The sequence below is a fragment of the Sprattus sprattus genome (genome assembly GCF_963457725.1).
Source record: "Sprattus sprattus genome assembly, chromosome: 21".
Taxonomy (NCBI): Eukaryota; Metazoa; Chordata; class Actinopteri; order Clupeiformes; family Clupeidae; genus Sprattus; species Sprattus sprattus.
Window position 1 is genome coordinate 15,522,012 of NC_137919.1, and position 72,089 is coordinate 15,594,100.

A 72,089-nucleotide genomic window follows, 5' to 3' on the forward strand; every position below is an offset into this window, starting at 1 on the left:
TCTTCTCTGATGAGTCCAATTTCACAGTAGGTGCAAGACTCTGTGGCTTGTAGGCCTCTCCAGGTCTCCGTCTAACCATCAGACGACCATGTGTTGGGCAAAGCTGAAAATTGGACTCATCAGAGAAGACGAACTAGGTGACCTTCCAGTCCGCTTTGGTTCAATCCTTATGGTCTTTTACAAACCTCAGCCAGGCAAAGTACAACGTTGTCCCGGAAGAAAAACTTGCTTCCTTTTGCTCTGACAATGTTCCCCAACTCTGAGAAGTGTTTTTTCCAGCAGGGCAATGCTCCATGCCACACAGCCAGGCCAGTAAAGGTGTGGATGGAGTATCACCAGATCAGGACCCTGTCATGGCCAGCCCAATTTCGAGACCTGAATCCCATAAAAAAAACTCTGAAATGTGATCAAGAGGAAGATGGATGGTCACAAGCCATGAAAAGAAGCCGAGCTGCTTGAATTCTTGCGCCAGGAGTAGCATAAAGTCACCCAACGGCAATGTGAAAGACTGGTGGAGAGCATGCCAAGACACATGAAAGTTGTGATTTTAAATCAAGGTTATTCCACCAAATATTGATTTCTGAACTCTTCCTAAGTTAAAGCATTAGTATTGTGTAGTTTAAAAATGAATATGAGCTTGTTTTCTTTGCATTATTCGAGATCTGAAGACACTGCATCTTTTTTGCTATTTTGACCAATTGTCATTTTTCTGCAAATAAATGATCTAAATGACAATATTTTTATTTTAAATTTGGTAGGAATGTTGCCAGTAGGTTATAGAATAAAACTAAAATGTACATTGTACTTTAACACATACCAATAAATAGTAAAACCAGAGAAACTGATAATTTTGAAGTGGTCTCTTAATTTTTTCCGCGGCTGTATGTGTATATATATATAGATAGATAGAAAGATATATATATATGTATTGTATACTGTATAGTGTATTATATATATATACAGCCGTGGAAAAAATTAAGAGACCACTTCAAAATTATCAGTTTCTCTGGTTTTACTATTTATTGGTATGTGTTAAAGTAAAATGTACATTTTAGTTTTATTCTATAACCTACTGGCAACATTCCTACCAAATTTCAAATAAAAATATTGTCATTTAGATCATATTTATGACACATAATAATATATGGAGTATGTGTCATAAATATGATTTATTTAAGGTTTGAAACTACCAGAAGTGCTGGAGCTTCTTACATGAGAGTTCAGATTCAGTTCATGTATCTACTCTTCATCTGCCTCAGCTGCATAGAAAATTCTCTGGTTTTAGTCCCACAGGCTTCAGATTTAGATCGAATAAACTGGAAGAGCATAAAAGGGTGTTGGGCACCCCTGGCACACACTGGCGTAATCCACAAAGCACCCCAGTTAGCGCCTTTCACCTCAGGCCGTCTTTTGTTTGTTTGTTTCGCTATGCATTGAAATCACAGGGCATCTGTTTGATGAAAGAGAAAAGGCTTTGCAAGGCCACACTAATGCAAATTTACTGAGTCCATCCCCTGTCTAAAAATCCCCTTAATGTGACACTTTCACTTTGATGGCAGGTCATTGTTTTGCTCCAAAAACACATTTGGTCTACTACTGGCTCAAGGACTTCTGTCCATAGGCCACTCTTTGCTAGACAAAGTTCACTTGCTGAAATGATTTGTCGTTCTATGCTTGATCTGTAAACTCTTCACACATAAGTTTTTGTCAAGAACACACACAAAAAACTGAAATGCTTCTAGACCTACAATTATGACATATAATGACCTCTATAAGAGTTGGCAGTTGTTCCTTATCTTTTGTGTATGCTGATATGGTTAGGGTTATTGATACATGTATAACTTTAACTCTCAATGAAGCATATTTTTAAATGTATGAATGTGGTGTAATGCTGATTCCGCCAATGATGGTAAGATATATTACAGACCAGACTGTAATGCATTCATAATTAATGAGGGTCAATTTTATGTGCCACTGATTCTGTCCTTCCATGGAATCTGTGGGATGACGAGACATCACTCAATAGTTTAGTGGTGTCTAAAATCCTTAAAAGCATATTGACTGAATTTAGTTATTGATTTATTGACAGAGGATCACTCGCAATGTTTGCGTGCAGCGCAGTCTAAACAGTGTATTTGCTGAATATGATTTTGTATAAAGGGCAGCTTTTATCGTTTGTAATGTTGGCTTGAAAATAATCACCCCTATTGTGAATGGACTCTAACAAATCTATGCTTGATAAATTAATCGGGTGACAGGGAAGGAACAAACCAACCCCAACGATAAGTAGGCTTGAATTCACATCTCTTGTCCATGAACAGTGGTAGACGGTAGTTGCGGAGGAACCGCCCAACGCTGGTGTAACGTGATTCTCCACGTTGCCCCTTTCGTCTGTTCTCGGTAGACTCCGCTTGCTCATGCTCATTCGCACTGCAGACTTTATTGCAGCTAACTGTTACTGCCGCGCTACCTTGGGTGGACTCGGAATCAAAGTACACGGCTCTGATACGTCTCGTCTAACAGCTGGGCCGAGTGGAGACTATTTTTTAATCTACCAGCAGTTCTCCCGACTACATTTGAACTACAATTTCCAACGTGGTGGAAATTTCCTATCGGACTTCGAGACTATGAGGAGATTTTCGGCATGGGCAGTGTTCGCACTGTTGTCTCTGCTCGCAGTGAAAGGTAGGCGCTTCGCCCCTCTTTGTTGAGGTCTCTGACATGCGAGTTCATCAGATTTTTTTGTCGGCTGTTTAGCAATGAATAGGGCCGTAACCTACTTGAATCCTGGATGCTGAATAACGGTACTTTGCAAATGAGAGCCGGTGCATAATATAATTAACGTTACCATTCATAGTCTACTAGTTGCAGTTAAGCTGTGGAACATTGTGTCCAGAAACACTGGCAGTGACTGAGGGAAGCCTAGCCTATATCTTTCCAAACCAACGTTTTTGACAGTTGAAAACGTAGTAATTTTTTACTCCTGTAAGTAGCATATCAAATAGAAGAAGATTAGTGTTTGCCATCTTGCCGGCTTCTTGTCTACTGTCTGTAAGACAACGGTCCTTATAGGAGGCGGCCACTGAAAAAGACCAGTAGTCAATTATTGACAATTGGAAAGAGAAGAGGACAAATGTATGTCACAGCTTTTTGTATCTGTCATCGCTGCATTGACAATTACATTTACTGGCATATTTGACATGGTTAGACCTTCTTCCATTTGTGTCCTGTGCACACTAAAACCAGTGTCTTTGTGCAGAGAATGGGAAATGGGCAAGGAAGTTGGGTTTTGTTGAAAATGTACATTTCATGAATTTCTTTGAACAAGTACAGTGACATTAGGAATCAATTAATACCAGCCACCATGAAAAAGAACATGTTTCCTGAAAAAAAAAATATTAAAAAAATGTAAAAAATAAAAACTACACAGACCATGAATTATGGGGTCGTGTGAGAAGTGCCAACATTTGATGGCAAAGCACCCAAGCCGGCTGCTGGAGGCACACCAGACATTTTGGCAGCGGCGTCTCATTGTAACAATGACTTGGTAGAGTGTGTCTCACCCTGCCGTACAGGTAATGCATAGGGGATGTGCTCCCATCCCCACGCATGCGCACGACACAACCAGGCAGGTACCGGCGACGCTCGCTCTCCGTCTCCCTCCCAGACTGCGGAACACACAGGGTGAGGCCATGACTGAGAGATGTGCCAGGTAGATGAAGCAGAATTGCTCTCCCATGGCACGGTTAGAGATAGGGGGGATGGTGAGGGGAAGGAGTGCGGATCCCCCCCCCACCCACACCCCTTCATGTCTGGGTTTAACCAAGCAGCAGGCTAGCCTGTCTGCCAGGTTTTTGATATTCAGCGCAGGTAATCACTGCTTTAATTGAAGCCATTGTTCCTCACCCAGACTGGACGTGGTAGATTTCCCAACATTGAGGTGGGTGAGATGTCGCCCACCCTTCCGCACTCTCACTATCCCATCCTCTCCCCCCCCCCCTCCCCGCCACCTCCTGTCCCAAAAGAAGCCCCCTTGTTCTAATGAATAGAACGCCGGGGTAGCGACGCTAAGACTCAGCTGTGTGTCTGGCAGGCTTCGACAGCATCAGCCCCCCCCCCATTCCCCCTGTCCTCCTGCTCCTCCTCCTGAATGAACGCCTCCTTTCTCCCTCTCTCTTTCTCCCTCTGCCACACCCTCTATTATCGATGTTATTAGATCAATCCAAGATGTGTGCCATGTGCCACGCGCACCTGAACAAGCCTGCAATTGATTATTTATTACCTCATCAACCCACTGCAGGGCAGCTGTGAGGCCTCGTGTCAGAATTCTTTTTTTTTTTTTTTTTTCATTTTCTTTCCAAATGAATACCCACGAGAGCCAAACCCTTGCTCGTCTGTGAACATGAAAGTCATATGCCGGCTTCTTTCATATGCGAGTCTGTCTGACCCAGTCTTATCAGTGTCCTCTCTGCATTGCATCTTTAATAATCCCTGAGCCCAGCTTGAGAGTGGACAGGGTGGCCGTTAAGCAGCATTTAAAAAACATCGCACTGGTGAAATTGGGAATACTTAAATATGTTTCAGCACATTAAGCCGGCAAACGGCAAAACTGATAGTGTGGCCAAGGACAAATCCCTGAATAGGGACTTGCTGAGGTTGAGCAGTGGGTCTTGTAGATTAGGTGTTGTCACGTGACCAAAGAAATCAAGTCTGCTCAGACGGTTCCTGGCTCGTACAGTAGGGTGCAAGTGTTTTTAACAGTGTTTCTAATCCTGGCCTAGACTGCATACAGGAGAATCAGAGTGAAAGACTGCATTTGTGGAGATTAGTGAGAAGCAAAGGCAGGGGCGGGGGGAGAAAACATAAAGGGAGAGAAAAGAGAGAGAGAGAGAAAGCTAGATAGAGAAAGAGTGTGAGAATAAGGTAAAGGGAGTAATGTGGCTCTGACCCAGGCAGCAGATTCGCAGTGCAGTGTGCTGGTGACTGACCCCATGCTATAAATAGCCACAGGAAGCTGCTGTGGACAAACAGGACCATCTTGCATGAGGTAGCTGTGCTTTAAAGGCACAAAGCCACAGACACACTTATATTTCTCCGTCTGTCTTTTTTAAGTAAACTGACATGCCGGTTGACTATTGTTTTATTTGCTGAAATTTACCACCAGACCTAACAGCTAACTCGCTGATTAATGCGGTGATACCGGCCAAATTAGTCCTAATTTAGATCAATAACCGGTAATGCATGCCACCACAAAGAGATTAAGGGAAATGGAGACTTGTAGAAGATAACCTTTGACCGGTAATGACTCAATACAAACACCTAAAACAGAGTTCTTATCGTGGCTGATATAAAAGCAGATCAGTTAAAGAGGTGCCTCTTTGAAGATTTTATTTTTTTTATCCAGTGCCTTGCCCATAGATTCTCCTCTCTTTGATCCACCACCATGATGGAGTATATGTGGTAAAAAAAAAAACTCTTTATGTGGGCCGAATGAACACAAAAGGTCCTCTGTCTATAGGCAGAAAGAATGAAGAACAGGCCTGGCGAGGCCCATTTTCTTGGCCCCCACTAATCTAGCTGGGGTGGAATTTGATACATTCGAAGACCTCAGGAATTTGGCCATAGTCCCCATCTGTGGACCCTTTTGAGTACGCCCACTCTCTCACTCCTTTTTCCCCCTTTGCTCCTTTACTCGCTAAGGCCGTGTCTGGCATTTTAGGGTAAAGGTCATGTGTGTCCACAAATGACTGGTTGAGACTAGCTTGATATACCTCAGGCCCGCTAGTTTTATCATTTTAAAATCTGACTGTTCGTTTGAGTTTTTCTTCTCGTCTTTGTCACAGTGCAATGTGAGGATGGCTTTGATCTGGCCGATGCGCTGGGTACCGATGATGATGACCCAACACCACGTACGTAAGACTCCATGACCTCATCACCATCACTGGACTGTAGAGAACATGAGATTGATTTGTTATGTGTACTATACAAATAGTCTTAATAGTAATAATACTAACAAATAGTATAATGGGTCTTCATGGTCCTTTTGAATTTGCAAGGTGAAGCACAGAACCTCATCTCACACAAAGATTTCAGCAGGTTCTCTGTGCTAAAACAGGTTCAGAAGAGCTTAGAACCGCAGACATGAGAACCGCTGCAGATTACCACTAGGAAACCTTGAGAGCTCTGAGCAGAACCCCAATGGCAAAATAATCTTAACAGACTGTAATAAATATTACACAATTTTAACCATGTTTTCAAATTTCTCCTCAGCCCCAGCTAAGCCCCCCAGTGGGCCTGCAGGAGGAGCTACAGGAGACGGTAAATAACCTTAATTGATTTATTTACCATTTTATTTATTTGCGGTGCAGCTTGTGCTGTAGAACATGTTATGTTTAATACAGCTGGGTGTTAATGAGATGCTTATAATGTGCTGTGGGTCGTCCTGTCTAATTAGTGTGGTAATTGACTTTTGACATACATTAACGTGTGCTTCTGCAGCAGTTCTGTGGAGAAAGTGTCAACGCAGCACTGAAAGATTGCTATGCTGTTTTTAAAAACTAATTTAAAACCTGCTTTTGCACAAATGGTTTATCAAGAAACATTTTTTAACTTCACAGAACTGGACCTCGCTGAAGCCATTGATTTTGACACGCCCACGATCAAACCACCTGCGCCTCCAGCCCAGACCAAAGCACCAGTCAAGCCCAAGCCCAAGCCAGGTATGCAGCACGAGCACATGATCTGCCTAGGCCACACATAAGCCTGGTGTGAGTCAGACACCAGTGTGTCTGTCAGTCTTCCCCCTTTGTGTTAACTACTAACATACTAAACATTTGCACAGGATGTGAGGCAGAATGAAACTGCACGCGTACTTCCCCCTTCCTTCTCACCTGTTGCTAGTCTTTTGGAACTTGTGTGTTCAATAAAACATGACAAACTTGCTGTTCATAAAAGCAAAAAAAAAATGAAATGAAACCTTAGCCGTGGGCATAGCTTTCCCTCATGGGGTGCGATGGTTAGAATACTCAACTCGGAGGAAAGCTGCCAGTGAGGGCAGCGGCAGTGGATTCACCCTTGGGGCTGCCGATTAGATCTTATCTTGTTACCGACACAAAAGTTCCTCCTTGAGGGGCTTGGAGATAGCGTCTCCTGCCAATGGATATTGATTCCAGCGGAGGATATCCTCTCTTTCAAACCAAGAAGCCTAATGCTTCCAGCAAAGAAAACCAGTAATATCATCGGGGCCTGCTTCTGTTTCAAAAACACACATCTGTGTTAACGAAACATCTAACTCAAGGATGCGGATGGTGGATACAACGTAGTTGGGCATGAATGAACCCATACCCTGTTAATGGCAGCGCAATATACAAACGTTATGTTTTTGTCCTCTTATTGCTTGCTTCTGTCAGGATATTAATTCTTGCTTAATGTTTGAGGCATTACAGAATACGATGTTAAACGAAACTACAAAATGTGGATATTGTACTGCATATTAAATGGTTTAGACGAGTCTTCCAACTCAGGACCTGCATTGCTGCATCATTTTGTAATGTTTGTGACATTACAATATAAGATAATAATCTTATATTAATTAAATAATAAGATATTTTTCATTCTTCAAAAGAAGGCTAAGAAATGGCTTAGTTAATCATATTAAGGTGCTGGCAGGCTGAAAAGGGTGTTACAAAATGTGGACATGTAATATTAAATGGTTTAGACCAGTCCTTTGCTGCATAACTTAGATTCCTCTCTGCTGTTGGTGAGATAAATACACATTATTAATGAAGTCTGTTAGTGCAGAGAGACACATGTATGCTTGTGGCTCCTCCGGAGCTGGATAGTCAGACACTTGATCAGTGCAGTGCTTTGCCCAGCGTCGCTCTCTAACTCCCACTAACCAACCAGCGCACTCGCTCACAGAGGAAACTGACTCCGACTTCTTCGGGGCCACGGTCCGGCCAGGTCTGCTGCCCCGCACCACTCCCAGGGTGACCAGAACCACCAGTCTGCCCCACAGTGCCGCACCTGGTTGGTACCAGTTTACGTCCCACATAGACCCGCGTCGCCTGGGTGCCATGTGTCATCGTGTTTGTGTCTCTATAGGTCCCAATCAAATCAAACTAAGCGTACATACAACATAAATGTGTGCATATTCAAATGTATATTTAAGTGTAAAAGCATGTGTGTGCGAGTACTTAATGGTACTTATTTTGTATGTACAGCATGACTCTTGTGTATATATGCATGGTTGCTTGTTTCCCACATGAAACCGTTTTGATGAAAAGGGAGGCACATTTTCATCAGTGTTTCATGTCAACCTGTTGTCTCATTCTCTGTCCGTCCGTCTGTCTGTCTCGGCAAGCCTCAAAAAAGCACATGTTCACGCTGTTTGTCTGAGTCACAACACAGCGGTCTCTCAGTCCCTCCCTCGGCGGCGCTGACGGTGTCCCCCAGCTGGGGTGCCGGTTGCCACTGTGTCCCCCCGTCACGCCAGCTTTCGCCCCATGACCATACCGAACCGCAACAAACCACAATGAGGACCGGCATTAACAAACAGGCTCGCTCTAGAAGCTTTCATCCTGTCTACCCATGCTGAAAATGGGCCATGTGTGGCTGCCAATGGGCACATTTGCCAATGAGTCTCCTGGCAGACATTTTGGAACCTCCCCACCCCTCTGCCAATCCCCCCTCCCCTACTCTCTCACCCCCACCCGCAGTGCAGATGCTCTTTGCAGTCTGCACTGCTGGAGTAACTGTGACAAATCGTGTTTCGTTTGTCTATGCGTCTATGGTCATATTGTAATGCGCAAGTATTATGTGTGCACAGAGGGAACCAAAAAATCTCCTCAAGACATTTCTCACCACTGAGCGCATGAGAAGTGATAGAACACTATCATGATTAAAAGTACATCGTATTTGTAGATCTTTTGTTGGGCCTGGGCATTGGCTCTCTGGCTTTGCCTATCTCCTTAATTCACAAGGTGAGTGCTCACAGTATAGCTTCACTTCAGTTGATCGCCATGACCTCAGTCATGCCTTGACCCGCTCCTCACCACGTCTTCTGTCCCTGCTCAACAGGGATTGAAATGAGTGCAATTAAAGTGCGGTGCCAGTGGTAGGTTCAGTCAGGTGTACAGGGGCAGGGAAGGATGAGCATCGTCCAGAGCAAGAGGGGGCCCAAGGAGCGGGGTTGGAAACCTCTATTTTAAATCATTCTTCACCTACTGCTCCCACTACAAACAATAGGATTCCCCGAACTCCGAACCTACTTTGCTGATGATATGTGGGTCGGCGCTGTGGTTATGTAGAGGGATTTCTCAATCCCTTTTCTCATTTTGAGAGTTTCACCAGAGAAGACTCCCCTGGGCAGTCTACTATAGAGGTAGTGTTTAGTTTGACCTTGACAAAGCGGAATTGCTTAAGATGGTAAAAATATCTGTCTAGACGTCTACAACAGACACAGTAAGGCATCCTCTTTCTATAAATAGGCCTTAATTGCTGCGCAGCGTTAACAACGACTACTTGACGTTGAGATTTATTGTGGTACCCTCCTACCCATCCCTCTCTCATCCTGCCACTAGTTTCCTGTTGTTCACTTATGAAACCTCCCCCATTGCCATTGTGTCTAAGTGTGTGTGTGTGTGTGTGTGTGTGTCTGTGTGTGTGTGTGTGTGTGTGTGAATGCTTGTGTGCATGAGGTACTGGTTGAATTGGACTGACAGCTACTCTTGGGTTGGGCTGGGATGACTCATAGGGCCTGATGACTTCGACCTGAGTGATGCTCTCAACCCCAACAATGACATCGGAGGAAAGGGCAAGGGCGGGAAAGGAGGTGAGTCATCTCCTACACAGCATCAATGCATTATGTGATATACTATATATATCATACTGTGCATTAAGAGTTTTAGTTTATTGTGTATAACATAATATATTTTCAACACTGGAAAAATATACTAATTAAAAGGAAATAACTACATAGTCATTGTTATTACTTGCATTTGTTATTGTATTATCTCGCTCATATATTATGTTGTAAGTCACCTTGGGTAAAGTATCTGCTGGATATATTAACTTAAACTATACCTTTAAACATACCACTGACCTGATAAATGAATTTAATTATTCACATTATATTTCTGTACGACAGCCCTAGCAAGTCCTAATGGAGACTGTTGAACATGTCTCTTGTTTTACTCTGTGGGTGTTAGGAACAACCTGTGAATTTACAGTCCATTTCCACTGAAGCTATTATTGACCAAAGCAGGCATGCGTTAAAATCAATACCATTTATGTTCAGTTAGGTTACTGGCTTCCAGTCAAATAACTGTGACTATGGTGTGTGTGAGCAGGGAGAGGGGGTTGGTCATGTTGTTATTGGTAATGGAAAAATAAATACATAAATTCAGAGTGAAAGGACATTTGAAATCGACAGCTGCTGTACTTTATCTGTAAGTTAGTTTCTTAAGCGAGCTACTGGCGTTGGCTTGGTTGAATTTTCTGAAAGTTTATTTAGTTGAGATTTTACGCTCTCCAGGCTGATGCCAGCAAAAAGCATTCCACCTTGAATGTACTGGAGAGTAACCAAAACTGAACTTGAAAATGTTCACACGTAGAAGTTATTTTTCTTTACACACGCACTGTTTCTAGTCTACAGCGTTGACTGCTTTGGCTAAGTAAACATATTTGTAAACGTATATGTGTTTCATTAAGAAACTTTGACGGGCTCTAATAATGTTCGTTTTACCTCTTAAAATAATAGTGATAGAAATACAGTTGAGAAGAGGTGCATGAAAGTCTTTGAATTTGATGTGACTGAAAGTGTGGGAGCCCTGAGGGTTTGATAGCGTCTCGTGTCCCTGTCAGACAAAGGGTATGACGGAGAGGGCAGGGGTGATGGCCAGCCCAATAACAGAGGAGGCACCGGTGGTAAGAACCGCCACCCCGTGTGTGCCCGTCTGGGTTGAACTGCTGTAGTGAACCCACCCCTGGAGAATGCCTTTCTTCTCTCTGCTCTCTTTTGCTTTCTGCTTCCTGTCTCCCTCAAAGTCTCTACAGATTTTTCACCCCCATACTGTCTTGGTCATCTTTAACACAGCCTACTGGGAAGTCATGTTAAGGGGATTAGGTTTCTCAGAATGGGCACGGTCTCTCCAAACGCAGCAAGCTCACTGAACTAATCAAAAATCTTTAACTTCCACATGGCTGTATCTAACTCTGAATACAGGGATGACTAACCAGTAGTCATGCATGGGTATTGTAGTTCTGAGTGCCTTCAAAAGTTATTTTTTTCATTGTGATCTCGTGTGACCCACTTGATCTTGTCAGTTGGTTAATCTTTTTTTCTTCCTCCAGTTCTGATTTGTATTTTTTTTCCCGGGGACCCTATCTTTGTTTCCTTTCTCTAAGGTGGTCAGGTTTTTCATATCTCTTAACAGAATCAACCGTATGTCCACATGTTTTAAGAACCCTAAACAGTGGTCTCTCCCCTATACAGGTGGCCAGTTCAGTGACGATGACCTGAATGATCTTGGTGACTACAAACCTGACAAAGGCAAAGGTGATGACTATAATCATATTGTGTTTTTTTGACTAGTATAGTGCCATTACTCCTCATCAGGTTATTGAGATTAACTTGAAATAAAATATGTTCATATAAAAATGGTGTGTTATGTACACAGTATGAAAGGTGTTACCTCTTTACTTAAAATAAGTAAAACCACTGCAGTCGTTTATCCATGAGTCCTTGTATGTCTGACAGGAGGACCAGGGGGAGCTGGAAGTAATGACCTAGAAAATAATGATTACGGTAAGATCGTCTCTCCTCCACCACATACCATAGACACTCACTACATTAAGTTTGAATGTATAGACTATAAGTGTATACGTGTGGCAACATATTAGGTATGTTATAGAATCTATACCATAAACTGTACTATAAATACTTGAAATATCAGTTCCGGTCAAATGTCATCTTGTGTCTTCCATCACCAAAACCTTTGCGTCCCCAGATGGCACTATGGCAGAGACAGGCACGATTGCTGGCATCGCCAGCGCTGTGCTCATGGCACTGGTTGGCGCAGTCACCAGCTACATATCCTACCAGAAGAAGAAGTTCTGCTTCTCCATACAGCGTAAGTCCAGTGTACTTGTCTTCTTGATGCTTTTCCCCAGTGAAATGTAAAATGTTAAAACATTATCACTGATGACTGATTTATGGTTAATCATTAATACTGAATCAGTTTTCTGAGCCTTCACTGCTCTTATGTGAAATATTTCCTTCTTTTTGAGATCATATACACATAGGACTCTTATTTCATTGATGCAGCTGGCAACACTTTGAAAGCCAAGCATGACCTGAAGCTAATTTAATGACTTAATGATTTTATGCACAAACAGCGCAATGCTGGGGGCTGTCGTGGGAGTTCCACGCAAGCATGACTTCCCTCAAAGCAACACCTGTTCCATGAAACTTTGAAATTAATTCATATTGGGCAGACCTTCTGTGGAAGAACCGCTGTCTCCTCTGGTGTAAACCACTCTGTTCACAACCGTTGTTTGCTGCAATGTAGAACAATTACTAAGCTCCGTGTGAACGTAAATAAGGTACAGTTGAAGCATTGTAATTGGCTGATAAAGAATTACTTCTTTGCCACCTCTACTAATAACTCAACCCATTTATGCTTGATTGTGCCCTGCTTCACGTCAATGAAATTAGCAAATAAAGGTATCCTCACCTATTCTCAATGCTTGGTTGCTGATGCACGAAGCCCATTTGCGGTGCTTGTTGCCCAATGAAATTAAGGCCCATATTGTTTTAACTAGTAGAGGGCGTAAAACAAAAAGATAGGAAAAGCTGTGGGTAGAATATGTAATGATATTAAATAATGATCTGGCAGGCTGTTTTTGCTTGACTCTGTCTCATCCTCATATTGTCTTTTCTCACAGAGAGCTTGAATACTGACATGGTGAAGGCAGAAAACCCAGAGGCTGTTGTGTCTACTGAGCCCCAAGGTAAAGAGAACTAAAGAGCTGAAAACAAACTGACTAAATGCAGATGTCCAGAAAAAGTCTGTCACTTTGGTGCACTCTGCTTTATTTGTACTGTTGACACACGTTCATACGTAAGAGATGCCCTTTATGGTCAGTTATCCAACGTTAGTTCTCTATAGCGGTTAAGTGCGTTGAGGGAGAACGTTTTACTCACTTGCTTACCCAGCAGTTTCCAGCCACAAGGCCACTTAACTACACCTGAAACTACTGCTGTCTTTCACCCTTGTTGGATGAGTGAGTGCTGACTTACACCCAGACTTTAAAAGAGTGTACAGTACACCAGATGCACCAGAACATAGATCGATTCTTTATAACCACAGTCATTGGTTTAAATGTGCAACGACGACACTCAGTTTTTGACACTCAGTAATGATTGTACAAGAAACTGTGTTTAGTGGTAGTGGGTCTAATCAGACCTGGGGTGGATAGTGGGGTGAAGGGACGGGGTACAAGGGTAATTAATTTCTGGCCGTGGTACAAGGGTAATTAATCACTGGCCAGCAGCTCTTTGTATCGAGGAGAACCGGTTGGGTGAGGACATTATGGCCTGTTGTTGGGGTGTCGAATATCTCAAGGTGTGTGTCAGATGTAGCGGGTAGATCAGTTACAAAATCCAGATGCCAAAGTTAATGAAGACTCCTCAGGACTAGTTAAAAAGACAAACCAGAGAAATACAGAGAAATGAATTGACCTTATCATTGATTTGTTTTCCATTTACATTCACTCTCACAAGTAGAGCCACAGACATTGTTTACTCCCTACTAGGAACCTTTGGCAGTGATATTAGGCAGGAATTTAACTTTGGTTCTCTCTATGATTCTAGTTCAACAGACTCTTCTTCAGCCCCCCAACGCAGAACCTCCCACAGAGGAAAATGTTGTCTAAACTGCAGTACCAGCAACCACCACAAGAGGGAAATAACTTGCACTGCTCTGTGGTGACACACCCCTCTCCACAAATGAAAACAAACCTCCCCCAATGAATTACCATCGGCCCCTGTCTCACCTACCCAAACGTTATGTACATATATCTTTATTTATTTTGCCCTCTTAACTTTGAACACCACTAACTCTGCCTGTTTACAATGTAATTAACCTAATTAACCACCAGAAAGACAGTGAAGATGAGCATGATTTTTAAGTTAAGTTTCATTTGAAGAGATGATAAGGGAAACACTTACTCTTAACTGTCATTGTTTTTATTTTATGTTATGTGTGTTTTTTCTATGAAACAATATTTCAAAATTAGCACCTTGCTGAAATTTACAAATGTGAACAACCAGCAAATTGAACTTTGAACGAGAACCAAAAAGTTTGGATAATCATAAAAGAGAATTAGTTAGCTCAGTTAGCTTAAAAACTTAAGCCAATAATTAGGATCTGACTCCTGCGTGGCACTTCCACAAGCACATGCTGTAATAGAGGCTTTTGACTGGTTTTTGATGGAAGTGCACTTATTGCGTTTGGGCTTTACTTGTTCAAAAGAAAACAAAGGATTCCATTAGATTTCCCTTTTGTAAATCTAACCCCTATTGTGTTTATAAGGTTTTTACATGGGCTGTATATATTTGCCTTGCTTTTACAGAGTGATGTTGCAGTGGTTGAGGGTTTCTGTGTCATAGACGACAGAATTTTTTATTTCTAGTTGATTTTGAAATAAAAGTGAAAATGGGAGATAAACAATCGAAAATGAAAACTTTGAATACGAACCCACAGCTGCTTGGTATGATTTGCTTTTGGAATGGAGAAAAATAAAGTAAAAAATGGCGCAAGGGAGGTTGTTGACCTTCACGTGGGAAGATGTGACTTTGCGATGAATGGTGAAAATGTTGTTTATTAGTTCTATTCAGATGTCTGTGATAGAGCACCTCTCCCCAAACGGAGAGAGGCAATCTTGAATGTGAAGTTAGAGTTTCCTGTGAATATGAAGTTAACGTAACAGAATAAACAGTGTAGAGACTGGAGTTGTTGTCAGTGTTAGTGTACGGTACCACATAGAAGCTATTATTGAAGTCTTAATTATGTTCAGTACTCTCTTATCCAGACCACTCTGGTTTTCAGCTGCAGCTGGATGCTTGTGTAGAAGGGTAGGGATTGTTAGGCTTGTATATCGCGGTGTGAGTATCTACAGGTTTTTACTCAAATCGCTGTGTTTTTACGTGTCCTTATATACCCACTTTGTATAACCGTGTGTGTGTATATGTTTCTGAAAGTGTTTGTGTTTCACTTTGTTCTTCCCCTTTCCCTCTTAGACCAGGGGATGGAGTGGCTTTGTCATAACTGAACTTAGCATCCGTGTTGGTTGTTTCGTATAATGTTTTTTAATTGAGGTTTCTTTTGTTCACCTTTGGACAACTGTTTTTGTCCTGCTCGGGACTTTGCTGCACCCGTTTCGGTTTCGTGGCGCCTTTTGCCTCACCTGACTCTTGGCCTTACCACGCCTCCTCCTGTCTAGTCTTGCCGGACACCTGTAGCCTCTCGCCTGTAACCAGAGCTCACTCGACCGCTCCTTGGTCTGTTCTCCGGTTCACTGAAACAGTCCCCTGTTCTGCTCTGGGTTTGAACTTTCAAAAAATCTAAAAAAAAAAAAAAAAAAGCACCTCTCAGGCACATAAAATGTTTTTTTTTTTCCTAAGAAGCTTCTTTATTAGTAGATTGGACATGCAGTCAAATGTTTTACTTCTTGGGCTGTCCTTTGACATTTAAGTAGCCATCATGGCAAGTAGTAGCCATAAATGGCAAATGACCACCACAGGACAAAACCATTATCCCTCCGATTACTGTGGTGCTTCAGTCCTTTTAAATGGGTGGACAGAAGACTGTTTCAGGGCATTGGAACATGACCATAGCTAATAAGGTGCACCTTCTGCTGACCTCCGTATGCCCGTCGATGCTGTTATTTCCAACACTGCACCGCCTCTCCCCTAGAAAGCCTTACTCAGCCAACTCATGCCGGGGAATGAAGTACTAGTGGATGCCAACAGCACGAGAGCTGCCTACTATGAATGTGCTAGATCTAGCCCATGAAACTGAATGTTTACCGAATGTAACTCTTGCAACTTTTGGCCAATTGGAAGGTCCGTTTCAACTTCTTTGCATGATTGTTGGTATCAGTTGAGTAGTTTGTTATGCAGTCTGATGTAGCATATTGGTGCGCTCTAGAATAAAATAAATCAACAACACCAAAGTAGAAACAATGACCAGATTTGCCTCTCCGTTTGTCCACTTTTGGCCTTCTTTCTCTGTTTATGCCGATGTGAAGTTATGGAGATGTTTTGTGTATGTTTGGCGATCCTGACATGGAGCCGGTAATAAAATGGTCTGTGGCATTACCAAAAATACCACCTATTTAGACAAAGCTGTTGTGACCTGTGACAATTTTGAAATGTTGTGAAGTGTCTTGACGATACTCAACATCTCTTGTACCATATCACATGAGAATGGCTTCAATCCAGACCCATAGAACACCTGATGAACAAAAAGCAAGACTGTTACAAATGTATTTGTTTGGTACCTTTTGTTAACCCTGCCATGTAACTGCATTTCTGAGTAGGGACTGGTTCGGTGGACTGACTTGTGTCCAAGGTTGGTTGTAGTTTCCGTGGTTTCGAAATGTGGCTCCGTGATGATGACTTGACAGAGGCCGCAACACCTCACTGATTGTATCCACAATGGTGTGCACAGAACTGTACAGACATGCATGTTTTTGGACTTTTTCCTAGCTTAGTAGCTATTGACGGTTGGTTCTCTTACTGGATAGCTTTGGGTTTTCTTTCTTTTAATCCTCAAAGGCTTGGATGATTGATTTTCTGGTCCTGGGTGATGGCGCTGCCAGTGAAATGCCATTTTGCCCCAACACCACAATGCCGTACACATTTACATGCCCACACACATAGACACACCATTGACCAGTCAACTGTAATATAAGACTGTATATTGAACAGCTTGAATGATCTTCTCCTACTGTCCTAACTAACCTTGAGGCCACATTACACTTGGCAGTTTTTTAGGTTCCCGTCTTGCACATATAGGGGCAAATGGAGCAACATTAATGTAAGATGTATGGAGAAGAATAACAGGAAATGTTATTGTTATGTACACGTAGAGGCTTCATGTCCTGACCAAAACATTGTCAAGTGTATCATGGCATTAGAGCTGAATAGACCTGCTCTACAGCATCCCGAACATCATTCTCCAGTGCGTGTTTACTAGCATGAAGACTGCCTTTGGATAACTAATACACACTCACAGGCAAACACCTACACTTAACAGGCTCATGCATTTTTGCATTTGTGCACATACACACACACACACACACACCATCACTCTCACTCTCTTACTAACACACACACACACACACACAGGGCTTATGATGGTACTAGGTGCAATCTTGTAACAATCTCCACCTTTAGGAGAGTATGCCGTTTCTATTCTGCTATAAAGGTTTTTAGCGACACAGATCTTTACTAACCTCTCCACTGTAGCTCACTGGCAATACATTACTGGAAGAGATTATTATGGTGAAATCTAATAAACTGACTGAGAGTCATCCTTTGTCATTTGTTTTTATTCACTTTTTTCCACTTCCCAGTGGGCCTTTTGCTATCACAGCAATTTCTGTCATTAATATTATGAATTTATCAACTTGCAGTTTACAAATAAATAAAACCAAAAGTGTCAGATGTTTCTCCATTTTTCTAGATAGCTTATGTAAACTGTCAGAAGCTGTGACATGTCGTCCGCATCAAAGAAGTCAAAGTGGGATATAAAAAGCAAAGAGAGAACACAAAGGTGAGAAAATAAAAAGTGGCCAGATAGTCTATAGAAATAGATTTCTCTATTTAATTTACATTAACACTGTGTGTTTCTTTAAATGCATCATATAGTCTTTTATAAATTGATCATCAAACAGCAAATTGAACTGCATATAGTGCATCAATGAAAGGACAGAGAAGGAGACAAGTCCTAGTTCTCTGGTTAAGTAAATACTGACACTCAGTGACGAGTACTATACACCCTATAAACACCACCCTTATTTAGCTTACATTTCTTCTGATGATTTTCATTATCGAAATTCAATTTATTTTTAATTTGAAGTTAGTGAATACTAAGTTTCATTCACTGTTTTCATTTAATAGATTTCTGTATTAAATTTACATTTACACTGTGTGTTTCTTTTAATGCATCATATAATCTTATATAAATTGATCACAGCAAATTCAACTGCATAGTGCATCAATGAATGAAGGAGCCAAGTTGATGAACTAGGATCCTAGTTCTCTGGGTAAGTAAATACTGACACCCAGTGACGAGTAATAGTAATAGCAGGGTATATAGTGGTCTATAGTAGTCTGTCAGTAGTCTGAGACAGCATGTCACAGAGGTGTTTGCTGCTGCTTGACAAACTATACAAGAGAAACACATTGACTAAAATTTGAAGTACTATTGGATTTTCCTGCTAGAAAATAAGACAGAGGGATGCCTTTCATGTACCTTTGAAAACTCATCAGTAGCCATTGGCAGTGGGCTGCTCGGGGCATATGGGGTATACGGTAGTTATCACTAGACTACACTAGAGCTACCAGCGTACATAGGTAAATTATCAAGGTTTGGGTTGTCAAGTTGGTTTTGGGGGTGCGCTAACAGCAACTGCAGCCTATCTGAAAGGTCTAGGTTTTGGGGCCCAATATTATTATTTTTCATAGGGCCCAAAATAGTAGCTGTGTCCCTGCTATTGTAGTGAAGACCGAAGGTAAATGAATAAAGCATTAAAAGGCATGAAGTTATCCACCACTACCAAATTCAATGTCAAGGTCAGGCTGCATCCAACTGATATCCAATCCCATCAACAGGCATCAGTTATATGTCAATCTGAGATGGTCATCGAATACCACCTTCATATTTGGCTTCAAAACCTGAGCGTCCCTCTGTGATGTCAGATCACAGAGGTTATCGTGACTCCAACACCTCATCTACAAAATCCGACCAAAAGTTGACTACTAATTGGCTAGAGCACCATAGAGCACCACTCTTCCATGATTGAGTAACTGTCTAATGTCAATATGACCTGAAGTAATTTTTTATGTTGAATAAGTCATACGAGCAACTAACTCAGTATGCCACAAACAAACTTTTCTCATTTCCTTGCTTTACCAAAACCACCCTACTCTACATACTCAAAGACACATTTAAAACTCAACGCTTGTAAATGTATTGTTAGAAACAACACATAGCCAGTCCTGGCCAACTCACATCCATTTCCAGGACACGTTTAATGCAATAACCAAAATGAAACAAAGTTGGAGGAATACACTTTGATATTGTAAAGTTATTTGAGGAGGGGTTTGAGGAAATCCATATATGGCAAGCAACAACGTGTTGCAATCTCGTCCTTGTCCTGTGAATAAATGATGCCTACAATTGAAAAACTTACTCTACATTTGAATAAGGCTGTAAGGTTAGAATGATATTGGAATCAAAACTATCAATTCTGACCTCAGAATTTGTAAGTGGATTGTCTTGTCTTGGAGTGGTTTAGCTACTTTTAAACTTCCTTACTCAAGGCCATAGTTGTTTTTCCAAAACAAAACATCTGTTCCACAATGGTCTCTGCGAACTGATCCGCATCTGGGAGGAGTTTCCATCATATCAGAAGGCGACGCCTGCTAAACAGCAATCATCAATGCACAACAGCAGCACATTCACTAAAGCCGGCAAGCGTTTCCAGGCAACAGCTCCTAGACCATGAGTGTTTTGTGCTGTTGCGTCATGATTATTATAATAATAATAATAAAAGAAGAATAATTTCAAATGAGGAGATAAGAGAAAACAGAGGGCATACAATGGACAAAGGATGTATTATAAAATAATATATTTAATACATTATAAGGGACTACCACCAAGATACTACAGGTTACATGTCTCGTCTTGCTGTGGCGAGAAGGCAAAGTCAACTGACATTCATCAGATGAACTACTTTGTCAAGAGGGGAGAATAAATCCGAATGATAGCATTACAATTTACCAAATAGCCGGATTTAGTGGATATTAGGATTTTAAGTCTTCGAATGACTGAACTGAAAGTGACATATTGTAACAGCCTCTGCTTCTCTCCATTCATTTGGGGTAACCTGTAACCTACTGGGTAGCCTTTAGAGTTGGGTTATGGGGGGTAATTAAGCACCTGATCACATTGAGAACATTGGATGGCGAGCTACCCAAAGAACGACTGAACTACTTGGACTGGAGCAAGCTAAACCTCACATACACTGATTTCACCATTGCAGACACTATTTGTTTTGTCTGTTTAATTTTCACTGGAACCCGGAAGGTGAGGACCAGTCCGTACCATCCAAGGGGAAACCCCGTGGAGAGAAGGCTACGGATCCAACATGGAGCTCTCTCTCCTCCTCGCGGCTTTTGGCTTCCGTTGTGTTTTGTTGATTGCTCCTATAGCCTACTGATCCACATCACATTTGTGTTATTCCTTTACACTGACTTACACCACACTTATATCATGTTAAATGCTTTACTTATTTAATTATTTCTAGTCCGTGTTCAACTCATCTTATAATTTATTAAATGTCCTTATTATGACCGCCGCGCGATTCCCGGGACACTGAAACACCGGGGTGCACGAAATTTAGTGAGCATGTAGCCCCACTAGATTAGCGTGGAACCATTGATTTTCGTTTTGATCCTTCGCACCCCCGTCGGACTGGAGCCCTTTTAGAGAGGGTGGGGCGATTCAGTTTTCTGTGAATATCTCGAAAACCGTAGGGCTTAGGAGGACCACATTTTTTTGTATGTTGGTCTTAAGAGGCCACGTCAACCATTCCACTACCACTTATTTCATGTATAGCGCCACCTAGTTACAAATGAAAAAGCAAAAATGGAGTGTTGTAAAACATTTTAATTGTAAGTTGACAAGGTCAGATCTGCACGAAATCGGAAGTGTGGGATCATTATGACACCTTCTGACTGCACGTTAAGTTTCGTGGAATTCCGTTCACGGGGGGCATGCAATAAATTGATTTATATGATTATACACCAACTGGCCTGTAGGTGGCACGACACAGTTTTCTTCGAATATCCCGAGAACCGTAGGGCCTTGGAGGGCCAAATTGTTCTTGTTTGTTTGTGTCAAGGGGCCATGTCAACTCATACCATAACCAGTCATTACATGTATAGCGCCACCTAGTTAAAAATTAAAAAGCAAAAATGAGGTGTTTTAATCGAATATATGTCAAAGTGCTCGAAAAATTACCAAATTTGCCAGGGACATCAAGCCTGTAACCGTCCATCTTCGGTAGAGTTTTTGTCCATGGATGGAGCAAAATGGCTCTGTAGTGCCCCCCTAGAACATTGCAAAAAAACCTGCGCATTGGGGTTATTTTGGCGTAGCTTGACGGAATTCGTTACACGTCTTCATCATGCTTGGACGCACCAAAAAGTCTCTCAACGCCATGGTGGCAGGTCCACAGGAAGTCGGCCATTTTGAGTGGAAGATGCGTTTTGACGGCGTTTGCACACCTCGCATCTGATCTAACTCCTCCGACAGCTTTAATGGTAACGCCTTGAAATGTGGTCCGGCTACTCTTCAGCCATGGGCGACTAAAAGTTATATTGGATTTTCTCATTAGTCGGAAGGTGTGGGTGTGGCAGACCCTCAAACTTTACCAACTTGTTAGTGCTTGCCACAAAACACAAAGTCTCTTATAACTGTTGCGTACATTGTTTGATCCAGAGACAATGTCTGAGGGTGGACGCTGGATCCGGCCCGAACGCGTACATATGCCTGACTGATCACCTATAGCGCCACCTGTTGGTGGTTGGAAACTTCACTTTGTTTCCACACCTCGCATGTGATTGAACTCCTCCTACAGATTTAATGGTAATGCCTTCAAACGTGGTCAGGTTACTCTTCAGCAATGGGGAATTAAAAGTTATGAGAGTCTTTTACAAAGTTTGTAGGGTGTGGGCGTGGCAGACCCTCAAACTATGCACTCTTCATAACTCCAGTCACTTATAACTTATGCATATATTGTCGAAAGTGCACGAAATTGAAATGGGGGGCCATACAATAATTATTAGTGTGCTTGCCCGAAGGGAAGCACACTATTGTTCTTCGTTTTTTACTATTTTTTTTATTCTAGTAGTTTTTCTTGCAGCTAACTACTCCTCGCCCGATTGAGATAGAGACGCCGTTCAAACACCAAAACGTATTAAGAGACACCTTCCATACCAGGGCTCTACTCACTCATGCATACTCACTCATGTTTACTCACTCGTGCATACTCACTCATGCATACTCACTCGTGCATACTCACTCATGCATACTCACTCATGTTTACTCACTCATGCGTACTCACTCATGCGTACTCACTCATGCATACTCACTCATGCATACTCACTCATGTTTACTCACTCGTGCATACTCACTCATGTTTACTCACTCATGCATACTCACTCATGCATACTCACTCGTGCATACTCACTCATGTTTACTCACTCATGCATACTCACTCATGCATACTCACTCATGCATACTCATTTGTGCATACTCATTTGTGCATGCTCATCCAGCAGGGAGAGCTGGAGAGCTGACACCTGCCCCAATTCCAAGGCACTTGTTCTCTCGGTCATGGCCGCAACAGAGCAAGCACACTCTCGCAGTTCGTTCACGAAACGCATTCTAGTTTTTTTATGTGACTGTACACCAACTGGCCTGTAGGTGGCCTGACACAGTTTTCTACAAATATCCCGAGAACTGTAGGGCTTAGGAGGGCCACATGTTTTTTGTATGTTTGTCTAAAGGGGCCATGTCAACCCATCCCATAACCACTCATTTTATGTATAGCGCCACCTACTTAAAAATGTAAAAGCAAACATGAGGTAATGTAATTGCAGGTATCTCTGGCTGACATGGTCAAAACTGCACCATAATGCATGGTCAAAACTGCAACAGATACACACACATACACAGTAGACATTCGTATGCACACATACACACACAGTAGACATATGTACGCATGCACAAATAATTCCTTTAATACATAAAAATGAAACACAAATCAATTTACACACACAAAACACATAAAAACACACAAACACACTGACAACCATTACTCATTCTGTGCCAAAACCTACTGAACAGAACGGCGGTCATATTTTGTAACGCTTTGCGTTACGTCTAGTTAGTGTGCTTGCCCGAAGGGAAGCACAGTATTGTTATCGTTAAGTTTTCTTTATTTATTCTGCCCGAATTTCTTGCAGCTAACTACTCCTCGCCCGTTTGAGATAGAGACGCCATTCAAACACCGAAATGTCCGGCTCGATCCGGTGCAACCTGCTATGACTTTTCGTGGCGGTACTCTTTGCCACTCCTTTTTTATTCCTCTTTTTCATCACCCTTTTCTCTCATTGACTAACATGGTGGAAGGTTGAGCCATTGTGACGTCACCCACTAAGGCGAAGCTCTGTATTCTCCTGTAACGGCAGTTGACGGCCAGCGACGACCAGCATACAATCATGGACATAAACACTAGAAATGCTGTTGCTGAACTTCATCTACACACCTGATTTAATTCTTTAAGCCTTATTGGACATATTTTTATCTTAAAAGCTATATATATTTGTATTTAACTATTTTGAGAAATGATAACGTTATTACGTGATGTGCCTTCGCTGCAGAACAGGATGGTATAAGAGAAAGAGAGCGGAGATTCTCCTAACTAGCTGGCTAATGTAGCCATCCCATTTAAGCTATTCATATTACCGCTAAGCTATTTGTGACATTGGTAATTATACAGTATAATTTGTTACATTTCACTCTCAATTTTTCCCGCTACAAACTGCTTAGTATTCCACTTTGTAGCCTTCTCTAATCACTCGATTACCTCAGCCAGCCAGATTGGCAAAATGACAGCACCGAGAGGTCCACGTATGTTTACCCTGGAGGAAGCAGTAGTGCTTTGCCAAATTGAGCCAGAGATTTTCGAGTCGAATGACAACGAAACTAATGTAAGTTGTAAAATGAATGTTGATGGATAACAACCTAAATCTGAGCTATAGTTGCCAACTCTGGCATCTACAACATTTCTGATTAGCTACGCTAATAGCCTACACATAGCCTCTTACTCTATAAAACATTAAAGCAAATATGGCGATTATTATTTACCTTATCTGCTGGTAACCATAGAAGATCGTGAAGTAGGCCTACTAGTGATTTGAGTCCAAGCCCATATGTATTGTAGATGAGGTAATCCACTTGGTGCTAACAAGCACATCAAAACTCCAGTCAAAACGATGGTCTGTCGACAACGCAGATTTCGCTAATATGTTTATCCTACTTGTAACTTGTTGGTTGCTAGAAAGCTCTCTGAACATATGACCGGTCTTACTATATTGTTAGTACACAGAGTATTCCTATTTTATGGACTGCATGGCTTATGAACAAAGCTCATGTAAAGTGACATTTCTAGTAACGTAATCTTGGAATGTAGCCTGGCTCACGTCGCTGTCATTCTTCCACACTGTCAGTGGACGAGCGTTGGCTCACTGTAGATTCACTTTGTTTGCGTTATTTCAGTGTAGTATTTATTTATATATTTAATTTTGCAATTAGGCTATATAGGCTGTCAAAAAGGTGTTGTATCGCTATGGCAGGGTTACATGAAGTAAATATGAATGTAATAGACTACTTTGTGCTACTGAATAATGCAGCTTAGATAATAAAGTCTTTGGAAGATGTTTTGTGTCATGTCTATAGGTTTATGTCTGTAAATGTGAAATGGTTAGTGGTAGGCCTACATCTCATGGCATTTCAATATATTTCTAGTTTAGTGAGCTACACTTTAGATATTTTCTGAGAGTCTTCGAGTTTAGCTGCCCCCTCCTTATATGGATAAAACATATAACAAGCCAGACATCACTGTTGAGAGAGAACTGCATTAAGTCTAACATATAGGCCTATCTTACAATAAACTTTAAGTAAAGCTGGCTATGTAACCGCATTCATTCCAATATTGTTGCAGAGATGTTTCCTTTTACCAAGATAACAATTTCAACAATTCACTTAGCTCAGTAAGTCAGTATAACGAAACTCTGGAACTATTAGGCTATGACCAAATGTAACACACTAGACCCTTTCACAATAAACAAGCAAACAAACAAACAAAAACAGAACAACAAAGATACCCTCATATGTCTAAACGTCAGTGGAGCCAAAATATAATGGTTGAGCTTGGTTGCTTGCTAAAATATATTGGAAGAAGGCCCCACTACACTGATTGAGTAGATGTAAAAACATGTTAATTCATTGGCACTTGTTCTCTCTGTCACAGAGCAAGCACACTCTCGCAGTTCGTTCACGAAACGCATTCTAGTTATTATTGAAATTCGCGTGGTCTCCCATTCTATGTGGCATACTTAGAGCCAGTACGTTACAGTACTTATTGGCTGTTTAATATCGAAGATATGTGTTCCCTTCTCTTGAGATTGGGGGAGGTAATATGCCAAGGTGCAAATGCAGGTAGGCTATATTAAACCAATACAATACCATACATGTGTAGTGACATTTATGAAATGGCATTTACTTTTACTTTAAAGGGTTGTCAGAAGTGTCTCCTATAATATAATATACATTTATTGAATGGTATTATATTTTTGCTACTTACAGTTTTTTACAATCGGATACACACTAAAATCAAAAGTGTAGCACAATTATCAAAACCTTCACTCAAGGAGCAAAACAACGGCTCAGATCTGCACAACTATAAGCTCATTTAAACATCACACTTTTTGCGAAACCATCCACACAAGTGGTTTGCAAAGCACTAAACACACTTTTATGCTTTAGACACAGACGTATATCAAGATGACACTTCCTTGCAATTCCAAAACACTGACAGTCAAAATACTACACCATGTGGCAATCGGTTGAACACAGCCATCAGGTGCGCAAACACATGATTGCTTAATTGTAGACACACCAATCAGGTTTAAGCACAATAAAAATGCAGCAGATGAGTTCACCTATCTTGAATCAAAATGGAAGGAATCAGAGCGAGAAGAGTGAGGGTGAGAACCACGGAGGAGGAGGAGGAGGAGGAGGAGAAGGAGAAGGAGAAGGAGAAGCAGAAGGAGGAAGAGGCAGAGGCGGTGCCAGAGGTAGAGGTAGAGGCCGAGGCCGAGGTGGAGGGAGAGATAGAGGAAAAGGAAGACCTGAAGCAGGAGAGGCTCAAAGAAGAGGACGAAATTTGACAGATGACATGCGCGCCACACTTGTTGACCATGATATTGCCTGTGATGTGGACGAAACTCTCTGGCCTGATCCAGCTAGGAGGAGCTTGTTTTTCCTATGATGTTTACCAGCAGAACATAACATGACATGATTTTGAAAATGTCACTAGTTAAAATTAAAATAATTTGTATAAACTTCAAATTCAGAAATCGACCTCACTTTTAGTTTTTGACAGGAATGTTGACGTTGACCTACGGGGAATGAAATTGGGTTAAAATTTCCGATAACCACAAACATTATGTGTTTGAACGAGACATGCCTTTGAAAACCTTTCCACAGCTAGTGGGCAGCACTGAGTAGCGCTTGCTCTGCAACTTTGAACATTTGACTTGTGTGTTTTGGTTCGTTTTGTCTTGGGAATGTGGAAGCCTATTCATTGTTTGAACTATTAATGTTTTAACTGGAGGAGGTAGGGTAATGAGTTACAGTTTTTTACGATCGGATACACACAATTTTAAATGCTTTGTTTTGCTTTTCAATCGCCTCACACAATAAGCACAACCACACACCCAATGAGCAAAAACATCAGATCCATTGCAAAATGAAACACTCTTGTAAAATCTATACACTCATTTAACAAAACCATATTTTGTTACCATATGAAACACACACATTGCATATACTAAATTCTGTTTGTACCACTTACACACTTCTGTTATAAACCTAAAACACTTTTAGCAATACTGCTTCTCAGTGATTAGAGTAGTGTAAGTGAAGTACACAGAGAAAGTGAATTTACACAATACAGTAAAAACACTACACAAGACCAATGATGATGAAAATAGTATTTTATTCTCTCCATACACCCAAATCGGTCAACATGGTGAACAATAACAAAACGACTAAACAAGTCTCAGTTTTCATACTGTAACTGCAAAACACAAGCTTTTTAAATACTTCTCAGGAATCAAAGCGCACTTAACTCATTACCCTACCTCCTCCAGTTAAAACATTAATAGTTCAAACAATGAATAGGCTTTTACTTTTAAATACTTCTCAGGAATCAAAGCGCACTTACAGTTTTTTACAATCGGATACACACTAAAATCAAAAGTGTAACACAATTATCAAAACCTTCACTCAAGGAGCAAAACAACGGCTCAGATCTGCACAACTATAAGCACATTTAAACATCACACTTTTTGCGAAACCATACACACAAGTGATTTGCAAAGCACTAAACACACTTTTATGCTTTAGACACAGATGTATATCAAGAGGTCACTTCCTTGCAATTCCAAAACACTCTGTAAAGTTACCACACCTATGAGCCGGTCAAATAAACACAGCCATCAAGTGCCCAAACACATGATTGCTTAATTGGACACAACAAACAGGTTTAAGCACTATATAAATGCAGCAGATGAGTAACTGTAATCTGTCTTCAACCAAAATGGAAGGAGTCAAAAGAAGAAGAGTGAGGGTGAGAGGGGGATTCCACAGAGGAGGAGAAGGAGGAAGAGGCCGAGGCCATGCCATGAGGCTGAGGTCAAGGTGGAAGTAGAGGAAGAGGAAGACCTGTAGCAGGAGGAAAATGTGCTCAAAGAAGAAGAAGACCAAATGTATCAAATACAGTAAACTTGAAAGGAGGACAGGCCAATATTCATGCAAGAACAAGATATAGAGATCATAAACATGCTTTTGGCAAATACGTAATGCTATCAGGCTCAGAGAAATTCAAGCAAACATTATCGGTGACCATGCCATTTTCAATACAGTACTGTAATATCCATCAGGTCTCTCAGTCAACACTGGCGACACTGACAAATCTGTACATTTTACTGTAAATGGAATTGTAACCTGTATTGGAAACATCTTTTCACCTTTGTCTGATATTTGCTGAGCTTACAGTGTTATGCACACTACTGAAGTAGCATGAAACTGGGACATGTTTTGTTGTGATTCTCCATGTTGACATGTTGACCGATTTGGGTATATGGAGAGAATTACGTAAATAATATTTTCATCTGCATTGGTCTTGGGTAGTGTTTTTACTGTATTGCGTATTTTCACTTTCTCTGTGTACTTCACTTACACTACTCTAATCACTGAGAAGTAGTATTGTTAAAAGTGTTTTAGGTTTATAACAGAAGTGTGTAAGTGGTACAAACAGAATTCAGTACATGCAATGTGTGTGTTTCATATGGTAACAAAATATGGTTTTGTTAAATGAGTGTATAGATTTTACCAGAGTGTTTCATTTTGCAATGGATCTGATGTTTTTGCTCATTGGGTGTGTGGTTGTGCTTATTGTGTGAGGCGATTGAAAAGCAAAACAAAGCATTTAAAATTGTGTGTATCCGATCGTAAAAAACTGTAATAACGTCTTTAGTACAGTAAGGTGGACTGACAGAAAATGTTATAGCAGTTTTTTCTCAGTTTTCATTTGCATTACGTATGTAACCTAACTGTTAAGCTATTCCGAAATCAGATGTTAGATACCACTCACCGTCTCACAAAAAGCCTTTTTTTCTGGCTGTTGTAAAGGTACATCATGTAGCCTACAGTAAACTCAGTAACAGTAAAAACTACGTTCTTTTATCCACCCTATCTTTCGCTAGCTAGTTAGTCTAGCTTTGGTATAATTTATTTTGTATGTAATAAACTTATACATACAGAACAAGCCATTAGAAATTCAATTGACTATTTAGAAAAGTATGTCATTATGAAGGGAAATATGTCATGAACATTTTGTGCTGTGGGTTCTGAATGCTTTTTTTCTTTTCTTTTTAGAGACTTGGACTCAGGGGCCGTGCCAGGGAGGGGCTAGGGGGTGCTACAGCTCCCCCTGGATTAGCCATAGCACCCCCAAAGCACCCCCAAGAAAATAATGGTTTATTTATTATTAGTATTTCATATCATTCTGCGTTCTTAATTTAATTTATTGTGTGATAATAATATTTCATTCACAAAAGAAAATAATAACAGATTGAAATGAACCGATAGTTCAAGTAGCACGACACAGACAGGTCCCATGCGTGAACGTTGAACTGCATCTTTACACCGTTTAAGATTAAAGGTGGAACGGTCTTGTTTGATGTGTAACATTAATGAATGTGGTCCTTTTTGGGGTTTTCTGTATCCGCCTTAAAAAACAGAGATTCTAGCCTAGGAAGAGCAGTCTGTCTGTGCTAGCCAGGTATACGCTTCTACGTTTTAATTCACTGCACGAAAAGCAAGATTATCGGGCCCGTAAACGCTGTGATACTGCCGCGAATGATATGCATTCCTGGTTGATATCGGACATTCCCCCGAAATTTTCGTCTGCCGCAAATTCACGGAATTTCCCGAATACAGACCAAGAGGGGAGAGGGGGGCGATGTGTTAATTCTCACCTCCCGCTGACAGAGGTGTGAAAGGCTCTTATTAGCATATTGACTGTCAGCAGTCTAGCCACACACACCCTGCTGCAGCCATTGGTTGAAAACGACAAGGAATTGAATTAAAACGTCTTGTGATGAGACGGAATGAGATTCTGTCTATAGGTCAGCTTTCAACTGACAAAACGTATCCCCTCCCATTTACAGCTATTGCCCCATAAAAACGAAATTAAAATGTACACGATAATAATTTAATTAATATTCTGTCTTCAGGGTTTTGCTCCGGGGTTATCACATTTCTTGATTTGCCTTCCGTTTTCAGAGTTCTGTCTTTAGGGTTTTGATTTCGGGGATATCACGATTCTTACTTTGCCTTTCATTTTCAGAGTTTGCGGGTTGCAATGTATAGGCTGTTCCACTCATATTCCGGAGCTTCCTCTCTGTAATGTTCTTGAGATTCGCGTTTGGCATGTAATTATACAGAGTCGGCTTACTCTGGTATTGAGATAGTAATTTCGCAACTTGGGACATGTTTGCCTCTCGTAAATATCTAACCTGTGACTTTTCAGGTAGATTTTGCGCGAGCTTTGAACCTGCGCTCTTCAGGTCAGTGGTACTGCGTACCTAATGGTGCTGTTTCTAACCGCTTAGCCACCTTTGCTGGTGAGGACCTGGCTAGTCGGTGCGACCAAGTACCTGGTTTATCATTCCTCCCTCCTCTGGGGTATTTATCTTCTGTTACTGGAGCGTGCGAATTGGGAATTGTTTAGTGGACTTATGTGACGTTTTAATTATGTTCACCGTAAAGGCGCCCGAGGCAACATTAGAAACTTTAGACAGGAATAATAAACGTTCAATTTCTAGTCTTTTTTACACGTAGTAAGTTTCAATAACACCATACCATTACATTTCGACATTCATAGTGGTGTAGTGTTCCCTGGAGAAGTGGGTATACTCTTTATTTATTCATACAGCACAGGATAAACACCCTGTTTTGAGAAGTGGGTATACCCAATGCTGACTGAAAAATAAGTGGGTAGCCTATACTCCGTGTACCTGCGTATACACTGGACTACACCACTGGACATTCAAGGAGCAAAGATGCGAAGTCGTTGTGTGGTGAGAACTGATTAAAAAATCGCCTGCCTTCTGTTTTCCACGGTAGATCGCATGTTATGCTAGAAATGGCTTAGCATGGGTGGGATGGGGAAAGATAACACCTTTCCATCCAGACGCAAATTTAGCTAATCGTAATCTGTAAGTGGTTTCCAGATATGTATAGTTGACATCTCTTATTTGACGAAGCAGTGAGTAAGCTGTCTTGCAATGTCTCTTGTCGAATTATCTCACATGTTTATGGTGGTATGTGTTTAAACGTTTTAACTTAGGCTATGTGTAATGTTCCTAACTTATATATTATTATTTCACCTAAATGTTCTTGAGATTCGTTTCTGGCATGTAATTATACAGAGTCAGGCTTACTCTGATAACAGTCATTAAGAGTCGTTAACAGTCGTTAAGCAACTTGGGCCATGGTTGCCACTAGTGGGGATCGAACCTGTGACTTTCAGGTTTTTTAAATCAGTGAAGCAGTGACGGGGTCCAACCTCTTCTCTGTCCCTCTCAATTTAACTGTAACTAGAAACATTAAGACACCTTCCATTCTCTACTTTTTTTTCTCTCCATCTCTCCATCTTTCTCTCTATCCCTCTCAGTCTACTTTATCTCACACTCAATCTCTCTTCTTCACTCCATTTTATCTCCTTTTTTCAATATTTTCACTCTCTTTTTCTCTTTATCCAGAGCCACTCTTGTTCACTCTTCTTTCCTTCTTCCACTCTTCTTTCCTTTCTTTTTCCACTCTTCTTTCCTTCTTTCACTTTTCTTTCCTTTCTTCACTCTCCTTTCTTCTTTCACTCTTCTTTCCTTCTTTCACGCTTCTTTCTTTTCTTCTTTCCTTCTTCAACTATTCTTTCCTTCTTTCACTCTTCTTTCCTTTCTTCACTCTTCTTCCCTTTCTTCACTCTTCTTTCCTTTCTTCTTTCCTTCTTTCACTCTTCTTTCTTTTCTTCTTCCTTTCTTAACTTTTGCATTTCATGCACTGGTATTTCCTTCAGGAAATGCATTTTCTAGTTTCGAATTGTACTTCCCCTCAAAATCCCATCTCTCAGGAATGAACTGGGTACGAGATCCGTTTGCCAATCCAGAGATGAGTGATCTGCCACCTGTGACGCAGGATAAACTTTTGGAGCTCTCGTGCGATGCAGGCCTACACTCGCGATTCGGGCGACTTTCACTAACGGAATTCTGGCTGTCATGCTTTGAGGAATATCCCCATCTTAGTGAGATGGCAGTGAAAACAAAGATGCCTTTCCATTCTACCTATCTGTGCGAGACAGCCTTTTCTCACCTCACAGCAACAAAGACAAAATACAGAAACAGGCTTGTCTCAGAAAACACGCTTAGAGTGGCCTTGTCATCGTGTCTTCCTCGTTTTGATCGGTTAGTTGCGAGAAAGCAAGCGCACCCATCGCATTAGGTTGGCGTCATTAATCTTTGCTATCGCGTTATTTTCTGCAACCCAAATTGTTAATAGGTTATTGGGGTAGGCTATTGTTATTGTTCACAGTGGTTCATGTTCAACCAAAATAAAATAATAAAGAAATCTCATGATCAAAAAGTGGTTCATGTTCAGCCAAAATAAAATTATAAAGAAATCTAATGATAAAAAAAAAAAAAAAATACATAAAAAAAAAAAAAAAAAACCTTTCCTATCACAGTCAAACATCAAGCAAGTACTTGCTAGGCAGGCAAAGAGTAGTCCAGGGCTGCTTCCAGAAACCTGCATAGTTCAGTAATTTGCCTATAGACCTTGGTACGGCAGTGGCGCCAAGCTCATTCTCCATTCTCCATATTAAACGGCAAGTGTAGCGGCACATTTTTTAAAGCTGTTTTTGTAAGGTAAAATCGCTAACCCTAACCCTAATCCTTGGTGTAAAAAAGTTACATAATGTATGATATGGGGGGGGGGGGGGGGGGGGGGGGGGTGAGGCGGCGGCGGCGGCATTGGGCCTTGTAACCCCAACGTCTGACATGACTGGGCCCCAGGACAAAAAAGTTTGAGAAAGGCTGGCCTAGACTAGCCCTGAACACCTCGTATGCATCATGTTATTGAAACGAGTTCCTGAAGATGAAAATTGTGTTTGTTTGTTAAACAAGAAGCAGAACACTGAAGCATGTTGACGTTTCTTTATTTCACAAATTGTTGCGGAAAAAAAGAGCATTCTTACTCACAATTTCTGTTCATCTTGGGTTGAGTTTCACATTGATTTACAGGTTGGTTGCTTGCTTTTAAAGGCAATGTTCATATAGCACAGTAGCTGAGCCCATGAATGCACCTTAACAGTACAGTACCAAACCAAGTGCAGTAATTATAATAGGGTGCAGATGTTCATGTAAACACATGATAAGCAATAAGCATGATAAGCAATATCTGAACGTATTTTAACTAAAGTTCAATAGACAATGTTGCAGAACTATGCCAGTGTACAGGATTTATTTTTCATTTCAATGTCAAGCATTTAGTATCTGGTGATTAAAGGAAGATAGGTGCCAGTCTTCAGGTGGAGGGTCTTGTATGCTGTGGTAAGTCAAAATGAATTGAGACTTAATGTGTTTAATTCTGTAGACCTGTGGAAAATATACAAGACAAACTGCAAAGAATATACTTGCTTTAAAAACCTGCTAACTCCCACTATTCAAAGCAAGACCTGTTTAGTTGAAAGGTACATGTTATGGGTGGGGTGTTAGTGAGAGAAGACAAGACAACGTTAATGAAAAAGCAAAGTTGCCACGGTCAGGAGCGCCAAGACCAACGAGACAGGGCAGTAGCACCACACCATTGATACAGCACGTTAGTAACACAACTATGTGCTGTCCAGTCGCGACACCACAACGTGTATGCGTCTGTGGTAAGGGCATGGAACACTGCTTTGTCCTGTGAAGACAAAAAAAAAAAAAACAGTGCAAACTTCTACAAAACAATAACAGATACTGGTAGGTTGTCAGACTAGAGAGAAAATAGAAACTACTTACAGTGAAACGTTGTTTGTGATCTGAAACAATTGCTGCAATGCACATATTTACAATGTTCAAGAAAGAAAAAGAGTAAAAAAAAAAGTTTAGTTTTACTTACATCATCAGTCAGCCAGTTGAAATCTGGGCCTGCCAGAAAGTCGCGAAACATGGAAGGACAACTTCCAATACTGAACATGACCACGTCTTTGTTGGTTTCAGCATTGTGGATCTGTTGCGTCATTACCTGATGGATTTGGAAGCATGCGTACAGAAGTTAGTACACATAATGGCCACCCCAAACTACTACTTAATGGAAAAGATGGTTCACATGATACACTAAAGACCATTTAACTTTTTAAGAGGCTGCAGTGTGTAGTGCTATTGAATTGAATTTAATTGTATTGTCAAGTCTTTTATTGTCAGATGCACAGAACAACAGAGTCGGTCTGGGCACTGAAATTCTTAGGACAGGACACCGTACCACACTACCATAACAAGACGTAACATAACATATAAGTACTCCACATAATATAACATAACTTAACAATAAGTACTAAACATAAGATATACCTATGAAAGACAAATATTGCCTTGTACTGACGAGTGTTTCTATTATTTTGACCAACCCATGCCAATTAGTGGGGCTGGGCTTAAATAACGTTTGTGTCTAATCATCCCCCAAGATGTCCATACAGTTGAACGGCCACCTCTCTTAAGCAATGGGGTGAAGTTTTCCATTGTATTATCCACAAACATATTTAATATTGCACTGTAGCAAAGACTCAAAGCTAGTACTTAGGTAACATCATAAAGGGAGCTTGTACAACATAGACAATGAATTGGAGGTGCAAGACCAATTTGTACGCTCAATTGCCAGTTAGGATGATACTGTGTTACATAATTACATTTCTAAAGACTTCATTCGGATGTTGAAAAAGTTTTACTTACAACATCGGTCATCCAGATGAACTCAGTTGACCGTTTAAGTCTCGGTATGTGGCTTGGCAAATTCCGATGTTGACCATGACCATGTCCTTGTCACTTTGCAAAATGTGCATCTGTTCCATAAGTAGGCCTACCTGATGGATTGGTAAACATGTGGACAGAAGTTAACACACAATTAAATCCAGCGTTTACGTGAATGAACCGTGTTAAATGCAAATTGTATCTGTAATTGCAAAGCAAGTAAATCAACTTACCTTGACCAGAGGTCGTGTGGGTTGCTGTTAAAGTTGACACTTCGACAGAGATGAGTTTTCCAAAGTCCAGGATTCATGAAAATAAAGTGGTGGGCTCCTTCCTCTGACACAGGGTATGAGGACCGTGAGACACAAACTTCTGCACTGCACCCCTCTTCATCGGAGTTCATTAACTAGTAACACCATACTCCTAGCTAACATAATTGACCATGTCTAATTAGTCGTCTGAGCAACACAACGGGTTAATAAAATGTGTTAATGACAATGACCAAGTGAACAGCCTGCATTAATTAAAGATAACCAATTACCTTATTTCCCCCAAAACATCAATTGTGTGTCTGTGAGATTGCTAGCTTGAGCTAACCAAAACACCATATAGCTAGCCTGAGCTAACCAAACACTGTATAGCCAGCTAGGTCAATTAGCTCGCGTAAAATAAGCTAACCAATTACGTTATTCTCAAACAAAAAAACATCGATTACGTGTGTTTGTGATGTGTAACATATATCCTTTATCAGTCATTCAAGTTATTTACGTTTTCGTGTATTTACCGCTGGTGAGATTACAGCTAGGTCAAGATACTGTAGTCTAAGCTAACCAATTACCTAATACATAAAGTTTAAGAACAACTGCGATAGCTTTGTGTTCACAGCCAAACTAGTCTTTAACAGTGAAGTCCGCGATCCAAATTAAGTTTGAGACGTCCAAAGCGAGCTTTAAATGAACAGAATCGGTGATATTAAGTTATTTGATCGTATTTATCGCCGTAATTCCCTAGTAATGTTCGGTGTCATATTAAAATTCTTTATCACGTCTGTTGCGTCATCCGGAACTTCTCGCCAGCCGGATAAACAGCTGATCGGTCTCTGTTGCGTCATCCGGAATTCTGGCTAGGCCGGAACTTTTCGCTCATGACAGAGCCACCAAAAGACAGTCAGAGTGTGGAGGTGGAGCCACAGAAAGACAGTCAGAGTGAGGGGGTGGAGCCACAGAGTGAGGAGGTGGAGCCACAGAAAGACAGTCAGAGTGAGGAGGTGGAGACACAGAAAGACAGTCAGAGTGAGGGGATGGAGCCACCAAAAGACAGTCAGAGTGTGGAGGTGGAGCCACAGAAAGACAGTCGGAGTGAGGAGGTGGAGCCACAGAAAGACAGTCAGAGTGAGGGGGTGGAGCCACAGAGTGAGGAGGTGGAGCCACAGAAAGACAGTCAGAGTGAGGGGGTGGAGCCACAGAAAGACAGTCAGAGTGAGGAGGTGGAGCCACAGAAAGACAGTCAGAGTGAGGAGGTGGAGACACAGAAAGAGAGTCAGAGTGAGGAGGTGGAGCCACAGAAAGACAGTCAGAGTGAGGAGGTGGAGACACAGAAAGACAGTCAGAGTGAGGGGGTGGAGCCACAGAGTGAGGAGGTGGAGACACAGAAAGACAGTCAGAGTGAGGAGGTGGAGACACAGAAAGAGAGCCCAGAACCCCCAGAGGACACAACCAGTCCAAAAGGTCCACATGGTATGTCTCATATTAGATAATTACAGTAATGTATATGGTTGCATTTACTATTTTTTATAAACAAACCACTTTTTGTATTTTCCCTGCCCATAGTATACCTAAACAAAGTAATCAGTATGACTTCTGTAGAGGAATCATGTAAATTATTTTTACTGTAAAATTGTTCTAACCTGTTTTCTCTTGTTCCAGATATATCTAAGCATCGAGGTGACAGCCCAAGTCAACCAAGCAGGCAGGGATTCCCCAGAACTCTCCAGGGTGGAGCTTGGAGAAGTTTCCACGTAGAGTGGTACCAAGAACATCAATGGCTTGAGTACTTGCATTCTAAAGATGCAGCATATTGCTATCCTTGTAGGCATTTTTCTCTACCTAATGTCCCCAAGAGCGTTTTTACGTCAGTGGATGGTTACTCTAATTGGAAAAAAGCAACATTTAGGGATAGTGGATTTTGTCGTCATGCTAAATCTGAGCACCATGTCAATGCAATGCTTGCATGGGAAGAAAATAAAAGAATGAAGGACAATAACACATCAATGGTAGTATTTATGGAAGCAGAAAATAGATAAAAGATAATTGACAATCAAAAATAAATCAAAACAATAGGTGAAATACTGTGTCTTACAGCCTTTCACATGAAGACAACCCAGATAGAGCTGTTGAGGCCAGAGGAATTCTGCATCAGATAGATCTCAATTTTATTGGATGTCTTGTGGTGTTCAGAAAGATTTTAAGTGAATCAAAATTTTTGTCAGACCTGCTCCAGTCAACAAAAGTAGACCTAACGAAAGCTGTTGAGTTGGCAGAAACACTCCAACAGACTCTCAGAGAATATCGTAGTGAGCCCTCTTTTGAGACTGTCTGGGGTGAAGTACTCAACATATGTGAAAGTAACAGCATCCCTACATCACAGCACACCTGTACCAGATAGCAAAGTATCTTTCAGAGGTAAAGTCTATTACTCCATAATAGATTGCATGATTGGAGAGATGGAAAGGCGTTTTTCCCAAATGAACAAATTCAGAAGATGTAAAGCTTGAACTGCGTCAGGTTAAGAGACAGTTTGATAAAACAGCAAAAAAGGAGAGACCGACTAGTCTCATGGAACTATTACTTATTTTGGATCCTATTTAGACTATTTGAACTACATCGTTTGTGTAAAATAGCTGTAGTTTTACCCGTTAGCAGTGCTTCATGTGAGCAGAGTTTCTCAACTCTAAAGCTGGTCTAGAATCACTTACCTTCTACCATGGCTGAGAATAGATTGTCAAGTCTAGCTACACTTAGTATAGAGTCAGCACGGGCTAAGTGTCTTGATCTGGATGAGTTTGTGAGACGATTTGCTGTCGAACATGGCAACCACCGTATTGTTCTTTTTTTAGCTCCCTGACCTGCTGTTTAGAATTGAATATACATGATTTTTTTGTGAAATTAAATAAAACTGAATTGTTTTGCTGCATATGTAAATATATGAAATATCTGACAGTGTTTTAAGTCTTATTAAAAAAGACAAATATTTGTTTTGGCTTTTTGTAAAAAAAAAAAATATTAAGGCTCTTGGCAAGACATTGCTTTTTCTGTTTTCACTACCTGGATTGGTATAAATAAATACATATAGACACCAGGCATGCGTGTGTGTGTGTGTGTGTAAGTAATATTTCACCATTGAATTTCAACTTGCCACCCCATGAAAAATTTTCTAGAATCGCCACTGCATATCTGGATATGATATCCTACATATTACATAAACCAGTGACCCACATAATGCAACGGTGTGCGAGTCTCACTCTGTCTTCATCATGAACGACATTCGCAGGAGAGACTCACAAGGAAATGTTTGTGAGCACAGATGCTGCAATGAATGTCCCGCAGATTCAGATCCTTTTCAAATCACTAACCGCAGCCGCGGTTGAGGTATACTGTGTAACTTTTCTGATGATTGAGCTGTGTAACTTTTCTGATGATTGAGCTGTGTAACTTTTCTGATGATTGAGTGTGATGCTGTGAGTCAGCGCCCGTCCGCCTCAAACAACTCTCTCTCGGACTCGTTTCGGTCTTTTGACCGAAATCAAGATATGCGTTACCTGAGGTACAATTTTCAAAACGGTTATTTAGTCTAGAAATGTTTACCAAATTAGTAATAAAGCAGTTATGCATGTTTGTGTTTTCTTGTTTCTAGTCAGAATATAAGTCTGATACTGCTACATTGAGCTGTGATTATGGGGCGGGTTTCAACAAAAAATGCCTCTTTGCTCAATTGTCTCTTCAGTCTCTTCAATTATGCCATGTACCTGTCTGTTTCAAATCTGCTGTCATCATCCCTGTACCAAAAAAGCCCAAGATCACCTGCTTGAATGACTACAGACCGGTCGCCCTCACCTCTGTAGTCATGAAAGTATTTGAACGCCTGGTCCTCTCCTATCTCAAAGCATCCACTGACCACCTCATGGACCCCCTTCAATTTGCATACAGACCCAACCGCTCAGTAGATGATGCAATTAACATAGCCCTTCACTACATTCTACAACACCTGGACAATCGGAACACCTTTGCTAGAGTCCTGTTTGTGGATTATAGTTCTGCCTTCAACATCATCATTCCCGCCCTCCTCCATAGCAAATTGACCCATCTGAACATCCACCCCCTCACCTGCTTATGGATTACAGATTTCCTCACTGACAGGAGACAGTATGTCAGGCTGGGCCCACATCTATCACAGCCCCGCACAGTTAACACCGGTGCCCCCCAGGGTTGTGTGCTGTCCCCCCTGCTCTTCTCCCTTTACACGAATGACTGCTCCTCCCGTGACCCGTCTGTCAAGACCATCAAGTATGCAGACGACACCACCCTGATAGGTCTCATCAGCAACAACAACGAGTCTGCCTACCGGAGGGAGGTCGCCCATCTAGAGTCCTGGTGTGCAGTCAGCAACCTAGAGCTCAACGTCAACAAGACAGTGGAGATGATTGTGGACTTCCGAAAAAAGGTTCAGACATATCCCCCACTTGTCATCAACAACTCATCTGTCACTGTAGTCGAACATTTCAAATTCCTAGGCACAACCATCACCAACACACTTAAATGGGACCATAACATCACTCAACTTGTGAAGAAAGGCCAGCAGCGCCTGTTCTTCCTTCGGCAGCTGAGAGGACTTCAGGTCAGCCCCCCCATCATGGTGCAGTTCTACAGGGCCATCATTGAGAGTGTGCTCACATCCTCACACTCGGTCTGGTATGACTCTGCCTCTGCTCGCTCTAAGGCCAGGCTCCAAAGAGTCGTACAGGCTGCAGGGCGCATCATCGGCTGCCCCCTTCCTTCCATCAAGGACCTCCACAGCTCCAGATCCCGCAGGAAAGCTGTGAAGATCACAGCAGACCCCTCACATCCTGCCAACTGCCTCTTTAACCGTCTCACCTCTGGACGGCGATATAGGGCCATCAGGACAAAAACTTCACGACACCTCAATAGTTTTTTCCCCCAAGCAATAGCCCTCATAAACAACTCTTGCACATGAGCTTTATGGCTCCTCCCAGCACTTTATTTATTTAACTTATTTAACATTTCTATTATTGGACTACCTCCATGATCATACTGGTACTTTCTTGTATTGTTGTCCTGTCTTGTCCCTTTGTTCTTGTTAAAAAGGCCATAGGAATTATATGTTAAGTTGCCCAGGAGAGCCTGTTTCGGTTGATGACCATATAAGGTCATTATGTTGGTCATGTGATTCCACTCCAAACGGTATTATTTATAGATCTTTGAATTAACGGCAGAAATAGTTGGAGTGGCAGTTGGATTTGAGCGATAACTTCATATAATTGAACGTTGGACATGGTTTAAGTTGTGTGCGTCCATGTTTAAGTGAGTACCTTGTTATTATGTGATTGTTATAGTTTAATTATAGTTTGATCATAATTTTGATGAGGAATGTTATTTAATAACGTTAGCATGATGGTAAACGTTTGGTGAACTAGCTTAGCATAAGCTGCAGATACTGTATACAAGTACTAGTGTTTATCTACGCTAACTTTTGAGCGATCTTTTATTTATTGTACGTGCCATTGTTGATTCATATTAAGCTGGTAGCATGTCAGTACTATAAGAGTTGAATGCTTAGTTAGTTAGTCCCCTGTATAATGTATTATTTAAATGTTATTACAGGGTTGTGGATTAATGTATATTTCTGTTTGTATTTTACTTTCAGAACCACACACCTATAATCCTACACACACACATTTGACACACACTCACACACACACCCTACAATCCATTCCATTTATTTGTGTGAAAACAATACAAGTGCTAATAATCAAACTACAATCCAAGTCTCCATTATTTTCCATTCTTACCGGATGCCCCTCAGGGATAACACATTTCCCGACCCCCTCTATAACAATTTGGTGCCGAAACCCGGGATAGGTTATTACTGAGGAAAAATATGTTTGGAGACGAAAACCAGTTTGATCCGGAGGCAGGACATCACTCACCCCGCATCATCCGACCGCCAGTTCGTCTGGCTGACTTTAAAGTTGAGTATGCAGCTCATCGTCGTCAGCCCAGCTACACCCAGTTATCGGAGGATGATGAGGAAGAGTATGAGGATGAGCCTAATGCTACACGTGGACGGCAGGCTGAACAACAGAGGCCTGTGCAAGGAGCTGCCAGCGCAACGAGAGGTACTGTGTACACACCCCTAGCACCTGCAAATGCAGCCAAAGATGCGCACAGCACAATCCACGCCCTGAGTGAGCACAATAGGATACTTATGGAGACAGTTAAGGTTCTGACGGAGAGGATGCAGAGTGACAGAACAGTTAATTCTACCCCTCGTCAGCACCTCGCATTCACACCACAAACAGCATATCCTAACCCGCCTGCTCATCCAGTGAGACACAGCAGCTCCCCTGCTTTCAGACCTCAGTTGCCAGTCTATGCCCCACTCAATGTGCCTCTTATGCCACCCTCACAGCCACCCAGCTATAGGCGTGCTGCCCATATCCCGTCGTTCCAAGACCCACTGCCACAAGCTCAGGTTTATCTCTCAGCAGAGCCAAGTGGAAGTGACTACATCGCTGAGGCCATGGAACGCCTGAACCTGCATGCAGTCCGCCATCAGCCACATCCACCTCCACCACGTCAGAGGGACGCCATGTCTGGACATTCTGATGAGGATCCATACAGGCCTGTGCCACATCGTGTGATTCGCCGGGCACTACGACCAGCAAGCCCCCCACAGTCCAGCGTCCATAGCCTCTCACGCTCCGCCTCTCCACCCAGGAGAGAGACCACCTACCGAGGCCCCAAGCCCTCCATACCGCAGTTCACCAGTGATGATCCCCGTCAGTTCGCTAGGCTGAAGCTGGCCTTAGAGAATCTGCTGCCAGAAGATGCCACAGAGAGATTTAAATATCAGGTTCTGGTGGACCACTTAAGATTTGAGGAAGCTCTGCTAATAGCTGATTCATACTGTAACTCACACCGCCCTTATAGTGACACCATGCGCTCACTGATCGAGCACTATGGACAGCCCCACAAGTTATCACTAAAGAGGATAGCAGAGGTGATGGATGAGCCAGATGTTCGCAGTGGAGACCTCAAAGCCTTTCGGAGATTCGCACTTAGAGTACGGGCCCTGGTTGGAATGTTGGATCAGATGGGAGAGGAGGGAGCCATCGAACTCCATTGTGGCTCACATGTTGCCAGGCTTCTCTCTAAGTTGCCACACGACTTGCGCAGCAATTTTAGGAGGCATACCCATCCACGGAAGCAGCCCGTGCCTACCTTACTGGACTTCGCTGACTGGCTTGAATTTGAACTGGAGGTGCAGGGCACAGAGGTCAAACCAGCACGTGCAGACAGTGTAGATGCATTCAGGAAGGTGAAAGAGAAGAGGGAGCGCAAGTCAGCAGCATATTCCACCACAGTGATGGAAGTCCCCTCTCCAACAAGCACCTCACCATCCACAGCCATCCGTGATGACTCAGCTGGGAAGACTCCAGATACGGTTAAGAGCTATTGTCCTTACTGTGACAGCAATAGTCACTATCTTAATCAATGCAGTAATTTCAAGGGGTTAACAAGTGTGCAGAAGACAGCCTGGATCAAGACCAATTACCGTTGTTGGAGATGTGGTCGAAAGCACCAGGCTGCCAAGTGCAGGTTAAAGGTCACATGCCAAACCTGCAAAGGAAAACACTTAACAGCACTCCACGAAAGCAACGCCAGACCTCACACTGAAGGTGAGAAACCACCAGTGGTGGCAGAGACTTCAGCTGGTACACTGTACTTAGACAGACCAGGTCATAGTAACAGTGTTCTGTTGAAAGTAGTAAAAGTACTCCTGTACCATGGCCCACGCACCTTAACCACTTATGCCATATTGGACGATGGATCCGAAAGGACCATTTTGCTGCAGGCTGCTGCCAAACAGCTTGGCTTAGTGGGACAGCCAGAGAACCTCTCTCTCAGGACTGTGAAGAATGATGCACAGGTCATAGCAGGAGCTTCTGTCAATTTCACCCTCTCACCCGCCTCACAGCCTAAGAGGAAGTTCCAGATAGAGGGTGCCTTCACAGCTGAAGCATTGGGACTCGCCCGCCACAGCCATCCAGTGGCAAAGTACCATCACCTGCGAGATCTCCCACTCCAGCCCCTCGACAATGTCCAACCACTGCTCTTGATAGGATCAGATTACCCCCACTTGATTACCCCCTTAGAGCCAGTGCGCCTGGGACCACCCGGTGGACCTGCTGCCATAAAGACCAGGCTGGGATGGACATTACAAGGACCAACGAAGCTGCTCCAGCACCGCTTGTCCCCTCAACAGTGCTTATTCACAGCTCTTAAGTCTCCCGATGCTGAGCTGCGTGAGCACGTAGAGAAGCTGTGGCAACTGGACATTCTTCCTTACCGGAGTGAGAAGGAGGTGGTCCGTTCCAGGAGTGACCAAGAAGCAGTGCAGCTGTTACAGGCTAATACAGTGAGAGTGGACGTAGATGGTATACTCAGGTATGCAACCCCTCTGCTGAGGAAGAAATCCACACCACCGTTAAGGGCTCCACCTCAAGCAGTCCTGCCAATGCTGCGAGGAACAGAAAAGCGCCTGAGTAAAGACCCAGAGCTCGCCAAGATGTATAATGAGGAAATTAAGAAGCTAGAGGATGCTGGATATGTCACCAGGCTGCCATCAGACCGGCTAAACGAGTCTCCCGAGTCGTGGTACATCCCACATCATCTAGTCAGCCACAATGGAAAGCATCGGGTCGTTTTTAACTGCTCATTCAAGTACCAAGGTGGCAACCTAAACGAGTGTCTGCTGGCAGGGCCGACTCTGGGTGCATCCCTCCTAGGAGTGTTGCTACGCTTCAGGGAGCACACAGTTGCCTTTGCTGGTGACATTAAGGGGATGTTCCACCAGATATGCCTGTTGCCTGAGGACAAACCCCTCCTCCGATTTATATGGCGAGACATGGTCCGTGAAGCTCCAGTGACAGTCTACCAGTGGAATGTCCTTCCCTTCGGCACGACATGCAGCCCGTGTTGTGCAACATTCGCCCTTCAAAAGCATGTCATTGACCACAGTGACCCACAGGATGAAGTGCGCAATGCAGTGGAGCACCATTTTTATGTGGACAACTGGCTGCAGAGCTGTGCCATCATGAAGGATGCTAAAGGGTTGGTTGACAGACTCAGAGTGCTGCTGGAAGAAGGAGGGTTCTCTCTGCGACAGTGGGCCAGTAATGACCCTCAGGTCATCTGTCATCTCCCAGCCGCAGACCGGTCAGCCAGCACCGAGCTTTGGCTTTCCCACCAGCAGTCAGATGCCAAGGAGTCTACCCTGGGCCTACAGTGGCACTGTCAGTCTGACACACTGACCTACAAATGTCGTCAGATGGAGAGCCAGGCAGCCCCCACTATGAGGATCATCTACCGCATTTTGGCCAGCCAGTATGATCCATTAGGATATATCATCCCATTCACCACCAGAGCGAAGATTCTTGTCCAGAAGCTGTGGGAGAAACAGAGAGACTGGGACGATCCTCTGCTGCCAGCTGACATTCTGCAAGCATGGAAGGAGTGGGAAAGTGAGCTGAAGCACATAGACAAGATCTCCATCCCCAGATGTTATGTCACAGCTGTCTTGGATTCACCCAATGCCTGGAGAGGTATCCACATATTCTGCGATGCCTCCGAGCGGGCCTATGGTGCGGTAGGCTACCTGCGTACAGCGGATGCCTCTGGACAAGTACAAGTGGCCTTCCTAGCAGCCCGCTCCAGAGTAGCACCAAAGCGGCAACAGTCCATGCCTAGACTAGAGCTCTGTGCAGCCCTCACAGGAGCTCAGCTGGCCACAACGCTCAAGAGAGAGCTCACTTTGGATGTCCGCCATGTTCATATGTGGTCTGATTCATCCACTGTGCTCACTTGGATAACATCTGATTCATGTCGATACAAAGTTTTTGTCGGCACACGGATTGCTGAGATCCAAGAGCTCACAGACATCCACATGTGGCGTTATGTCCCAACGAACGCTAACCCAGCTGATGATCTCACACGTGGTAAGACACTCCTGCAGCTGGCAGAGCCATCCCACTGGAGTCAGGGCCCAGCCTTTCTGCTGGAGCAGTCTGACGCCTGGCCAGCATCCCTCCAGATCACTGTGAGTGGCAGCGACGAGGAAGAAAGGAAGCAGACATTCTGTGCACACGTGGTTGCAGGCAGCAATCAGCCTGACATCACACAGTTTCATACCTTTCAAGATCTCGTCAATGCTACAGCACAGGGCCTACACGGGGCGGCCGGCCAGCAGGGGAATCCTCCGGCTGATACCTACAAAGAGGCAGAAATCAGACTCTACAGAGATGCCCAAGCATCTACATTCCCCGAAGAAGTCAAAACCCTTTCCGCAGGGAAACCAGTGCCCTCCACAAGCAGACTTCTGACCTTATCACCTGAGCTGGATGCTGACGGGCTTCTCAGAGTTGGTGGGCGCCTGCGCCGTGGAGAGGGACTGGACCAAGATGTAACACACCCAGTGGTTTTAGACCCTAAACACCCTTTTACTGCCCTTCTGGTAAAGCAGTATGATGAAGACTTACGTCACCCAGGAGTAGAGCGGGTCTTCGCTGAGCTTCGCAGGAAATATTGGATCCTGAGAGGACGGGAGACCATCAAGCGTCATCAGCACCACTGCACACAGTGTCAGAGGTGGCGAGGGAAACCAGAGGTTCCAAGAATGGCTGACTTGCCCCCCTCCCGCCTCCGCCTGTTCAAGCCGGCCTTCCACTCTACTGGTGTTGACTGTTTCGGGCCCTTCATCATCCGGGTTGGTCGTCGCAGTGAGAAGAGATGGGGCATAATATTTAAATGCTTGACCACAAGGGGAGTCTACCTAGATCTGCTGAATAGCATTGATACCGATTCGTTCCTGATGGCACTCCGCCGGTTTGTCTCCCGGAGAGGAAAGCCCTATGAGCTGTTGTCTGACCAAGGGACAAACTTTAAGAGTGGCCAAAAGGAGCTGAAGGAGGCCTTCACTGCCCTGGAGCCAGATCTGCAGTCCCTGCTTGCCAGGCAGCAAATCAAATTTCAGTTCAATCCTCCTGGGGCACCTCATTTTGGAGGCACCTGGGAGAGAGAAATAAGGTCCTTAAAAGCAGCCCTCCAGGTGACACTCGGCAGCCAGTCCGTCACAGAGGAAGTGCTGAGAACAGTCCTGACGGAGATCGAAGGGATACTGAACTCAAAACCGCTCGCCTATGTGTCATCAGATGTAGCAGATGTGGACCCAGTGACCCCGAACAGCCTTCTGATGGGGCGGCCAGACTCGTCACTACCTCAGATTGTCTACCCTGCCTCTGAAATGCTGACACGCAAACGCTGGAGACACAGTCAGGTCCTGGCTGACCATTTCTGGTCACACTTCATCCGCAGATACCTACCTAGTCTTCAGCCCAGAAGCAAGTGGACCAAGGAAACCGGCAACCTCCAGACCGGAGCTGCGGTGATGATCGTTGATCAGCGCCTGCCTCGCGCCCTGTGGCCAGTGGGTGTTGTAACCCACACTACTGCGGGAGCTGATGGGAGAATTCGATCGGCGACAGTGCAAGTGAAGGACAGGGACTATACCAGACCTGTTTCTAGATTGGTCCGCCTGGCAGCCCTGCCGGAGGATGATCAGACACCACTAACCTCTTGTTCTCCACAGGACTAATATGTTTGTAATGGCCTCTCTTGTGGGCAAATTTACAGGGTATATTTGGGGGCGGCATTGTTAAAAAGGCCATAGGAATTATATGTTAAGTTGCCCAGGAGAGCCTGTTTCGGTTTATGACCATATAAGGTCATTATGTTGGTCATGTGATTCCACTCCAAACGGTATTATTTATAGATCTTTGAATTAACGGCAGAAATAGTTGGAGTGGCAGTTGGATTTGAGCGATAACTTCATATAATTGAACGTTGGACATGGTTTAAGTTGTGTGCGTCCATGTTTAAGTGAGTACCTTGTTATTATGTGATTGTTATAGTTTAATTATAGTTTGATCATAATTTTGATGAGGAATGTTATTTAATAACGTTAGCATGATGGTAAACGTTTGGTGAACTAGCTTAGCATAAGCTGCAGATACTGTATACAAGTACTAGTGTTTATCTACGCTAACTTTTGAGCGATCTTTTATTTATTGTACGTGCCATTGTTGATTCATATTAAGCTGGTAGCATGTCAGTACTATAAGAGTTGAATGCTTAGTTAGTTAGTCCCCTGTATAATGTATTATTTAAATGTTATTACAGGGTTGTGGATTAATGTATATTTCTGTTTGTATTTTACTTTCAGAACCACACACCTATAATCCTACACACACACATTTGACACACACTCACACACACACCCTACAATCCATTCCATTTATTTGTGTGAAAACAATACAAGTGCTAATAATCAAACTACAATCCAAGTCTCCATTATTTTCCATTCTTACCGGATGCCCCTCAGGGATAACACATTTCCCGACCCCCTCTATAACAGTTCTGTTCTATGTTCTATTTGTAATGCTCCAGCCTGCATGGAGAATACCAATCTAAATTCCTAGTACCTGTGTACATGGCGAAATAAAGAAATTGAATTGAAATTGAATTGAATTGGATCTGATACATTAAACTTTTATCGGATGCCGTAGGAAGGACGGCAAAAACATATTTTCGATCGACAAATGCCTTGATCGCGTTTCTCTGTTACTCTTTCAAAATGAATGCGCTGTCAATATCTTCTAAAACAGATTTGAATCCCCACAATTCAGCTCTCCAGCGGCAGCCATGTTTGTTGAAAACTAATTCAACTCAAGCGTTGGTGACGTAGTAAATTACGTTACAGTTGATCATCTGTCCATCGTCGTATTAAGCCCGTCCTGACACTTTGATTGGCTGTGGTGTTATTGGTCGGCAATCATTTCTCCCCAACGGAGCGATGCCAGACCGAACTTCCAGAAATTAAATGTTGTGGGCGGGGGTAAGTTCGGTCTGGGATCCAGGCTACAAAATCCCAACATACAAGCTCCACTTAGTCCTTAACCATGGGTAGAAGGGAACAAATTCCCTAAGACAATTAGGCCGACAGTCCGTCAGTTGCGTTAAAAAAAAAAAGCACCTCAACATAATATATACAGATATCATCTTCATCAGTATCAACATAGCACCAGAAAAAATAAACCAAAATCTGACTAGATGCTTAACGTACGAAGATGGCAGAACCTACATAGTTGTGCCTATACATATACTGTACATATGCAAATTAAACCCTAACCCTTTACATATACTGTACATATGCATATTAGAAACAATTTGCAAAATATAAATATATATATAAATATTAAAATAAATCTTTCAGAAATATCTAGATAAAAACATTTACAGAAAATACATTTTCACCCTGAGTCAATATTTTCAATTCATTGCAGGTCTAATTGCAATGTTTCTAGACCTTTATCTGGCCATGTACAATACCAAATTGTTCCACAAAAGGTCTTAGCTTGGATGTCCCAACACAATCATTGCGAGGTAGCTTCTTCATAAAGCTCTGAGTTGCCTTGACAGAGTCCAACAGGTCTGCCAAATCTAATCTTTTTGCCTTCTCCAGTTTACCCTTGGGAATTGGTGGCAGGCCTTCGAACGACTTCACTAGGCTCTTCAGCCTCTTGAGTTGACCCTCGTCCAGCTCTTCCAGGATGTCACATAAAGCTGCCCGCCAATCACCTTCGGTGAGTGAAGGTCCTCCTAAACAAGGCGAAATAAACATGCAAATTCCATAATTTACTCTGTTAGATACAAGAACATACAATTCAAAATTTTACTAGTTGAACAGGTTAGAACTACTTGTTTTGGGTTGCATTTCTGTAATCAAAAAGAGATACTGCTGTGAAGTTGAGGTATACAAAAAAATGACGTGCTTTATTGGCCGTGCTAATGTTAAAGTCATGTTTTTCCTTTTGGATGTTTGTTTTATACAGTCTCATTATTAAACAGCATGGTACTTATACACACCTATAAAAATAGGTTTTGTAACTTTATGTCATCAGAAACTCACCTTGTACTTCATGCTGAATCTCTTTTTTGATCTGGTTATCTGCAGTGGAAAAAATATGGTCAAACAGAGTTCTGTGATTTGAAGAATGCTACAACTAGAAGTGGCACCTACCATCATTTGCCTTGAAAATCACACGACGATTCCAAGCCTGTTTCGACTTTTGCCTGTCTTGAATCTTCACACGCATTTCAGTCACATTGCAGTCAAAGAAAACTTCAAATGCTGCGTGGTGGTAACCATTGTGGACAGACTTAAAAACAAAAGTCAAAAAACAGATACATACATTACACAACACCTTGGCTTACACAATACATTTTCTGAGACCCTCACTTTTAGACGCACAGTACAAACACACATTTTCAGCCACAAACACACACACACACACACACAAAACAAACACGGGCACACATGATATAGATGAAACATAAGGCAGACTTTTGAAAATATCCCTGAATTGCTCTGTAATTCACCTTGGGTTGCACTGTTTGGCTTGCTGGGTCTGAGATCAACTTGTACTTCCCATTGCGTCTTAGAGAACAGTTGGAGCTCGATGAAGACATACTCCTTCTGCTGCTCTTGGATCTGTGCCAGATAGTTACAAACAGGTTGAATACTGACCGCTCAATTCTCTCAGAAATATAGAGTGATAGAAAGGCAAGGGTTAGTTGCTGTACCTCAGACGGAGGCACATTTCGAGACAACAGGAACACCCAAAGCCTGTGTTCGATATCAGTTATGCAGGGTTCAAGGAAGAGAAGCACTTGGCCGAGTAAGCGGACAAAGGGTCGCTGTTTTCTCCGCTTGCTCCGCAAGATCCCAAACTTACAAAGCCCGTGGACCTGAACAGCTACATGTGTTTGTGTAAACTTTGTTGGAATAAGAATCTTGGATCTTTTTGAGGAGATGTGCATCACGACCAAGTCTCCAATTGCATCCACTGATGAAACAGACATGGACGATGGTTTAAAAAGAAACATAACAAATAATATACTAAATATAATAATACAATTTAAAAAATATGAAAACCTTTAATCTCAAAGATTGGTGTCAGATTAAAGGTTTAAGTGGTTACAGAAGATGGTGCAGTAGTGACTTACCTTCAGTTTCACAGTGTGGCAGATTTGCATATTTCTCTTTTGGAGCATGTGATGTCAAACAGAGGTCCTGCAGGTTCAAAATTCGACAGGATATTCCTATCATAGGGGACTACGCAGGGGTGCAACTGCCCAATGTCAGGGGGGTATGCAGCAACAATTTTGGCGCCACACACACACAAATATATATATATATATATATATTAGTAACAATGTTAACAAATAATAAACAGTTGCAAACATTAACAATAAAATGATAACCATTGCAAAAATAATGCCTTAAAACGCAAAAGTAAGTCTACAAATAAAGATCTTTTAAGGTGATGATGTGTAACAATGCTGCTACCAAAATATTCTAGAGTGCTCTTTAGTTGCTACTAAATAATAACACGCCGTGCCTTTTCCCTTGCCCATTTATCTTGTATTGCACCATGCCAACAGATAGCCTGTATGTTTGACAGCACAGCTAACATGAACAGCTAATGGTAACCATGGTATCCAGAGTTACGTTTCCAGTTGTTATTTTGCCTTAATAAAATTGAGATGTGTCATACATGGGATTGGTACAGTAGGGTTTAACCCAAATCTAAATGTAGCTATCATCAGCCTAATTGATGAGGCTTAAACTAGCCATTTGGCTGCTACATTTCTATGTTAGCAAACGCTAGCTAGCCTGCTAGCTAGTCTGTTAACATTATTTGCAAGTCTCCAAGCACAAACGTAAAGACACCTTAAAACCTACCTGTTGCCTTTCACCATCCACTTATTTAATTGCTGTTGCATCCCCTGACATGTCTTCTCTTTTTCCCTCTTTCTTTTTCTGTTTTCAGCTCCTGACAGCTTTTTTGCTTTATCCATCTTCCATCCAACCAACTCACTACTCGTAGCCTAGTTCTAACTGCTTGTGTGTTGAGCGGTCACGGTGCTCACTCTCCCTCTTCTATGTCAAAATTCTTTTATGGAATCTTAAGAGATGAGGCGCCTACTCTAGTCTGTTTAGTCCTCTATAATGTTATATAACATTAAGGAAATGCAGAAATGATTTAGAAACGCACAACAGCAGCTACATATAGAAAATTCCCCAAACATTTTTTTTTTTTTTACCATCGCTTTGGCGCTCCCATACAGCGCATACCCACTTTTTGCGCCACTGGGACTACACAGTACTCCCCACACGCTTGCTTCCTCAGTCCAAACACCAATCCAGTAGCTTTGCACTGAAATGTTCCCCCAGTGGATGTCTGAAACCTAGGAGGCAGGGGAACAGAAAACCAGTCAGAATTTTGCCATCTTGCTTGGAGAGTATAAAAATGTCCACATGTATGTTTTACCTGTATGATATCTTGCCATTACAGACTAATACGTCTGGGTCAATCTCTTCCGCTAAATCTTGTATCTGATAAAAAAGAAAGGCTATGTATTGAATGGCCATTTAGCAAGAAGACAACGCTTGCAAAAGTACTTTGAGAGAACATGTGTAAGTTTGATCAATAATCAGTTAAGAATGATTCAGAACAAATGTCAAAAATACAAATGTAGAATTGATGTAAACACTTTTTTTACGAATTTTTTCTGTTTTTGTTACTGAATGGTTCTCTTGTTCTCATCAAGACATGGCAGTATTTCAAAGCGACTGTCCATCACAAAGGCTTCAATATCCAATAACGATTTGTTAAAGAGGCTAAGTAGAAACACAGTATGGTTAAGTAGTAGTATAAATGTAAAGGAGAAACACAGTATAGTTAAATAGTAGTATAACATTTAAATCACAAAAAACTAACTGATAAACAATCTGATACTCACCGGACTGTCCCTGTATAGTGGATGTTTGCCATGTCCATATAAAGCCTTTGAGCTCCTTGGTCAGTTATATTATTGTTGTCCAGGCTTGAACAGAAAGAACTCATTTTACTCATCTTTACCAGGAGTAATGGTGGAAGGGACTGTAATGTATGTTAGAAGTAGAAGTACTTTCCGAATTAACAAGCCCTCTCTAATTACAGCTCTAAGAGCAAATATAAGATCAAATATGGTGTTTTAAGAGTTATCAACTATTTTATCCTTAAAAAGTTCTAAAGTCAAAGTTAAAACCATTACTGTGTTTATCAACAGAAAAAAACATTTGGCATCGTATTTGCAGAAAAACAATGCTACATAATTTTTATATGTACTGAACTTCTTATCCGGTATGCAAAAACATTAACCATTGAAATAACTTATTTTCCAATGCCAATTTCCACTTGTTAGGTAAGAAAGGAATCAACACTGTCACAAAAATGAGCACTGTAAATACTGTATGCTGTGTGCATTTTGTGCTTCTATTGTTGAGCTCCCTCAGCCTTGCATCACACTCTCCAGCGCAACAAAACAATTATAAATACAATTAGTTAAAAATCATTGCACCCTCATTGGCTGTCTGTAATGTCATTGAAGTAAGTGTATGCCAAGCTCCTGACTGTATGCCGATCAGTGCTTATATGAAATTATATTTCTGTATATTACCTTCTTAATGCTTCAGCTTCAAGAACTGTAACTGCCTAACGTGAAAAGTTCTGACACTTTGAAGCTATGGAAGGGATTTTGTGAGTGTTGGAACACTTACTTCACAATTTGCGCTTTGTGCAGATGTGGCAGTAAGTGGTCCAGGGATTCATCTGTGAGTTGGCAGTGACTGAGGTCCAGCTTAGACAGTTCTTCACACTGCTTCAGGACCAGCCCCAGTGCTGTGCAGAGCTGACTGTCCAGCTGAATGTGACTGAGGTCTAACTCCTTCCCAATAGGTTAAAGGATGGCTGAGGCCCGGTTCCTTGATTCTATTTCACAATCGCTCAATGTGACAGACAGGAACTGCCTGAGGAGATTTTTTATCAAATCTAGCACAAAAAAGAAAAGTATGTTTTTGTAACAATTTGTGGAACATACTGTAAATTGAATAATGTGTTTAAGCTGAACATTTTAGGAGAACTACCTGAAGACTACTTTGTGCAGAACTGTAAATAATTCCTCCACTCCAGACTCCTCCACTTGGCAGTCCCGTATGGTTAGTTCTATGTCACTGACGGAGCAACAGATAGCACGAGAGATAGCCTTGCAGTCTGCAATGCTAAGATAGATTTCGTCCTGGCTGGAGAAATCCAGTTTGTATTGCAATGCTCTCAAGAGAGATACTGTTTTCGCCTTCTGGTTCATGGAATCCACACTGGTATGGATGAGATTGATCAACAGCTTCTGGTCAACCCTGATAGGAAGACACATCCATTAAATCACCCAAAATGATGTTACAAAAGACAACAGACAAAATTTGTAACTTTTCCCTCATTTATGCACACAACTTATGAAAAGCATACCTAAGTTCCAACACTCTGTCTAGAAACTTCAGGAGATTCCCAAGCTCTTCCAGTGGAATGATAGCATTGGTGAGGTCAAGTCTGATGCCATCACTGTAGTGGAGTGCAAAGCGCAAGGCGTTAAAGTCACTGGGGTCCAGTTGTCTCTCCCTTAGATTGATCTGGTTATAAGATGACTTCACCAGCTGAGTCACCAAGTGGCCTGCACGTTGTTTGTAGATCTCTCTCAGGGTATCGCTCACAAACTGGCTGTTTACTCTGCAGAAACCAAAATAGTTATGAAATGCTGAAATTAAATACTAACATAATAATAATAATAACCACCAGTTCCTTTTCTCCATTGCTAGTGACAAGTGCTCAATTTTGTTACACTGACCCTCTGAAGTGTATTTCATTTTGAGACTGTAGAACTTCCATGATGTTGAGCACATCCCATTTGATTTTCCCAACGTCTACAGCAATGGGTATTTTGGACTGCAGAAGAAAGTACTGAAGCACATCCCAGGACAGACTGCATTGTGACAGATCCCCATCAATCTTCTCCATTAACAGCTGGGTGAGACGAACATCCTGGGCTGAGTACACTACTTCAACTGCTTCCTCTAGAGTTTCTCGAAACATTCTGAAAAAATAATATGCACACAAAAGCAAACAAATAAATCAACAAGCATGTACACAAACAGTGAAAACAAAGAAAGATGTATAATATAGACGTAAGTCTTCAGTGACAACAAACACTTCAGTGCCAACGGCGGAAAAAATTTGACTAACCGTATGGAAAATGAGCTGTTGAGACACAGTAGACAAATGAGCGAGGGGCCATCAATTTGCCACTTTGTCAGATCCAGTACCTTAATGGTCCATACTCTCAGAAGCAATGCTAAACGTGATGTCACTGCTGGAGCAGGATTTTCTAGCATGAGCTGAAGTTCTTCAATGAAAACTGATTTGCCACCTCTCCTAGCCATTTTGCCAATTTTCAGTGTCATGACTTCATTCATCCTATAGTACAAAATGTACTGTTTTAGGAACACATGCGAATGACAGGCATTACTTAACACAGTTTCTTAAAACGGGGTAATGGAAGCCAAGATACTGGACAACAGGTGATCAGATGGCTTCCTTAAGTTAGGTGTCTAAGGTGCTGTGGGCAAATTGATAAAGTAATGACATGACAGTGACAACCGACTCAATCCTTTTTACAACATATACTGTTGCAGCAGGTGATTCATTTGAAACACTTGATCATCGTGCATTAAGCCAAGCTAGACATAGAAAATCTAAACGGGTGATTGTTCATAAACTGCACTTATCATTGCTGTTCAATCTTCCTGCCTCCGTCAGAAATGCAGACACCGTGCTATTCAAATCAAGACTTAAGACATTCCTCTTTAGTGCATCCTATAGCCAAAAGTAATCGCGCCAACAAACCAATCACCTGCTGTACCAGCCACCCAGACATATCCGAACACTAATTATAAGTGTTTGAATAAAAATCTAAATTAAAATATTACTTGCAACTAGAAAATGCATTTCCTGAAGGAAATACCAGTGCATGAAATGCAAAAGTTAAGAAAGGAAGAATAAAAGAAAGAAGAGTGAAAGAAGGAAAGAAGAGTGGAAGATGGAAAGAAGAAAAAAAAGAAGAGTGAAGAAAGGGAAGAAGAGTGAAGAAAGGAAAGAAGAGTGAAAGAAGGAAAGAATAGTTGAAGAAGGAAAGAAGAAAAGAAAGAAGCGTGAAAGAAGGAAAGAAGAGTGGAAGAAGAAAAGAAGAAAGGAGAGTGAAGAAAGGAAAGAAAAGTGAAAGAAGGAAAGAAGAGTGGAAGAAGAAAGGAAAGAAGAGTGGAAGAAGGAAAGAAGAGTGAACAAGAGTGGCTCTGGATAAAGAGAAAAAGAGAGTGAAAATATTGAAAAAAGGAGATAAAAATGGAGTGAAGAAGAGAGATTGAGTGTGAGAGAAAGTAGACTGAGAGGGATAGAGAGAAAGATGGAGAGATGGAGAGAAAAAAAAGTAGAGAATGGAAGGTGTCTTAATGTTCCTAGTTACAGAGAGGGACAGAGAAGAGGTTCCTTGGATTTGGCGCAGGTGTCAGTGAAGCACAGGTGCAAGCCAGTTTAAAGACCCTATTATGATGTCATAATGGCCCAATGTAAGTCAATGGGAAAATTTTGATTCGTTTTTATTTAATATCTTAAAAAGTATAAAGTTTAGAAAAGTGAAAAATACATAGCATAAGTGTCCTTTACAAGACCTACGCGACAAAGTTTGAATGAAGTTTCTACGTTAAGAGGTTCGGGCTGAATTAATCGCAGAAAAAGGTAACAAGAAGAAGAAGAAGAAGAAGAAGAAGAAGAAGAAGAAGAAGAAGAAGCCTAGGAATAACAATACAGGGCATTTCATGCACTGTAATTAAGTACCGCAACATCAAATGTGTTTCCTGTTTGCCGAGTGGATGCATGTACGGCCCCGGCAAACAGAACACAACAGAAAACAATATGCCCAATGCCAGCAAAACTAAACATATCTAAGTACCGCAACATGCAACAGGCAAACCGACACACAGGTGACATGTCCCTGGTTGGTGATATGTTTCATCTGTGTGTTTGTTTGTGCTGATTCCTGACTGCAAACAGAACACAACAGAAAACAAAATGCTCAATGCCAGCAAAACTATACTTATCTAAGTACCGCAACATGCAACAGGCAAACCGACACTCAGGTGACATGTCCCTGGTTGGTGATATGTTTCATCTGTGTGTTTGTTTGTGCTGATTGCTGACTGACAGACCTGCAGATTGATTCGTCATTTCCTGTTTGTTAGATGGATCAGGAGGAGCCTCCTGGGCCTGATGACTCCCCTCCTCAGCCCGCCCCGAAACGCCCCTGCAGACCGGCTCCAGAGCAACACCAGCATCGCCCACGCCACCCTGCTCCCCATCCTGGGCCCTCAACACAGTCATCATCCCCGGGACGACTTCTCCCGCTGGATGTGACAACCACCACTCTGGTCATCGGCAGCTCCATGGTCCGAGATGTCCACATCCCCCCTTCAACAAGCGGCCCCTTGCCAGGGTCCGTGACATTCAGCGTAGACTTGGTTGCACCAAGCATGTCCCAATCGCTGATGGAAATGGAAATATTGCTCCTCACCCCCCCACTCCTCATCTACGCATATGGACAGCTGAACTCTACCCACCCACTTTCTTCCTTTTCTTCCCTACTAATCAAGACCATCTCCCCATGGCACGCTGCTGTAGTCTCTCCACCTGGTCTACCTGGAGAAACCCTCGGCCAATTGCACCCACAGCCACTGCATTGCCGTACACTTACTCTACCCCATACCCTATGCTAGCATTTATATACAATATACATTATTGCCACCAGGGGTGCAACTGCCCAGTGTCAGGGGGGTATGCAGCAACAATTTTGCCAGCCCCCCCCCGCACACACACACATGTTTTTTTTCTTTTCTTCAACAAATAAATAAATAAGTAACATTATAATGATAACCATTGCAACATAATGCCTTAAAACGCAAAAGTAAGCCTACAAATGCAGATCTTTTAAGGTGATGATGTGTAACAATGCTGCTACCAAAATATTCTAGAGTGCTCTTTAGTTGCTACTAAATGATAACACGCCGTGCCTTTGCACTTGCCCACTTATCTAGTATATTTGCATCAAATGAAATCGTTCGTGCCACACTGTATGTTTGACAGCACAGCTAACATAAATAGCTAATGGTAACCATGGTAACCAGAGTTACGTTTCCAGCTTCTTGTTAGTTACTGTGAATGCTACCAGAGCCCGTCTGCCACCTTATATTTACCAGTTGTTATTTTGCCTTAATAAAATTGAAATGTCATACATGGGATTGGTAAGGTAGGGTTTAACCAAAATCTAAATGTAGCTTTCATCAGCTTAAGTGATGAGGCTTAAGCTAGCCATAAGCCCCCATTTGGCTGCTACATTTCTATGTTAGCAAACACTAGCTAGCCTGCTAGCGAGTCTGTTAACATTATTTGCAAGCCTCCAAGGCAGCACAAACGTAAAGTCACCTTAAAACCTACCTGTTTCCTTTAACCATCCACTTATTTAATTGCTGTCGCATCCCCTGACATTTCTTCTCCTTTTCCCTCTTTCTTTTTCTGTTTTCAGCTCCAGACAGCTTTTTGCTTTATCCATCTTCCATCCGTACTCGTAGCCTAGTTCTAACTGCTTGTGTGTTCAGCGGTCACGGCGCTCATGCTCCCTCTTCTATGTTAAAATTGTACTATGGAATCTTAAGAGATAAGGCGCCTATACTGTAGCCTGTTTAGTCCTCTAAAATGTTATATAACATTAAGAAACGCAAAATAGCAGCTACATATAGAAAATACCCCAAACATTTTTATGTATTTTTACCCATGGTTCTGCTTAAGGTTTCTTCCTGCCTAACAGGGAGTTTTTTCTTGCCCCTGTTGCCATTGTGCATGCACTAAGGGGGTCTAGGCTCTGGGCTCTGTTAAGCGCCTAGAGGCAATTGTATTGTTTTGGCGCTATACAAATAAAATTGAATTTAATTGAATTGTTTAGCGGTGCACATACAAGCGTTCTAAACAAATGCTTCAGGATTAGGTGCAGGTTAAACACCCTTTGTGACACAAGCCAACAGTTCTATATTATAATGAAGGAATATTCTTAATATATGCAACACCTAGTCACCTATATATTTTAAAAAGTCACCTTAGTTTTTTAAGATGAGTCACATTGGAGAGAAGCAGCTCAGCTCCTTGCCAGGAAATGGCTTCTGGGATGAGAGTGAGTGAGAAGTTCTCTTCTGGGTCTTGCCTCAAAACTTCTCCCACTGCCTTACAGATTCTGCTGGGCAACACGCCCACTAATGTAAAGGCAAATCCTGTTGGTCTCAGGAGCAAAGAGACAAGCTTTGGATCCCATTGACTATCCACAGATAAGAACTCACATAGGGACTGGAGAAACTGCTCATCACAACTGGGAAGCAAAAATATATACACTGAAAATCTTACAATAAACCTACTTTAGCTTTTTAAGGTGCCAGTGTTCTTACCTCACTCTTACCTCAGTTTTGGCACATTGGGAAGAAAGAGAAGGACATCACTGAGCTTGTTTTCATCCTCTGGCCAGCCTCTCAGCTCCACTGGTCTCTTCACTGGTTGTAGTTTCAGTACCTGGAGGAGTGCAGATGTGTTTTTGTCAGAGAGGTCCACCTTCCAGATTGAAGGGGTTGTCTGGAAAATCTTCTCAACAAACGAGAGTTTGTTGTTTTCCTGCGTCTGTTGGCTGCAAATGTGTGAGTAGAGATCCAACAGGAAACTTGTCTGCTTATAGCCGTCTTCGGCAAAGGGGAAGGTTGAGTAGCTGCACACTGACAACAGTCTATCCCCCTCGTCTCCCAATGATGATGTCAGAGTGAAAAGGCCAAGAAAGACTTGGATGGTTTTCTTGGGATTGTTGTCAAAAAATGTGGTACTGACTCTAAAACAACAGTGATTAACACAGTTAACACATGTAACAAAATACATAGTAGGTAGATAGCTTCACTTTAAGTTCAGATCATTAATTCCCAAATATAGCGGAAAGATGCCAATTGGCACAAACAGGTGCCAGTTCTCTGATCCACCTAAATTAGAAGTTAATTTGCCTGTTTTGTATGCCGTTTATAGTAAAATCCCTACAGAATTTTTAATCCACACATGAACACCAGTGACACTGTGGCAACTTGAATCCAGTGGAACAGTTTAAAACAGCAATGAAATGACATGGATAACGGTTTGCTATTATTGACACATTAGTTGACCATGATGGTTATGCATTTACCTGAGCTTCAAGACATAAGGGATGCACTCCAAAAGACGTGACAGTTCCTCTTCTTTTCCTGACCAGTCTTTCAATTCCACTGGCTTCTTCACTGTTTGCAGTTTAAGTATGCGAAGGAGCAATGAGGTCTTTGCATCAGAAAGGTCCAATGTCCAAACAGTAGGCACCGACTCGTAAACCGATTTTAAAAATGGCAGGACGCTGCTTTCTGCAGATACTGCACGGGAGTATAGGTCCAGTAGGAACGTTCTTTGCCTGTCTTTATTTTCCTCAGCAAAGGGAAATATATGGTAGCTGCACACTGACGACAGCCTCTTCAGGGACTCATCACCCTCTGATGATGCAAGAGTGATGAGCTCTAGGACTCGATCATGGGCAGCACTGTAGTCAGAGAGGCTCTCACTGAAACTGTAAAGTTGGAATAAGAAACTTAAATGAAAATTCTGCTGTCAATCAAAATAACACTGACTTTAGTCTGGCATGGTGATTTACTGAGCAAGAACCTTGTATTTAATTCTAAAATCAGCTACTGATGGTGTGGTGTTGACATAGAGCCCAAAATGTTATCTTGGTAGACATAAACTGGATAATGATTATGTGGGCTTTCAGAGGTGATGAAACACCGCTAAGGGGATGTACAGTGTGTGTGTAAACTGATGAGAAAAAATTAATGATGAGTTGTATCATGTGTAGACTGATTAGAAAAAGTGAATTTTAAAATGAGTCTGAAATATAACAAAAGTCCGAAAACTTGAAAGGGTCTGAACTTGGGGAAATATAGACAACAGTTAACACCAACTTCAATTTTTTGAAAAACAGTCAGTTGAGTAAATCACAAATGAATAAGTTTATGTTAAACTAGGGCTGGGTGATGTGACCTAATTTCTCAGATTTTCTTTGGTAATAAATCCATGATAATTTCTCTTTCATTGACAAGTTGCCAAATACTAATAATCATTAGTATTAATATGTAATATTAATAATCAAAATTAATTTGAAATTGAAAATTGCTATTTTGTAAATGTTCTTCACAATTTGACAAAAATAACCACTACAACCAATAACAATGTTACATAGCTTGCTCATTTCGTTTGACAAGTAGGAGTGTGGCAACATACCTCAGTTGTGATACGTATGGCAGACACTGCAAAAAACTCCTGAGTTCATCCACTGCTTCTTTATTCTTCTTCATGTCTTTAAGCTCTACTTGTCTCTTTAGTTCTTGGAGTTTGAGAATCTCAAGGAGGACAGACATCTTCCCATTTGAAAAGTCCACCACCCAAACAGGAGGGACTGACTGGTATAAGGGTAGCAATGCTGGCAGAAGGCCTTCATCTGTTTGGTTTGAAAAGAGGGTCAACAGAAATACCATCTGCATGTCCTTATCTTCCCCAGCAAAAGGGAAATTTGAGTAGCTACAGTGCATTTAGAGTATCTTTTCCGATGGAGAGTGCTTGTGTAAACAGCTTCACAAGGATTTGTATTGCTGCCAAAGTGTCATCATCTTGGATAGCTATGCAGTCATTGAACCTGTAATGACAAGTATTTCAACAAAAATGTCACACACAAAAAAAGAAATTGCAACTGAGCTTTATCTTAAGCACTTTCTTAACCTATTTGAACAAGCTTTTGAACTAACTACAAAACACATGTAAATCAGTGAAGATGAATGAAATGTGGCTATAATGAAATATCAGAACTCAAGCTAGGAGCTATAGGCAGGCATCATAGATAAGTATTTAAAAATCAAATAGTTTATGCAACTATCGTCTTGTACTTTAATGTATATTTTCCCTAGTTTTTTTCCCAGCACCTGGTAGTAAGTAACACATTACTTCTGCCAGAAGGTGGAAGTATTTTCCCATCGCCATTAAACACAAAAAGAAGGAGAACGTGTTACTACCAGGCACAGTTACAATGTTGTGTGTGGTGCTGTGAGATTAGATGTTACTGTTCAAACAGGAAAAACATGGAAAGCCTAAAACTTCTAAAGCTTTCAAAAGTTCTGTGTGGAACTGTGTTTTGCTAGTTTGATCCCTAAGACTCCTCACTAAATCTCATAGTGTCCTTGCGCAAGACACTGAACCCCCATCCACTCCCGGTGTGCAGGTTTGCACCTTATCTGTGTGAATGGGGAGATGTCTGCGACATTAATCTATAAAGTGCTTTGAGTGCAAAAATTAGGTGCTGTGTCAGGTAATGTGTGAATGGGTTTCTCTCTCACTCTCTTTGTACGTGTGCATGTGGGTGAGGGTAGTAGTCAAACAATAGTCAAATATTCCAGAATAGTACTTGATAATAAAATTACAATTATCAAGACAGACTGGGCATAGAGGCTATATCAGTGCATGCTTTTAAGGTACAGTCTGTAAGATTTAGTGGAATCTAGCATTGAGGCTGCAGATTGCAACCAACTGAATATCTCTAACTTTCCAAGCGTTTAGGGGAAGCTATGGTGGCCTAGCCTGTATGCCAGACCAAACTTAGCCCCGCCCACAACATTTGAGGTCTGGAAGTTCGGTCTGGCCCTGCTCCGTTGGGGAGAGATTATCAGAAGGCAGGATTCTGCCGGACCATCAAATTGTCAGGGTGGGCTTTATACGATGATGTACTATCAATAAGATGTTTTTGCTGTCTATCAATAAGATGTTTTTGCTGTCCTTCCTACGGGATCCGGTAAAGTTTAATGTATCAGCTGGCCCCGTCGTGATACTACGTTGCTCTGATTGTTTCTAGGTATATCCAATTGAGCGAAGAGGAATTTTTTCCCCTGGTTCAGTTGAAACATGCCCCATAATCACAGCCCCATGGAGCAGTATCAGACTAATATTCTGACTAGAATTATGAGTATGACATCGTCAGGCTAATGGTGGCCATCAGGTGCCATAAAAATGCCAAAGGCTCTTTCTAGTGGCAGTTTTTTGGTTTGTCTGTTCAGGGCTACTGTAGACAGATGGCAGCACAACATGGTGGAAATTGTGGAATTGCGTGTATACATTCTAAGGGCTCATTCTTAGCTAAGGAAAAAACAACTGTTCATAGTTACAGGTGAATTTACAATATAATCTATATAAACTATAATTATGAATATTATATTCCATTTCTGCTATACTGCACTTCCACAAATGTACACCCACTATCAACACCTACCGCAGCTGTGTGATGAAAGGTAGACATTGGAGGATATTTTTCAGTTCATTCTCATCTTCGGTTTGTCCCCTCAGCTCAACCGGTTTCTTACAAGTCTGTAGCCTCATTATTTCAAGGATGAGAGATGTCTTTCCTACAGACAGGTCTATCACCCAAGTGGTGGGGAGGGACTGGAAAACTGGCTGTAATGCTGGTAGAATGGACCTGCCTTTGGACGCTTTGGCATGAAAGTACAACATCTGGATGAACTCACTCAGGTCCACAGGAGATATTGAATGTGTGTTTCCAAGAGCTGATAGCAGGTGTTGTACACAGGCACAACATTTCTCCGTCCCCAGCAGAGCCCCTTTCAGGTAAAGATCCATCTGTGTGGAGTTCACCGTCTTCTTACGTGATTCTGTTGACATGGTTTGATCCTCAGAAAAACTGAAACTATGAATACGAATAGGCATGAACATGATCCAAATAGGCCCATGGTCCAATATTCATGGTATTGTCTCTGTTATTTAAAGTAACACTATGCAACAATTTGACAGGTTTTGAGGTATGGTTTTTTAGGCAACTAGTTTTGGTATCATCCTAAAATTCATTTTGATAGCATATGGTCATGTGAAGGGCCTGTGTCTTTCTCACTAGCCATCCAGGATGTGCCCTATGTAGTCCTATGTATCCTGGCTGGAACACCAGGCAAAAATGTAAGAAAAGCTTTCACAGCATGACACTGCCAGCTATACTGCCAAGCTTCTTTCAGTGTCAACAGGGCTGTTGGTGGTGTTTGCATGCCTTTTAGGTAGTTAGCTTGCTAGTTTTGGAGTCCTTTTTGCTGCTTTAAGATTTAATGAAAATGTACAATTTATGAACTATTCTAAATCCCTACAGTCCTAAAATTCCAGAGGAAGCTGATTCAGTTTGTATAAAATGGCTAAAATATGAGGTTTGAAGCAAGTGTGTGACCTTGAAATGATGAGGATGGAAATTATTGCAAGCAAAAAAACTGACAACTACAAACTCTAACTCTAACAAGTGGCCAAAATTACATTGGCGAAATCAATTTTAGTCAACCACAAATCTATGGCAATGAAATTATTCCACTAATTCTTCACGACTCACCTTATACGAGGTATCTTAGGCAAGTTCCCCATAATTAAGTCCAGCAAAGAAGACCGGAGAGCATGTTTTGGATCCAAGTGCAGAACGAGGTGTATTTTTGCCAATCCTGCCTGTGCCATGACTGCTTGAGCATTCGCAAGCAATTCCTGGTCACCTTGATCTCGGACTGCTAGGTGCATACTGGATCCAAGCAATCTCAACAAGTTGTCAAAGTCAGTTCCTGGTCCAGCATGGAGGGCAATGGTCCATATCCAGTGCTGGATCCTGGGGGACATGCTGTGAAACACCAGACAGTTTTAAGTGACAGCATATTTATTGGTAAACCTTGGTAAACAGGCCATGTCAAGAGCAAAAAGACGACATACCTGAGGCGATGCAGATTTTTCAGACACCCCAGGATAATTTTTAGGCCCGGTTCAGACAGGCTGCAGTTCACAAGATTCAGTTCCGCATTTTGTTTGGTGGCCTGACTGATGACATAGGACACGGCACAGCACTGATTCGGGTCGAGAGTTTCATCACTCAGATCGATATCATTATTAACTCTGTTCAGGAAGTCTGAACAGGCTTCAGGAGACCGATACTCATACAGGCACTGACAAATAAAAAGGATATTGTCAGCCTCAATTGAAAGGTCAGCATCATCTTCTTCCTCCTGATCCCTAGTGTAAAGGAATGTGTTCAATATTTCTTTGAAATACATAGAGGTTATGTGTTGTATGTGCTTCTCCGAAACTAGGCAGCTGATACTTTCAAACACGGTTTTGGACAGAAGTCCACACAAGAAGGGGGAAATGTATTTGAGGTATTTCCCATCCTCAGTGTGGCACTGACTAAGAGCATTGCCGATGTTATCTGGCTCCATCAGCAAGAAAAGACCTGCCCAAAATTCCTGCATCGTGTTGTGGAGAAATGCAGACAAAGTTGTGTATGATGCTGATGAAACCTTGGATGTCAGTGATGTCAAAAAAGCATGTTGCACACCCTTATCTTTGCAGACTACATTTTCAATGTTGACTGTCTTAGCCTTCATTGACTGATAAGAAGTTTCTGCTAGAAATGTTATCCAGTATGTACTTGTTTACGTTTTCTGCATGTTGTTTGCCAGTTCTTTTCAAGCAATAATGGAAGATCTGCACATACATTTCAGCTATAGTGCATGGATGTTTACAAACATCTGATGGACTGAGGGGCATGCATACGGTCACTATAAAGGCATACATTGGGACATGACATCAAGGCATTACATTTTGCATTATTTTCTGTACCCAGCATCCACTCAAAATACGCATGAATAGAGGCAGCATTGAACCCGTGAACCTCTACCCTGTAGGATGGCCAGTCAGTGAGAATATTAGAAGCTTCAGCCTCTGGTCTACATGTGATCACAATTTTAGCATCACACAAAAGCTTCTTCTCCAGGATCCTACACTCAAAAAAATAAGTTGTTCAAATTACTTAACATTGTTATGTCAATCTTTTCCACCTAACTGAGTTTTGTTCAAACTAATGTAATATTATAATTACAGAGGAAATAATTAACTTATGTGAAACCAACAAGACTGCATTAAGTAATATCAATATTATTTGGTCAAGTTAGCCATAATTGATCAGGCAGTGTTCATCTGACTAAACAGACCTTCATTAGACTGACCTAACTCACTTGTGTAATTCTAACTCAACTGGATTTACCACCAATTGAACAGCTCCTTGTAATTCCAACTTAACTGACTTGAATAAGCAGTACCTAAATGGGTTTCATTGTTATAAAGCCTAGTTATGTCAACAAACAAGGCCGCACACGTGCATATATTAGGTGGCCACTAGTGATGCGCGGGTCGACCCGTGACCCGCGGATTTCCATATTCCATATCGGGTTCCATATTTGTAAAATATTGCATTAGCGGGCGGGTTGGGTCTATGTCTGACAAATCAGCTAATGATAACCAGGCGGCAGTGTGCTGCCTAGTTTTTACACGTTCCTTCATTTCTATAATGACTGATGAATGACACTCATTGTATGAAATACTGAGAAACACAGGGTACTACCTAATGCAGATGCAACGCACCACAAGGGTGATCTCACTTAAACACATTGGGTAAACACATGACATGAGAGTTAGGCTACTAATAGAGACACCACAGTAATGAATACATCCATTATCACAAGCTAACTAGTAGCCTAACTAACATCCATGTTGCTAACTACACATTTTACACAAAACATTCACACACTCAAGGCATTCTGGGAAGCACACACGCCAATGTTGCAAATGCAGGGCTCCCTTTCATTCATCAACAACGAGCGGCTGTCAGTCTGCATTAATCATAGGCCTACATTAGAAGTCTAACTTAAGAGTGCATCTCACTGTTTCCTTGTACTTAGTAGCCTATTAGCCTATTTAAAAGTGAGGATTAAATTAAATACTTTTCTGGGGAGGACCTGCCCCCCGTACCAACAGCGCGGGAATCGAACCCGTGACCTTCTTGCTTACAAGTGTGTGAGCAGGAGTCTAACCCTGTGTGTGTGTGTGTGTGTGTGTGTGTGTGTGTGTGTGTGTGTGTGTGTGTGTGTGTGTGTGTGTGTGTGTGTGTGTGTGTGTGTGTGTGTGTGTGTGTGTGTGTGTGTGTGTGTGTGTGTGTGTGTGTGTGTGTGTGTGTGTGTGTGTGTGTGTGTGTGTGTGTGTGTGTGTGCAGCGGGTCTACTACCTCTCTCTGGAGTTCTACATGGGACGGACGCTGCAGAACACCATGGTGAACCTGGCACTGGAGAACGCCTGTGATGAGGCCATCTACCAGGTGAGCTGGGGCCGGGGTTAACCAGCCTTCTAGCAGTTCATGAACGCCACCAATCACCATGAATCATTTCCAACACTACTGAGGGAGATACACTATATAAAAGCCAGATGTATTTGATGGAGATACATAATAAATGACCTGAAAGATTTTTGGTTTGACAGATAACTATAGAGAGGAATTGCTTCCTCTCCAACTAAAAACATTTTTTATCAGGAACTCGGCTCAACGAAAGTGCCTTGTCAGGTTTTACTCTGCAGTTATTTGGATACATCTGTAGTTTTACTCTGCAGTTATTTGGATAAATCTGTAGTTTTACTCTGCAGTTATTTGAATAAATCTGTAGTAATAAATCTGTTGTAATACACTAAGGAATATCTCTGCTGGTTTGCCACTAAGCTCTTTCCTGCTGGTCATGCTGTCCATTTTTGGTCATCCTCTGAGTCTTGGTAATCTCACACCCTCTCTCTGAATGTGTATCGGAATGTGGTTTTTTGTTTTGACTCCCCCTTTCTGAGGAGAGTAAAATGGAAGACCACACCAAGACCAAGCTGGCGCCCTCCTCCCTGGCCAGAGGCAGCACCGGGACGGTGGGGGCACCTCCAACTTTCAGGCAGGCTGCCAATGCACCCCAAGCACCAGAAATAACCAGACTTAAGCACCGGTCCACCCTTAAGCCCATAAGCAGCCTTAAACACCCCCTCTGAGGCTTCAGTCAATGGTGCGCAGCCTACGGATCTAAGACCCATGGTTAACCAAAAAGAAAAGCTAGCCCTTGGTTAACCAGTTTGGAATTAGAAAAATGTTCAACTTTCTTCTTTTTTTTTTTTTCACCCATGGTTAACCAGTTTGGACTTTGAAATATTTTCCACTTTTTTTTCTGCTCTACCCATGGTTAACCAGTTTGGACTGGGCAAACAAATTCCATCTTTAAACTTAAGTAGCGTTCCATGACAAACGTACAAGGCGTTTCCAGTTTAGGAATCCATATTTCAGACGGCATACAACTTGCCAAAGATTGCAATTTCAATACGCCTTCATTTGCAGCCTCCCCACATTCCAATCAGTCCTCAATATTCCTTCAATTGCAGCCTCCGCACATTTCAAATAGCCCTTGCTGGAGATCATCGCCGCGCCTTTCAGCCCTCCGAGTCAAAGCCGGCGCTTTAGTCTGTCATTAAACCATCACCTCAGGGGAGAGCGCGAACGCAGTCCCCCACTACCAGAAATTGTGCAGTCGAGATTCCTACATTTGAGTTCAAATTTCTTAAATCTGGGCTCTTTTTAAAGGTAATTCGATTGTGCATGGAGCCAGCTAGGTGTCAGTTTTGCTGTGTTGAATGATTATCTGAAAACCGGCTCGAACGCCATTGTTTACCTATGAACATGCGAATCCAGCGCTATACATGTAATGCTCTGGTTTCTCTCATGTAAGTTCAAATTTCTTATATCTGGGCTCCTTTTAAAGGTAATTCGATTGTGCATGGAGCCAGCTAGGTGTCAGTTTTGCTGTATTGAATGATTATCTGAAAACCGGCTCAAACGCCTTTGTTTACACATGCGGATTTTGATTCCTGTGAATGGATCCTCTTGCCATTAAATATGATTTTGGATGGGGAGAAGTTAAACTGAAAACTATCTATCTCTGTTTCTATGCTGTATAGGGTTTCTTGAAACATGAAGACCCCACATGGCTGAATCCTGAAACGGCAGAGGCAGAGAAATCTGGAGGGGAGATATGGACAGCCCTGTTTGTCTGGACATTTGGTAGGTAAACACACACTGTCACACACACACACACACGCTCTCAGACACAGACACTCTCGCTCTCAGACAGACACAGACACTCTCGCTCTCAGACAGACAGACAGACAGACAGACACACACACACACACACACACACACACACACACACACACAGAGAGAAACTCACACTCGCTCTCAGACACAGACACTCTCGCTCTCAGACAGACAGACACAGACACACACACACACACACACACACACACACACACACACACACACACACACACACACACACACACACACACACACACACTCACTCTCAGACACGGACACAGACACTCTCGCTCTCAGACACAGACACAGACAGAGACACACACACACTCTCAGATAAACACACACACACAAACCACACAGCACGTCTTCACATCAGATTCTCTCTCACACACAGACACTTGCACACACCACACACACACACACAGACACAGACACGCACGCACACACACCCACTCTTAGATAAACACACACACACACACAAACCACACAGCACGTCTTCACATCAGATTCTCTCTCACACACAGACACTTGCACACACCACACACACACACAGACACACGCACGCACACACACCCACTCTTAGATAAACACACACACACACAAACACACAAACCACACAGCACGTCTTCGCATCAGATTCTCTCTCTCACACAGACACATGTACACACCACACACACACATACACATGATTCTGCTGGTCCAGGCAGTCAAGAATGGCAACCCTGACCTTTACAACAACCATGCTGAAGAGGAAATTATCAATTTCCTCAAGCCTAACCAGGTGAACGCCTACGTCTGGCGTATCACCTAAGGTGTTTAGGTATGTTTAAGGAAATCTATACAAAATCTATGCATGAATAACATAAGTATGTGACATTTTGACAATTAAGACTTGGTTTAACATACATTCAATTATTGGCCATTGTCTATCCATTAATTAACTCTGGACCTAAAATCCTTATTCCTTCAACTATCACTTACTAAATTAAAAAGAACCTGGACAAAGATAGCCAGGGGTTCCAAGTTCTGACCAAGGGGGGCTGCCTGAAAGGTAGCTGGCATTTCCACGTGCCTCAGGACCCGAACACTCTGCATCTTGTTCTTGTTTAAATCATGATCTCAGGATGAGCGATAGGGACTTGGGGGGGAGATGGGGCCATTCCCAGGCGGTCGAACAAGCAAGTCCCTACAAGCGACCAATGGTTGAGCAGAGCTGAGCAAAGCTGAGGAAAGCTGAGCAGGACAAAGCACTCACAAACAAATATGCTTTCAATTTTCATTTATTGTAATCAGTACAGTACTGGCAAGATTCACTTCATGTTTGACATATTTTGGATAGATTGACTTGAAATTTTACACTTTATGCATACCTGTACTAATTGTAAATACTTTGACCTGTACTATACCTGTACATATTGTAAATACTTTCTGACCTGTACTTTACCTGTACTGGTTGTTGATCATCATCACTGTGGTCTTTCGTGATTTAGACAAAGGATTCGTGATTTAAGGACAAAGCACTCACAAACAAATATGCTTTCAATTTTGCAATTGTCATTTCTTGTAATCAGAAAAGTACTGGCAAGATTCACTTCATGTTTGGCATATTTTGGCTAGATTGACTACAAATTTTACACTTTATGCATTGAATGTAAAGGCAGGCACCATGATAGAGAAGACTTTGACCCCCTCGACCGAATTGTAGACACTTAACCAATCGAAATGATGTCCAATTGCACTCCAGCTCGGCTCATCGCCAAGCATGAGATAGAAACCTCACAGTTGTGCCTGATTCACGCTCAAAGAGCAACATTATCACTCATCATGATTTGCGAGACTGGACAAGTTTGAAACGCATTTCCTAGTCAGAAATATAGAAATGATCCCTGAAAGTATAGTCTTGACGTCTCAGAGTAGAAGCGAGAAAAGCCTTTCACGTGCTCAGTCTTCACGGTGAGGGTGCGGATCCACCACGTCCGTTTACTTTTCCGGTTGCTAAACACTGCCTGGCAATAAAGGAAACACCACAACCCGGTCTACCGTTTAACTGACGGCATTCTCAACGGCGGGATACTGGTAAACTGCACATGTTGAATGCTTAAGTTCGACAAATAGGCCGTAAGTGGTGTGGTTTTCAAACCCACGTCTGTGATGCCCACCTGTCCTTAAAGACGACGCGTCGATGCAAGGTAAGGAGTGACTTTTTCACGTGTGACACGTGTCTAAAAGTGCAGTCTTTGAAACAGGTCTCTGGATTGTGAACAGCATAGAAAAGCTTTTTTTCACAATTGTTTGCGGAAACACTCTGAAAATGTCAACTCTCCTCCTGCTCTCCAAAGAAGAACAGGAACAGTCATCAATGACAAAGCATGAGATAGAAACCTCACGTTGTGCCTGATTCACGCTCAAAGAGCAACATTATCACTCATCATCGTGATTTGCGAGACTCGACAAGTTTGAAACGCATTTCCTAGTCAGAAACTATAGAAATGATCCCTGAAAGTATAGTCTTGCCGTCTCAGAGTAGAAGCGAGAAAAGCCTTTCACGTGCTCAGTCTTCACGGTGAGGGTGCGGTTCCACCACGTCTGTTTACTTTTCCGGGTGCGAAACACTGCCTGGCAATGAAGGAAACACCAAAACCCGGTCTACCGTTTAACTGACGGCATTCTAAACGGCGGGAGCTCGGTAAACGGCACATGTTGAATGCTTAAGTTCGACAAATAGGCCGTAAGTGGTGTGGTTTTCAAACCCACATCTGTGATGCCCACCTGTCCTAAAAGACGACGCGTCGATGCAAGGTAAGGAGTGACTTTTTCACGCGTGACACGTTTCTAAAAGTGCAGTCTTTGAAACAGATCTCTGGATTGTGAACAGCATAGAAAAGCTTTTTTTCACAATTGTTTGCGGAAACACTCTGAAAATGTCAACTCTCCTCCTGCTCTCCAAAGAAGAACAGGAACAGTCATCAATGACAAAGCATGAGATAGAAACCTCACAGTTGTGCCTGATTCACGCTCAAAGAGCAACATTATCACTCATCATCGTGATTTGCGAGACTGGACAAGTTTGAAACGCATTTCCTAGTCAGAAATATAGAAATGATCCCTGAAAGTATAGTCTTGACGTCTCAGAGTAGAAGCAAGAAAAGCCTTTCACGTGCTCAGTCTTCACGGTGAAGTTGCGGATCCACCACGTCCGTTTACTTTTCCGGTTGCTAAACACTGCCTGGCAATGAAGGAAACACCACAACCCGGTCTACCGTTTAACTGACGGCATTCTCAACGGCGGGATACTGGTAAACTGCACATGTTGAATGCTTAAGTTCGACAAATAGGCCGTAAGTGGTGTGGTTTTCGAACCCACGTCTGTGATGCCCACCTGTCCTTAAAGACGACGCGTCGATGCAAGGTAAGGAGTGACTTTTTCACGCGTGACACGTTTCTAAAAGTGCAGTCTTTGAAACAGATCTCTGGATTGTGAACAGCATAGAAAAGCTTTTTTTCACAATTGTTTGCGGAAACACTCTGAAAATGTCAACTCTCCTCCTGCTCTCCAAAGAAGAACAGGAACAGTCATCAATGACAAAGCATGAGATAGAAACCTCACGTTGTGCCTGATTCACGCTCAAAGAGCAACATTATCACTCATCGTCGTGATTTGCGAGACTCTACAAGTTTGAAACGCATTTCCTAGTCAGAAATTATAGAAATGATCCCTGAAAATATAGTCTTGACGTCTCAGAGTAAAAGCGAGAAAAGCCTTTCACGTGCTCAGTCTTCACGGTGAGGGTTCGGTTCCATCACGTCTGTTTACTTTTCCGGGTGCGAAACACTGCCTGGCAATGAAGGAAACACCACAACCCGGTCTACCGTTTAACTGACGGCATTCTCAACGGCGGGATACTGGTAAACTGCAC

The 72,089-nt window shown here is 42.2% G+C and overlaps 1 protein-coding gene across 2 annotated transcripts; it reads left to right on the forward strand.

The window, feature by feature from the left end:
- Nucleotides 1–2,417: 2,417 nt before the first annotated feature.
- Nucleotides 2,418–17,550, forward strand: cd99l2 (CD99 molecule-like 2; the record flags this gene model as incomplete). 2 transcript variants are annotated; one of them, XR_013969047.1, is made up of 12 exons in its annotated part: nucleotides 2,418–2,685; nucleotides 5,844–5,909; nucleotides 6,271–6,318; nucleotides 6,618–6,719; nucleotides 9,755–9,832; nucleotides 10,864–10,926; nucleotides 11,495–11,557; nucleotides 11,759–11,806; nucleotides 12,009–12,131; nucleotides 12,397–12,603; nucleotides 12,946–13,011; nucleotides 13,874–13,919. XR_013969047.1 is itself a non-coding variant. In XM_080859798.1 (11 exons), 11 exons carry the CDS (start codon nucleotides 2,418–2,420, stop codon nucleotides 13,933–13,935), a joined length of 987 nt encoding a protein of 328 aa, XP_080715924.1. In that variant the 3' UTR covers nucleotides 13,936–17,550. The 2 variants fall into 2 exon arrangements, 1 of the variants encoding a protein (XP_080715924.1); XM_080859798.1 differs by lacking the exon at nucleotides 12,397–12,603 and having other exon boundaries at nucleotides 13,874–17,550.
- Nucleotides 17,551–72,089: the final 54,539 nt, after the last annotated feature.